At 37.3% G+C, this 72,089-nt stretch overlaps 5 protein-coding genes, 1 long non-coding RNA gene and 1 other non-coding gene across 7 annotated transcripts; 6 read left to right on the plus strand and 1 right to left on the minus strand.

Annotated features, from left to right (window-relative positions):
- The first annotated feature begins 4,425 nt into the window (after positions 1-4,425).
- Positions 4,426-5,992, plus strand: LOC110900020 (anthocyanidin 3-O-glucosyltransferase 2). The gene has a single exon (XM_022146921.2). It carries the CDS (start codon positions 4,426-4,428, stop codon positions 5,884-5,886), a length of 1,461 nt encoding a protein of 486 aa, XP_022002613.2. The 3' UTR covers positions 5,887-5,992.
- Positions 5,993-17,450: 11,458 nt separating this feature from the next.
- On the minus strand, positions 17,451-17,557 carry LOC118486118. Its single transcript, XR_004877974.1, has one exon. It is a non-coding gene; the product is annotated as a small nucleolar RNA R71 (small nucleolar RNA).
- An 11,233-nt stretch (positions 17,558-28,790) lies between these two features.
- Positions 28,791-30,424, plus strand: LOC110900019 (anthocyanidin 3-O-glucosyltransferase 2-like). The gene has a single exon (XM_022146920.2). The coding sequence runs from the start codon at positions 28,791-28,793 to the stop codon at positions 30,240-30,242; it is 1,452 nt and encodes a 483-aa protein (XP_022002612.1). The 3' UTR covers positions 30,243-30,424.
- Positions 30,425-33,223: 2,799 nt separating this feature from the next.
- On the plus strand, positions 33,224-34,791 carry LOC110900018 (anthocyanidin 3-O-glucosyltransferase 2-like). The gene has a single exon (XM_022146919.2). It carries the CDS (start codon positions 33,227-33,229, stop codon positions 34,691-34,693), a length of 1,467 nt encoding a protein of 488 aa, XP_022002611.1. The 5' UTR covers positions 33,224-33,226; the 3' UTR covers positions 34,694-34,791.
- A 4,020-nt stretch (positions 34,792-38,811) lies between these two features.
- On the plus strand, positions 38,812-40,185 carry LOC110903483 (anthocyanidin 3-O-glucosyltransferase 2-like). Its single transcript, XM_022149391.2, has one exon. The coding sequence runs from the start codon at positions 38,812-38,814 to the stop codon at positions 40,183-40,185; it is 1,374 nt and encodes a 457-aa protein (XP_022005083.1).
- A 6,247-nt stretch (positions 40,186-46,432) lies between these two features.
- LOC110900017 (anthocyanidin 3-O-glucosyltransferase 2-like) lies at positions 46,433-48,089 on the plus strand. Its single transcript, XM_022146918.2, has one exon. It carries the CDS (start codon positions 46,456-46,458, stop codon positions 47,935-47,937), a length of 1,482 nt encoding a protein of 493 aa, XP_022002610.1. The 5' UTR covers positions 46,433-46,455; the 3' UTR covers positions 47,938-48,089.
- A 17,748-nt stretch (positions 48,090-65,837) lies between these two features.
- On the plus strand, positions 65,838-67,803 carry LOC110903481. Its single transcript, XR_004876472.1, has 4 exons — positions 65,838-65,932; positions 65,993-66,036; positions 66,181-66,250; positions 67,724-67,803. It is a non-coding gene; the product is annotated as an uncharacterized LOC110903481 (long non-coding RNA).
- The last annotated feature ends 4,286 nt before the right edge of the window (positions 67,804-72,089 follow it).

A 72,089-nucleotide genomic window follows, 5' to 3' on the forward strand; every position in this document is an offset into this window, starting at 1 on the left:
ACTGAAGACCAGGTGGGAACCACTCATTGGCATATGGTCTTAGTACCGAAATTTCGTTTGAGAGATTGCCGAGGTTCTGAGATATTCGGTCTTTATGCTGCTTATCATCTGGGTATCATGGTTGTATCTTTTACCGAAAAATAACGGGACGCAAGTCTAGATCTTCCATGATACTATACATACGTGTACATATTCCATTCGACCTCAATAAGTGATAAACAATCACATGTCCAAACAAATAAGTGATAAAATATCACATTTATCCGGGAGTCAAGTTCGTCTCTCTGCTGTACGAAAGTACTGACCTGTTCACGGACTTGTTCCTGTGCCCTTCATGCATATGAAAATCAAGTTCCTCATCAATAAGTGATTCTATCACATAGGGCTTGTTTTCAAATCAAAATAAGTGAGAATCTCACATCATATACGGTCAAACAGATGATAATCGGTATACTCACCGGTAAGATGAACCCTCGTGCATACTTTGATACGGGAATGTGTCGTGATGTGGATGAACACCGGTCGGTAAGTATAAATCATACCTTAACGTATCCCCTCGCCATGATTACATCTGATAAGTTGAGCTTAAGTGGACAACAATACCGATAATTGTTATAGGATGCTTATCTTAATGTTAATTAATTGAACAACAAGAGCGTTTTGGCATGACCGTACACTGATATGATTCTCTTACCCTCGAATCTCACAAAAAGAATGTCTGTATATATTTATTTACTGCTTTCAGTCTTTACATTTCAAATATTCAAAAATACCAAAAAGATTTTAGGTGTGTTTTAATATAAACTTTATAAAAGCCAAAAGGATTTTATTTCTATTTTATTTTCGATCGTACGATGTTGGATCTCGAGTCTTCGTTACCTGAAACCTGAACGAAAACCGAATTGACTAAACCTTCATAAACGGTCGAAATTTGCAAGTTTTGAAAGTTAGAAACTAAAATTGACAAATTTGTTAAACTTTCAAACTGTCGGACGGTGTTAGATTGTGACATGGTCATTCGTGTGTCATTTGTTTATGTTAACTATATTCCAGGCAGTTGTTCTCATTATGTGTGTAGATTTCTTGCATGTGCAGATTCTAAAGGCAAGGAGAACATGGTCGATGACAAAGCTTCGGAATGAAGACACGACGTGAAGGCACTCAAAAGATGAAGATGATCGAGTTGCCGCTGACCATCATCAACACCACAAGGATCTCAAGCATTAATGATCAAGTCTTTCACGAGCATAACTCAAGGGGGAGCTTATGTTAAGGGGGAGTTTGTCAACACACTTCCTACATGATACGGGGAGTTTGTTGATACACTTTCTGCTTTCAAGACGTGAAGACTTTCAAGATCCTCCGACATAGAAGACATGAAAGGCGAATCTCACGAGTAGCGTCCAAGGGGGAGTTTGTTGATACATGATGTGGACGCGACTCGACTCGACGCCACTCGGCTAAAGACATGACATTCCTCTGTCATGTGTGTTAAACCTACAAACAAGACAAAGTCATAGAAGCATGAGAACATAATTACTTTGGGCTCAAACAAGGATTGAAGAAACAAGTCTGATGGGCTTACCTTGAAGTAAACAAGGAATGGGCTAAGGATGTTGGCGAAACACATCTGGGCCGAAGCCCAATATCGACGAAACAAATGGGATATTGACGAAACAGAATGTTTCGTCAAACATGTTTCCATTTCGTCAAATGCTTTCCAGTTTCGCCAAGCTTCATGATTCGTCAATTGAGATTCGCCAAGCAAGTTCAGTTTGGTTGTGCTGTGACTATAAATACACTGTCTGTGGATAAGAAAAGCAAGAGAACACATAGAGAGAACACAGAGAGTTTATTGTTGAGAGCACACACACACGAGTGTTTGAGAGGGTTTGCAAAACACATTTGTAAACATAGCTTTGTAACCGAACCTTTCATTCGTATCAATACAAGTGCTGTTAATCGGTGAATATTGTGTGTTGTGTTTGTGCGTGTTCTATCTCGGTTTGCCTTTCCGGTTGGATTCCGCACAACCGGGTTGGTTGGTATACAAGGATTAGGCGACTAGATCCTCCTAGCCGGACCTACAACAATAATAGTACACTACTTAATTATAACATAAAATGGGGAGAGAACTATATCAATAGCGGATAAAAAATTACTTTTTGAGTCCATTTGTTTTATTAAGTCCAAAATAAAAAATTTTAACGTCATGAGTCCCTAACCACTTATCTTATAACATTTTGAGTCCAATTTTTAACACTTCTACTTTTGATTTTAGACTCAAGTGGTTAAACCCACTAAAACATAGAGACTCAACGTTATAAAATCAATGGTTAGGGACTTAGGGCGTTAAACTTTTTGATATTGGACTTAAGTGGTTAAAACTACTATAACACAGGGACTCAAAACGTAATTTACTCAAGAGCAAATAAGCAAGAAACAGTAATACGAACCCCCCTGTCGGCTCCCCTAAAGTACCTACACCAAGACAGATCTAAGGCAAACAAAAGTGTAGGAAAAAGCTATGTCTATTATTTTAGGATTAGCTGATGATGGAAAGGGTATATAAAATTCTGTTTGTGTAATAGTTTTACATGTTTTGTTAATATAATTTGTTGTGAAAAAAAAGTTACTTAGATATCAGAAAAGTTCCAAGCTTAGATTCTGATGTAGACTAAAAAATGAGATACGAAATCGGACCTGTTGATTCACGCAGAATACCAGGAACAATTCTTCCAAAATTCGTTGATTCTCGTAGAATACCGAAAATTGGGGGTTTCACACTCAAAACACTCACAGTGAATTGGGAGAGAAAAATGACTTTTTATAAAACTCAAAAACTATCCCCCAATACAAATTACATGAGAATTTATATAGAGTTTTATGATCAACTCAATGGACATAAATTAAAACAAAACTTAATGAACACTAAATGTGGATTTGTTTCATTACATAATTGAGCCGACACTTGATATTCCCGCATCATTCTCCCCACCTTTGGAAAAACTCGACCTCGAGTTTTGTCCCAGGCTAAAGCCACCTGGATCGAAAGGAACATCAATTCGATTCTTTTCGATTATTATCAAGGCCCGCCCAAGTGGTTCTACTTCACGAGTTATCTCATTTGACTCTGAACCTGTACCACCTGGGTCGAACGGAGCATAGGACCATTTCTTGTTCACTATTGTCTTGACCCTCTCAATTAATATAGTTCCAACTAAATAACCATATAGTCGTAAACCATGGACCTCATTGTATTTTTTTACAAAATACCCATCAAGTTTAACAACTTTTTCTTCATTTTGATCAATATGAGGGGCATCTTTTGACGACATAGCTTCTCCAACCTCCACAATCTGGCCATCAACCAAATTTTCAAATAGAACCTCGTACCAGATTTTTACAGCATGAGAATTTTGTATACCATGGTTTTCATCATCCAAAATAATTTCCTCAAAACTATTTGTTGGAAAATTACCTTTTGAAATTGTAAAAAAGTAAATTTGAGAAGCACCAAAATCTATTATGTTTCTTAATGCCATCGACTTCATTGCTTTGCTCATGAAATTTCTTTGCAAGCCCCCCATGCTGCTAACAGGTTGAGTTCCAAATGTAGCCGTTGGACCACCCGTTACCATAGTAGGACCATCACCCTTAACGTTATGACTTTCGAAACTTGATTCGTCATCACCGGCTCCCATGATCGTCGACTCTTTTTTGTGGTCATGTCTAATGGTGAGCACACTACTGGTACCACCCGAATCATCGTCACATGCCCAAGAATACCATTGCTCATCCTCGTATTCATCAAAACATGGTAGAGTGTGGTACAAGCGATAATCCCTCTCACAAGCCATTTTGAGCCAGGAATTTAGCTCTGATACCAACTGATGTAGACTAAAAAATGAGATACGAAATCGGACCTGTTGATTCACGCAGAATACCAGGAACAATTCTTCCAAAATTCGTTGATTCTCGTAGAATACCGAAAATTGGGGGTTTCACACTCAAAACACTCACAGTGAATTGGGAGAGAAAAATGACTTTTTATAAAACTCAAAAACTATCCCCCAATACAAATTACATGAGAATTTATATAGAGTTTTATGATCAACTCAATGGACATAAATTAAAACAAAACTTAATGAACACTAAATGTGGATTTATTTCATTACATAATTGAGCCGACACTTGATATTCCCGCATCAGATTCATTCTGAACTAATTCTAATGATGTAAATATTCCAACAAATATACTTGATTTTGTTATTAAGAAAAGAGACAAAAATGTAGATATGTTGTATATAATATTTTCTTGTGACTTTCTCCATCAATGCAATGACATCAGCTAATTGGTAGTAGCATCTACAAGGAATGGTGGATAAATATAACCATAAGAAAACATTCATGAACCAAAAAAATATGGCTAATACACTTGCAGAGCTAATATTCATCCCTGCCCCTGGGGTCGGTCATCTCAAGTTAACCATGGAGATCGCAAAATTACTTGTGAATCGAGATCAACGTCTCTTCATAACCGTCCTTGTCATCAAGCCTCTTAGCGTGAGTTCTGGCACAGCCGTCACTGCCTACATAGAATCATTAGCTGAAAACAACATGAATCACATATCCTTCATTCTACTACCTCAAGATGAAACCCAACCGTTTCATGACCCAAAAGATCCGAGCAATTCCCCAATAGAGTTCATCAATAGTCACAGCAAATATGCTAGAAATGCGGTTACTGACTTGAAAAGTCAACCAGGTTCGCGTTGGATTGTTGGGTTTGTCGTTGACATGTTTTGCACCAGCATGATTGATGTGGCTAATGAGTTTGATGTTCCAACCTTCGTTTTCTTTACGTCTAATGCTGCTTTTCTTGGATTTACATTATATATTAAAACACTCTGTGATGATCTGAACAGAGATGTTGTTGACCTGAGCAACTCAGGAACCGAGATATTGGTTCCAAGCTTTGTCAATCCGGTGCCAACCAAAGTATTTTGGAGTGGCGTCAAGACTAGATCTGGACTGGATTTTGTTCAGTGGTTTGCCCGGAAACTTGGAGAGGCAAAAGGAATCATCGTTAATACATTCTTGGATCTAGAAACACACGCGATAGAGTCCTTGTCTGCTGACACTAGCATCCCGCCTTTGTATCCGGTGGGACCCATACTCAACTTAGAAGGCGGTTCTGGTGGTGGGAAACCTTTTGACGATGACGTCGTTAGGTGGTTGGATAGTCAACCATCTTCCTCGGTTGTGTTTTTGTGTTTTGGGACTAATGGAAGTTTTGATGAGGTCCAAGTGAAGGAGATAGCACGTGGACTAGAGCAGAGCGGATACCGTTTCGTGTGGTCCCTACGTCGACCTCCGTCAGATCAAACATCAAGGGACCCAAGCGATTATGAGGATCCGAGTGTGGTACTGCCAGAAGGGTTTTTGGAACGAACACGTGGAATAGGGAAGGTGATTGGGTGGTCCCCACAGGCGCCGGTGCTGGGTCATGAAGCAATTGGAGGGTTCGTGTCCCACTGTGGGTGGAACTCATTGTTGGAGAGCTTATGGTTCGGTGTACCAACAGCAACATGGCCGATGTACGCTGAGCAACATATGAACGCGTTTGAAATGGTGGTGGAGTTGGGTCTGGCGGTGGAGATAGAGTTGGATTATATGAAGGATTTGTATAATACCAAGGCTAATACAATCATTGTGACAGCTGAACAGATAGAAAGTGGGATAAGACGGTTGATGGAGGATAACGAGATTAGAAGAAAAGTGAAAGAGATGAGTGCGAAGAGTAGATCAGCTGTGGTGGAGGGCGGCTCATCATATGCATCTATTGGTTGTCTGATTCAAGATTTTGTAAGGGACAACTTTTGATCTGGACTTCTGATTGTTGTGTTTTCTTGTTAAAGTTGGAAGTGTTTTTTTCAAGTGTTGATGTAACCACAAAAATAGTGTTGATAACAATCCTACTTTATGGTTCGTGTTCAAAACCAGTTTCAGTTCCTAACCCCGGTTTTTGTGCACCTCTAACTCGATAAGGACTTGATCAAGGTAGGATAAGATCTAGGAGAGTGGGTAGCCTAGAAACACAAGTTTAAGAGCTTTGGAAACCCACATATGTCGTCCTAGTTGGTGGTTACAAACATTAAACAAATCAAACAAAATGGACCAAGAGTGAGACATTTGAAATTTAGGGTAAAGATCAAATAGGAAGTTAATTTTCTCTAGGAAGGATAGGAAGCCATAGGATTATGACATGTGGCAAATTTTAAAATAAAGAGAAAGGGTATTTTAGTCAATCCAACTCTTTCTTCTTCCTTTTTCAAAACCCAGTAAATTCAAAAACCCATCATTTTCAAAATCCACCATCTTCAACTATTTCTTCACTTTATATCTCAATAATCACTACATTATAGTGCGATTTTCATCACAAATCAATGATTCAGAACCCGATCAACGTGTTCTTCAGCTTTTTTTTTTTGAAGAAAACCCAGTTTAATTTCATAAAAAAATCTCGTTTTTCCGGTGATTTTGGAGATAATCACTCGATTCGTTCGATTCGAGCGTTGATAAGTGTTTCTATCATTCAAATTCCGTCAATTGATGAAGAAATCGGCTTCGATCCATGTAAGAAATTCTTTAATTTCATTTTCATGATCTGGGTTTTTTATTTAGTCATTGCGTTTTACGATCTTTGCGGGGGTCCGGGGGCGGCAGCCCCCGGTAGCGGGGTCCCAGGGGCGGCAGCCCCTGGCGGGGTCCAAGGGGCAGAGCCCCAGGTCAGCTCGGAAATTTTTTTTTTCTATTAAATTGCTGTACTAAAAACGCATCAGAAAAATTAAATTTCCATAAATTGGCTCATTTCGAAGACAGTAATTCGTAGACAATTCAGACAGTTCACAGTGACAGACAGTTTTATGTGTCCATTGCGTTTTAGAAATAAGACAGTTCACAGTGACAGACAGTTCACAGTGACAGACAGCTATTGCGTTTTAGAAAAAAACACATTTTTAAGTGTTTTTAGTCATTGTGTTTTAGGTAAAACACATTTTTTAGGTGTTTTCAGTCCATTGCGTTTTAGAATGAGTCATTTTTAAGTGTTTTCTGGCCATTGCGTTTTACATATAAGACATTTCTTTGTGTTTTTGGTGCATTGCGTTTTAGGTAAAACACTTTTTTATGTGTTTTCAGTCCATTGCGTTTTAGAAAACAGACATTTTAAGTGTATTCTGGCCATTGCGTTTTACAAATAAGTCATTTTTTTGTGTTTTTGGTGCATTGCGTTTTAGGTAAAACACATTTTTATGTGTTTTCTGGCCATTGCGTTTTACAAAAAAGTCATTTCTTTGTGTTTTTTGTGCATTGCGTTTTAGAAAAATGTCATTTTTTAGGGTTTTTTTTTCATTGCGTTTTACGATACTGGGGTTTTTTCTATTGCGTTTTACGCAACTGGGTTTTAAATTTTTTTTTTCAAAATATAGCAATAGTATACTCGTTTTAAAGATAAAAAAACACTCGTTTTTTTGGTGCAATTTTTATAAAAAAATAATGTCGTATGAAAGAGTTATTAACGTTTAAAAAATGGGGGGAATTGGAGGAGAGAGAAACTATTGGCTTGGATTGACTAGATTGCCCCTGAAAAAAGTCACGCGCCTCTTTTTTTACTTTCAATTTCCCTGATTTAATCTTAGCCCTTGATTAAGTAAATGGATGGTCAAGATCACTTCCTAGCCTTCCTAGCCAAATAAACTTCCTATTATATCTCCACCCTTGAAATTTAATATTACGAAATAGAAATCTTGGGTAAATTTATTATTTAAAATTCATAATTCTATATTAATGGGTGATAGTAGTGAACTTGAAGTTTTCCTCAATAATAATAATAATAATGTTCAATTGTGACTTTAATGTAGAAAACTTGAAATTTAACATTAATTCTGGTTTCTAAGTTAATTGCTTGGGGGCTACTTTTATACACATCATCTTTTTCATATAGTAATATCATCGTTGTATACGCGTTGGATTTCCATAACTAGAAATTAAGCTAAACATGAAAAGAAAGCTAGAACTAATGATGAGAAAACATGTGACAACTATAAAATAATAATAATTATACTATAGAAACAAAACATATGCTAATCCAACAGACAATTGGAAAGGTAAGGTTTTCGGAACCTTTTGAACTAGAAAAAACATAAGCGTGCAATAGTTGAAGAACGTACGACTGAACTGGCATGGAGAGCGGTTCCGAGTACAAATGAACAAAGTTCACAGCTGCAACATCTTTTAATCCTTAAGAACCAGGTTGGAGAATCGGCCAGATAAATGGTCGTGGGTTCCAGCCTCTGATGGGTCATTTTCGGTAACGTCAACCAGAGCAATTCTAAACAGGTTCGCGGTTCCTTATTATCCTTATGATTGGATTAAGTTAGTTCAAAAAAAGATCAATATATTTGGGTGGCGAGGAATCCAAGACCGACTATCAACATTGACTGGGTTAAAGAAAAGGGGTATGCTTACCAATATGTAAACTATGCGGAGACTGAGAAGAAGATGCAGATCACCTATTTACGGGGTGTTTTGTAGCAGCGGTCTTGTGGAATAAAATGAGTTTGTGGTGTAGAATCCAACCGATTTTTGCTTTTTCTATGAAAGATTTGTTGGAATTTTATAAAACACAGTCTATCGAAGAACCAAAAAGAAAATACGTTCAAACCATAATATTGCCGACTTGTTGGAGCATATATAGAAAGAAAAAAAAATAAAGAAATTTTTAATGGGAAGCGAGCGAGTATAGATGGAATCTTAGGGGAAATGCAGACGAATACTTTCTGTAGGTACCCCCGGAGGTTGAGGTTAAACCTTATCCTTGTTATGTTTAACACACTAGCAAGTGCGGAATCCAAGCTAGAATGCAAACCGGTAGTTTATATGAGAACACAAGCTACAAAGAGAAAGGTAGACACACGAGATATCAAAGTTTTCTCTTGTATTTCAGTGGACACGGTTACAGCCCCTTGACCAAACTGAAAATACGCTCTCTACAAGACTTAGTTCACTCACACACTCTCTTGCTGAAGTGAACACATTACATGAGTATATATATACCCGTCACAGCTCGTCTGGTCGAAGGATCAGATAGACTACTGATCGAAAGATCGTCTATCGATCTGAAACCTATCGAAGGATCCACATATACCTCGAAGGATGATATCCTTCGAGGTCCATCAACATCCATCGAAGGCTTATCCTTCGAGCTCATCGAAGGATCTAAACAATCCTTCGATGACTCATCCTTCGACAACTCATCCTTCGACAACTCATCCTTCGACACAAACATATTACAATCAGGTTCTAACTGTTTGGCCAAGTCAAACCAGGAGGATGGTTGACTTGGTCAAACTTACAAGACTAACAAGAGACATCGTTTTATATCATGACAAAATACAGACAAAGTACAGACACAAGTGCACCAACAAACTCCCCCTTGGCTGTAGCTTTGTCTCGATCTTCGTGTCTTCAAGTCTCTGACGTCCTTTCAAGTCTTCAATGTCGGAGGATCTTCAAAGTCTTCACGTCTTGAAAGCAGAAAGTGTATCAACAAACTCTCCGTTTCATGTAGGAAGTGTGTTGACAAACTCCCCCTTAACATAAGCTCCCCCTTGAGTTATGCTCGTGAAAGACTTGATCCTTATAGCTTGAGATCCTTGTGGTGTTGATGATGGTCAGCGGCAACTCGATCATTTTCATCCTTTGAGGGCCTTCACGTCGTGTCTTCATTCCGAAGCTTGTCATCGACCATGTTCTCCTTGCCTTTAGACTCTGCACATGCAAGAAATCTAAACGCGTAATGAGAACAACTGCTTGGAATATAGTTTATATAAACAAATGACACACGAATGACCATGTCACAATCAAACACCGTCCGACAGTTTGAAAGTTTAGTAAATTTGTCAGTTTTAGTTTCTAACTTTCAAAACTTGCAAATTTCGACCGTTTATGAAGATTTAGTCAATTCGGTTTTCGTTCAGGTTTCAGGCAACGAAGACTCGAGTTCCAACATCGTACGATCGAAAATAAAATAGAAATAAAATCTTTTTGGCTTTTATAAGGTTTATATTAAAACACACCTAAAATCTTTTTGGTATTTTTGAATTTTTCAAATGTAAAGACTGAAAGCAGTAAATAAATATATACAGACATTCTTTTTGCGAGTTTCGAGGGTAAGAGAATCATATCAGTGTACGGTCATGCCAAAACGCTCTTGTTGTTCAATTAGTTAACATTAAGATAAGCATCCTATAACAATTATCGGTATTGTTGTCCACTTAAGCTCAACTTATCATAGGTAATCATGGCGAGGGGATACGTTAAGGTATGAGTTATACTTACCGACCGGTGTTCATCCACATCACGACACATTCCCGTATCAAGGTATGCACGAGGGTTCATCTTACCGGTGAGTATACCGATTATCATCTGTTTGACCATATATGATGTGAGATTCTCACTTATTTTGATTTGAAAACAAGCCCTATGTGATAGAATCACTTATTGATGAGGAACTTGATTTTCATATGCATGAAGGCATAGGAGCAAGTCCGTGAACAGGTCAGTACTTTCGTACAGCAGAGAGACGAACTTGACTCCCGGATAAATGTGATATTTTATCACTTATTTGTTTGGACATGTGATTGTTTATCACTTATTGAGGTCGAATGCAGCATGTACACGTATGTATAGTATCATGGAAGATCTAGACTTGCGTCCCCGTTATTTTTCGGTAAAAGAAACAACCATGATACCCAGATGATAAGCAGCATAAAGACCGAATATCTCAGAACCTCGGCAATCTATCAAACGAAATTTCGGTACTAAGACCATATGCCAATGAATGGTTCCCACCTGGTCTTCAGTCGATTAAGATTTATATCACCCTGCACACTTTAAAAATGATTGTGAGCCTACCGATACATCTTATATAGAGCTGCTTATCGTTTTTCATTTAAGATTTAAAGAGGTTTGGATAGACCACTGATGTACTATCATTTTCTCTTTTGCTCGCCAGGAAACTCATTTTTGATTTTCTATTGTTTTTGTGTTTTTGAAATTTTTCAATGTTTTTGGATTTTCAAATTTTTGGATTTACTCCCCCTAAAATCAATAAACTAAGATAAATTTAAAAAACACAAAGATATTTACAAAAATGATTTTCCGATGTTGGTTTACTCTTGCTTGACCTTAATGCCGTTTACCAATAATAAAAAGTCAAATCTTGATTTGTCAAATGCTTTGGTAAAAAGGTCGGCACGTTGGTCGTCGGTGTGGACCTTAACAACATCGATTAGCCTTTTCTTAAAGCAATCACGTATGAAGTGATATTTGATTTCGATGTGTTTGGTCTTTGAGTGCTGCACAGGATTTCTAGTGATCTGTAATGCAGCAGAATTATCAACGTAAATAGGAGTAGTTAGGAATTCAAAACCGTAGTCGCGTAATTGTTGTTGGATCCAAAGAACTTGGGAGCAACAACTTGAGGCAGCAATGTATTCAGCTTCGCATGTTGATGTAGCAACGCACGTCTGCTTCTTGCACTGCCATGTGACTAGGCGATTTCCTAAAAACTGACATCCAGCCGTTGTGGATTTGCCGTCGATTTTGCATCCGCCAAAATCAGAATCACTGAAAGCGACCAATTCAAAGTTATTATCCCTAGGGTACCATAGACCGGTGCCAGGGTAACCCTTCAAATAACGAAAAATCCTTTTGACAGCTGCAAGATGTGAGGCCTTCGGGTTAACTTGATATCTGGCAAGCAGGCACGTTGGGTACATTATGTCTGGCCTTGATGCTGTGAGGTACATAAGAGATCCGATCATTGCGCGGTAGTATGAGGGGCTAACAGCTTCACCCTTCAAGTCTGGAGTAATTCCGTGATTTTGTGGCAGTGGGGTACCGATGGGCGTTGCATCAGACATCTGGAACCGGCTCAAGATGTCACCAACATATTTAATCTGATGGATGAATATCCCAGACTCAGTTTGTTGCACTTGTAGGCCCAAGAAGAAGGTCATTTCCCCCATAGCACTCATCTCGAATTTATCCTGCATAATGCGCTCGAAATTCCTACACAAGACATCATTAGTAGAACCAAAAATAATATCATCAACGTATACCTGTACCAGAAGAAGATCTCCATCTTGTTCTTTGATGAAAAGAGTACAGTCAATAAGACCTCTTCGAAAACCGTTCTCCAGCAGATAGTTAGATAAGGTTGCATACCAAGCTCGCGGTGCTTGATGTAGACCATAGAGAGCTTTGTTGAGCAACCAAACCCGATCGGGATGGATAGGATCTTCAAAACCTGGAGGCTGTTCGACGTACACCTCTTCTTCAACCACACCATGTAAGAATGCACTTTTGACGTCCATCTGGTAAACCTTGAATCCTTTGAATGAGGCATAAGCCAGAAAGATCCGAATTGCTTCCAGACGTGCAACAGGTGCATAGACTTCGTTGTAGTCGATTCCTTCTATCTGACGAAAACCTTGAACGACTAAACGTGCTTTGTTCCGGATAACAACTCCGCGGTCATCCTTTTTGCATTTAAACACCCAACGGGTACCAATCTTCTTGTAGCCAGCAGGTTTCTCTACGAGTTTCCAGACACCAAGTTTCTGGAATTGTTGCAGTTCTTCCTGCATTGCTTCAACCCAAGAGTTATCTTTCATGGCTTCTTTCCAAGTTCTTGGCTCTTCCTGTGAAACATAACACGCGAAAGACCAATCGTTTTGTTGCCCGGATTCTCGAATAGCTGCATACAGGCCTGCATTGTTGTTGTTTCGCAACATGTTTCTTGTTTGAATGCCACTTTGCACATTTCCGATGATGTTTTGTTAAGGATGGGTATTATGAATCCTTGTTTCTGGATTATCTGGAACTGGAATATTTATACCCAGATTGTTGAAATTGAGATCAACAACTAAATCAATGCCCGGAATTGACGAAGAGGATGATGCAGTAGCTTCAGCTGTTCTATGGGCATCCACTGGAGGAGTACCCTCTGAAGTACCATGAACTGCTGTTGTTGGAGCTTCTTGATCTGCATCTAGAAATTCATCATCCTCTGAAGATTCGTTCAATTCGGTTGCATCATGAAAATCCTCATTGTCGAGAGTATTATTGTTCACCGAAGATGGTTCTTGATTGACAAGAATTGGACGCACCACCGGTGAAACTGTTGCATTGTCACTCTCGAAAAACATCCTTGCCGCAGCACTTTCTTCAACGGCTTCAACATTGATCGAATTGAAAAAGTCATCGTACTCAAACATCCAAGGGTGACCAGGACATTTGACTGGCAAAGTGTGCCTTTGTACTCTGACCTCAGACCATTCCTCGACCCTTTTAGTCTCTAGATTCCAGACTCGTAAGTTAGGGGTGGCATACCCAAGAAAGTATCCCTCAATTGCTTTTGCCCCAAACTTTCCATTAGGATCGATGATTGTACATGGAGCTCCAAACGGTTCAAGATAAGACAAATCTGGTTTCCGTTTGTGAAGAAGCTCAAAGCAGGTCTTGTTGTGCCTTTTTACTGTAAGGACTCGGTTCAATGTGTAACATGCAGAGGCCACAGCTTCAGTCCAGAATGGAATGGGCAACTGCGACTCTACCAACATTGTCCTAGCAGTCTCGATCAGTGTGCGGTTCTTACGTTCAGCGACGCCATTCTGTTGAGGAGTATAAGCTGCACTAAACTCATGAAGAATACCCTTTGAAGTGCAAAACTCCGCCATGGCATGATTTTTAAATTCAGTACCATTGTCGCTACGTATCCGCCTAACCTTCAACTTATACAAATTCTCAATCTGAATGATCAAGTTTTTGATAATACCAAAGGTTTCACTCTTGTGTGCCATGAATGCCACCCAAGAAAATCTTGAATAGTCATCAGTAATCACGAGACAGTATTGATCATTCCGAATACTCTTGTGCTTGACAGGACCGAACAAATCCATGTGCAAACGTTCAAGAGGAATTGCCACCGTGTTGATCTTCTTAGTAGGATGTCGTTTCTTCATTTGTTTTCCTTTCTGGCACGAAACACAGACGTCTTGAAGATGGAAGTTTTTAAGAGAAACACCATTCACCAATTCATTTGAAACCAAATGATTCATTTTGCGTAAGTGAATGTGACCCATTCGTCTGTGCCAAGAGATAGAGTCTTTTTCTGTGGCTTTGGAAACGAAACAAGTTGCTTGTGCAGACGTAGTAATAGCTTGGCTCATATCAAGGACGTACAAATCATTTATCCTTGGAGCTGACAAGAGAATCCATTCTTTTGGAATTTTGAAGCCGGGTTTCAGCACATAACATCCATTAGCATCAAAGTGTACTGAGAATTGCTTGTCACAAATTTGAGAAACACTAAGAAGATTGTGATCAAGTTGTTGCACAAAGTTGATCTTGTCAAAGCTGACAATCCCGTTGGATATCATTCCTTCACCCGTAATATAACCACCCTTATCTCCAGCAAATGCAACATAACCTCCTCTAATAGATTTGACGTCGTAGAGAAGCTTCATGTCGCCTGTCATGTGCCTGGATGCCCCACTATCAACAATCCAATGACTACTGATAGTTCCTCCTGGAACACCCTGCACATGAACTTAATTGATTAGTTGGAGATGGGGACCCAAGCCATTGTGGTCTTGGGTCTTCCATTTTCATCAATAACAATAACTTCTTGTCTTTGATGATTGGTAAATTGTGATGGTCCCCCTGATTCAGTAACCGTTTTTGGTTTCCAGGTCTGTTTTGTTTTACCGGTGTTGTTATTTAAAATGTTAATGATGTGTGTAAAATGCAACATATAAATCACATCAATTAAGGCATAAAACTAACCCTTTTTAAGTACTAATGTTGGAAAAAGAGTGTTTTTGTCTTCCTTTTGTATTTTCAGGATGAAATGAGCTCAAAATCACAAAAGAAGCAAAAAGACAACTAATTCTAGCACAAATACAAGAAAAGGAATAAAAGTAGACTGCCCGGACCCTCAACGGCACCTCCTAAGGCAAAGAAGAGAAAACAGAAGACTGAACACGCCCCGTGTCGAGCGAACACGGGGCCGTGCCCAGGAAGCAGCAGAAAAGACAAACCAGTAGAAGCTTCCATTGCCCACCACGGGGCCGTGTCCAGCGAGCACAGGGGCGTGGTGAAAGTACAGCAGGCGCATTAATTGTAATTGCGAATTACAATTAATGAAGAGAGAGAATGTCAGACGGGCACGGGGGCGTGTCCAGCGGACACGGGGCCGTGCCCAGCCTTCTGTTCAGCCTATAAATAGGGGAGCTTGGTTTCATTCCACTTCATCCCTTGGCACACCACCTCTCTCACACTTCATCCACCACCCACCACCACCATAACACCATCATCCACCACCATCATCCATTGTCCATCATAGAGTGTGTGAGTCGTCTCGTGATCCAAGATTGATCGTAAGAGTTCTTGACAATCAAGGCCATGTTTGCCTAAGTCTCTTACATCACTTGGTGAAGACAAGTGTTTAGTATAATACTTTTTATTTTTAATCTTTTGCACTTTTTATTTGGTTTTGTATTAATGACTTTAATAACTAGTTACTTATGTTGAAGGTGATCTTTCCTTATCGTTTGTCCGTGGTGTCTTGGCGTTATTTTACTGTCTATATAAAATAAAAGATTTTCACCATTCATATCTCCACGGTCTATATGGAGGTATGTTGGCTACCTGGTCGGGGGTTAAGGGAACGGTTTGGTAAGGGTCTTGCCCTTGTTCAGCGTTTAGAGGTCCTGCTTGGGACCTGGGTCAAATTTAGTAGGATCTCCTTCAATGCCCATAGGTATTGGATGGCGGGGATCCAAACTCTTTGACCCCCTCATAAGTTAACTACTATTAATACTATAACCCGGCTATTTAGGACTGTATCCCTGCTGACTCAGACTACTTAGCCGAGGGTAACGTCACCGCCGAAAGCGGGGCCTACCACAATTTGCATTAATAACTTAATTCATTATCTTTCAATAATCCGACCCTTTAGGATTGTATCCTTGCTGACTCAAACTACTGGGTTGAGGGTAACGTCGCCTTCAAAAGAGGGGCCTACTACAATAACTAAGATAATCTCTTAAACAAGTGCAAAAGTGCGAAAATAATCAAAGGTTATACTAATACACGTGTCGGATCCAAGTGATTCATCTTGTCTATCTGTTTTTATTTTATTTTATTTTTCAGCATTTAGTTAGTTTTTATTTTTCTTAGTTTAAAACATTTTTCTCACTTTTTGATTTGATTAGACGTTGAGGATAAACCGGTATTAAAAGCTCTTGTGTCCTTGGACGACCTCGGTATCTTACCAACACTATACTACGTCCACGATGGGTGCACTTGCCCATATGTGTGTTTAGTGTTAGTGAATATCGTGTTTTATAAATTTAAAACTTGGCTAAAAGTGTAAAAAGGGGCTTAAATATACATCAAAATTATAACACACTTCACGCACATCAAGTTTTTGGCGCCGCTGCCGGGGACACAAGGATTTTAAGAAAGTTAGGAATCAACGGCCTAATCATATTTTTATTTTTCTTTAATTTTTAGGATTTTTTTTTCTTAGATTTTCAGCTTCTGCAGAGCTCAACACGGGGCCGTGCCTGGTCGGACACGGGCCGTGTTCAGCATCGTCACTGGCAGTTTTTGTTTTCCAAGTTACAGAAGGCTGACCACGGGGCCGTGCCGGTGCAACACGGGGCCGTGTCCAACTTCTAGTAACTGGGATCTGGAAAACAATCACTGAAATTCCGACCACGGGCCGTGTTCGCTCAACACGGGGCCGTGGTGAACCTTCTGACCAACATTCTTTTTTGTTTTTATTGCAGGACTTGGAACCCGACGCCACCCTCACGTAGTGTATGAGCTCCAGTTCCAATAAAGACATAAAAGAACCACTAGAAGAACCCGAACGCTTTCTCAGAAAAAGGTTAAAAGCCAAAAACCAAGAGAAGGTTTCGGGTGATCCACCTCCAATGGTGGACCAACGTACCCTTATGGATTATCTACGACCCACCGTAGGTAATCTAGGCGCCGCTATCAATGCTCCGAATGTCGAAGCCAATAACTTCGAACTTCGGCCGCATTTGATACAAATGCTCCAAAACTCCGCAACCTTCCACGGGCTTGCGGACGAGGATCCCCATCTACATATAACTAATTTCTTGGAAATATGTGATACCTTTCGGATCAATGGAGCATCAAACGACGCCATCCGCCTCCGTATGTTTCCCTTCTCACTAAAAGACCGAGCGAAAGCTTGGCTCAACGCCCTCCCAGCTGGATCGGTAAACACCTGGGATGAACTAGCCCAAAAATTTCTATATAAGTATTTCCCTCCTGCTAAAACTGCTAAGTTAATGGCTGAAATTAATACATATTCACAAGAGGACGGGGAATCCTTATATGAAACTTGGGAAAGGTTCAAGGAGCTATTACGCAAGTGTCCCCATCACGGCCTCGCAATATGGCAACAAGTATCCACTTTCTATAATGGATTGTTGCCACACACTAGGCAGACACTTGATTCTAGCTCCGGGGGACTTTTAGGTAATCGACGCCCACACGAAATATATAATCAAATTGAGGAAATTGCTCAAACCAATTTTCAATGGCACACCCCCCGGGGAAATAAGTCTATCGCCCCGGGCGCCCATAAGGTCGATGAAAGCATTTCTTTACAAGCCCAAATCGAGGCCCTTTCTTCAAAAATAAAAAAATTGGAAATGACAAAAACAGTCTCGGTTATGGCTTGTGAAGGGTGTGGTGGGTCACATGAAAATTGGAGTTGCATGAAAGAAACAGACGATCAACAAGAAATGGTAAACTACATTGATAATAGACCTAGGCCGTCGGGTCCTCCAACGGGAACTTACAACCAAGGATGGCGAAACCACCCAAACCTTGGTTGGAGGGAACCCGGCAATAGTAGTAACCAACAAACCCAACGAACAAACTTTCAGCAACCAAGAAATGAGTCACAAAATTTCACTCAACAACAAGGTGGACGAGAAAGGCTCGAAGATACTATATCTCGCCTCGTCTCTGACACTGATAAGAAAAACTCGGAAAGATTTCTACAATTAGAATCTAATTTTAGAAATCAACAAGCTAGCATTCAAAACATAGAAAAACAATTAAATCAAATAGCTCAAAATTTTTCCGAGAGACCGCAAGGCGCATTACCTAGCAATACCGAAACAAACCCAAAGGCGCAAGTTCACCTCATCACACTACGAAACCGCACCGTAGGGCCTGCAGAAGTGCCACCGCCAACGGAAGAAACAGTACCGACACCTCTGCAGGAGAAGAACTCTCCTCCATCACCAGAGCCGACCAAGGCTCCTCGAGTTCCGTACCCCGGTAGGTTAATTCGTCAAAAGACAAATGAGCAATTCGCAAAGTTCGAAAGTCTGTTAAAACAATTGCACGTCAATATTCCTTTTATCGAAGTCCTAACCCAAATGCCCAAATACTCTAAATTCATGAGGGACTTCCTTACGCATAAGAGGAAAATTGAAAATTTGCAATTAGTTAATTTAGGCGAAGAATGCTCTGCCCTCGTGCTCAATAAACTTCCCCAAAAGAAAATCGATCCCGGGAGCTTCACGATTCCATGCTCAATAGGGGAATCGCCCGTTCGCAATGCCTTAGCCGACCTAGGGGCTAGCATTAACCTCATGCCCTCGTCAATGTTCAAAAGGCTCGGCTTGGGAACCACGAGCCCTACAAAAATGAGCATACAACTCGCTGATCGATCCGTCAAATTCCCACAAGGTGTCATTGAGAATGTCTTGGTAAAGGTAAGCAGATTCGTTTATCCAGCTGACTTTGTCATACTCGATATGGAGGAAGACACCGAGGTCCCCCTTATACTAGGGAGACCCTTCCTTGCCACAGCCCAAGCAGTGGTGGATATGAATGACGGAACACTCACCTTGAGGTATGGGGATGATGAAGTGAAATTCGGAGTTGGGAAGAGAATAGAAGATGACGACCCGGTCAATTACATGAAGGTTATTGATTCGAGCTTGGATGCTGCTCTCCGACGGTGTAACATGGGACGCCAAGCATCCCACTCAGAAAATATATAACCTCGAATCGGGTCTAGCCAAGGACCCTTATAAACGTGGCGCACCACGGAGGCATTCCGCGGAACTCATGGTGGTAATGGATGAAAAAGGGAACGAGAAAAATGGAACCATGCACGAAGAACAGAGCAACCCGACACAAATCTCCATCACAGAAGGCTCAACACGGGCCGTGCCCAACCAACACGGCCCCGTGCTGAGCCACCTGCAGGAAAACACCCAGTTCAGGTAACTGGACACGGGCCGTGTTCAGCGGACACGCCCCCGTGTCCAGGCTTCTGTTTCAAATCTCTAATTTTTGTTACTGGCACTTGACCACGGGGCGTGCCCGGTCACCACGGGGCCGTGTCCAGGATGCCAGTAACAAAAATCTTTGCTTTTTAAACCACTTTTACACATTCTAATCAACCAAAAACCTTATTTTTGGACACATTGAGGACAATGTGTAATTTAAGTGTGGGGGGGATGCTAAAACCTTGAATTTTGCAAATCCTAAATACAAGCCTTACACAAAACTCTATTGGAACCGCTAAACACCCCAAATTTTTTTTTCAAAAACTTTTTCATTTTTTTTTTATTTACTCGTCTTAGTTTAAGTTGGGAATAACAAGTTCTAAAAAGGTTATATTTTTATAAGTTTACAACCGATAGCGTCGTGATAACAAAGAACCAACATAAGAAAATTATGAAACGGCATAACAAGTCTAGTTAAAAATTCGATTATATATACTTGATCACATTAAAAACCCATTCCCAAAAAAGTGAGTTTTGAGCCTTTATTGAGCATAAAAATATACATATTTAGATTAAATGCTCATTTTTCGTTTCTTGTGTGAATAGCCGCTTGGTTCTTACAAATCTAGAACTTGCCACAACAATACATTCCCGGTCCTTACCAACTTAAACCCAAGTAAGTAAATGATGGAGGCATTAGGACTAACCATTTTTTCTTTCAAAACCATTATTTTTCATTTTTTTTTCACCTACCCAAAAATCCCCCTAGATAGCCCCTTTGAGCCTAAACCTTTTCATTTCATTACCCCAAAACCCTTTTCAACCACCAAAAAAAAAAAACTTTTTTTTATTTTTCACCCTTTATTTTAGTAACAAGCTCGGTTCTTCGTAAACTCGCCTTTTTATGTGATGAAAAAAAAAACAACAACAACAATGATGAAGTCAAAAACAAACAAAAGCTATATAAAAGCTTGTTTGGAGAAATACTTCAAAATAAAAAGTCGCTAAAGACAAGGTATTTTACGAAAACCGACGCTTTTTACGATTTTTCGCCCTTTTTACTAACCACTAACCCAACCACCCACCTTTAACCCAAGCCTAACCCTTCACCCAAAAGTCCTCTTGATATTTACAAAGGTAAAAAGTTAAAAAGGAGGAGGATTGATTGCTTGGCAAGCCTATGGAAGGCGTAAGTTCCATGCCGCTCTCGAGTGATTCACTAAAAATATACACCTTCGGCCGAGTGTTGAGTGATCCCCCGTGAGGTATGTGAACTTGTATATAAATGAAATTTTAATAAAGCATGCTATGCCCGAATAAGTAATTTATCTTATGAAACGTTCAAAATAAATCATAACGAATAAGATTGTAAATAAATAAAAATAAAACTTACAAAGACCTTGGATTCCCGGCACTCTAGGACAAGCTAAAAACTTTCTCTTCTACCTATTCCATTTGGGATGTGTAAGCCACATTTAAAGAGTTTTGCTTGAGGACAAGCAAAAGTTCAAGTGTGGGGGTATTTGATGTGTGTAAAATGCAACATATAAATCACATCAATTAAGGCATAAAACTAACCATTTTTAAGTACTAATGTAGGAAAAAGAGTGTTTTTGTCTTCCTTTTGTATTTTCAGGATGAAATGAGCTCAAAATCACAAAAGAAACAAAAAGACAACTAATTCTATCACAAATACAAGAAAAGGAATAAAAGTAGACTGCCCGGACCCTCAACGGCACCTCCTAAGGCAAAGAAGAGAAAACAGAAGACTGAACACGCCCCGTGTCGAGCGAACACGGGGCCGTGCCCAGGAAGCAGCAGAAAAGACAAACCAGTAGAAGCTTCCATTGCCCACCATGGGGCCGTGTCCAGCGAGCACGGGGGCGTGGTGAAAGTACAGCAGGCGCATTAATTGTAATTGCGAATTACAATTAATGAAGAGAGAGAATGTCAGACGGGCACGGGGGCGTGTCCAGCGGACACGGGGCCGTGCCCAGCCTTCTGTTCAGCCTATAAATAGGGGAGCTTGGTTTCATTCCACTTCATCCCTTGGCACACCACCTCTCTCACACTTCATCCACCACCCACCACCACCATAACACCATCATCCACCACCATCATCCATTGTCCATCATAGAGTGTGTGAGTCGTCTCGGGATCCAAGATTGATCGTAAGAGTTCTTGACAATCAAGGCCATGTTTGCCTAAGTCTCTTACATCACTTGGTGAAGACAAGTGTTTAGTATAATACTTTTTATTTTTAATCTTTTGCACTTTTTATTTGGTTTTGTATTAATGACTTTAATAACTAGTTACTTATGTTGAAGATGATCTTTCCTTATCGTTTGTCCGTGGTGTCTTGGCGTTATTTTACTGTCTATATAAAATAAAAGATTTTCACCATTCATATCTCCACGGTCTATATGGAGGTATGTTGGCTACCTGGTCGGGGGTTAAGGGAACGGTTTGGTAAGGGTCTTGCCCTTGTTCAGCGTTTAGAGGTTCTGCTTGGGACCTGGGTCAAATTTAGTAGGATCTCCTTCAATGCCCATAGGTATTGGATGGCGGGGATCCAAACTCTTTGACCCCCTCATAAGTTAACTACTATTAATACTATAACCCGGCTATTTAGGACTGTATCCCTACTGACTCAGACTACTTAGCCGAGGGTAACGTCACCGCCGAAAGCGGGGCCTACCACAATTTGCATTAATAACTTAATTCATTATCTTTCAATAATCCGACCCTTTAGGATTGTATCATTGCTGACTCAAACTACTGGGTTGAGGTAACGTCGCCTTCAAAAGAGGGGCCTACTACAATAACTAAGATAATCTCTTAAACAAGTGCAAAAGTGCGAAAATAATCAAAGGTTATACTAATACACGTGTCGGATCCAAGTGATTCATCTTGTCTATCTGTTTTTATTTTATTTTATTTTTCAGCATTTAGTTAGTTTTTATTTTTCTTAGTTTAAAACATTTTTCTCACCTTTTGATTTGATTAGACGTTGAGGATAAACCGGTATTAAAAGCTCTTGTGTCCTTGGACGACCTCGGTATCTTACCAACACTATACTACGTCCACGATGGGTGCACTTGCCCATATGTGTGTTTAGTGTTAGTGAATATCGTGTTTTATAAATTTAAAACTTGGCTAAAAGCGTAAAAAGGGGCTTAAATATACATCAAAATTATAACACACTTCACGCACATCAGTTAACTTCATGGTTGTCTGAAGTTTTTGAATTGCCTGGTTTGACAGAAACAGATGTTTTGTTAACCACAATCGGTTTTGATTGCCCTTTCGATTTTCTTGACTTGTTGGCGTCTCTGTTTCATTTCCCTTTCTTTTACAAGGCGGGGATCTTGTTTTACCGAAACAGTTTGCCTGCGGTCAGTTTGGTCACGGGGAACATCAACTTTTCCTTTTTGTTTATGAAGATATGGACAATTTCGAATTATATGTCCAATTGTTCCACACTCAAAACATGATCTTCGTTCAACAAACCCCGAAGTATCATGTGATCGTCTTGCCGATGATGATGAACTTTGTGATCCCGAGGTACTAGATTTTGAACTACTTGGTTCATTTCTTTTCTGTACAGTTGCTTTCTTAACAAAATCTAGGTTAGATTTGTTTTCAAACGTTTCGATTTTGTCCGTTCCCGTCGATTTCACAAAGTTTACATGTTTGTTCTTCTTTTGATTCGGCTTCTTTTGTGCTTGAGCCGGTGATTTTCCTTTTGGCTTGGTGTGATTTTGCTGTTTTTGCACTGTTGGTAATTTCTTATTGCCATATTGTTTTCGAATTTCGGGCTTTGGAATAGGAGGACACTGTGTAACTGTAACACGTGGTCCTGTCTTTCCTAAAAACTTACTTGTCGAATTTTCAAAGACTTTACTTATTAAAGATTGATTAACATTCTTAATAGGAAAATCTTTGTCAGAGTAGATTTTATCATCACCAACAAGAGTGTACAGCAAGTTCACACTCTCCGACTCTTTTGCAGACGAGGACTCGATTGCAACAGTCTTAGCGGGTTTTGCAGGAGGATCACATAGAATGTAATTCTCGAGAGGTATGTCCTCATCTTTGACTACCGCATCAGACTTTGCTGGGACAGCATCATCAGATTCATCGTCAGAAGAATCAGCATCCTCAGTAATGACTGGAGGATCCTGATTCAGTTCAGCAGAAGACACACATGTATCTGCTGATACATCTGAATCTGATGATACTTCTTTCTTGTATCCGAGCCCTGTAGCAAACTCCTTTACATCTAGAGGAACAGATGGTTCAAAGAACACTCTATCCTCCTCGTCAGGCATTGCATCATAATTGTGTCTCACTGGTGGTGGACATTTCTTGTAACCTATGCATGTGACATCCCGTTTCTCTTTCTGAACGTCAATGATGTGATCCAACACATAGCTAGAGCTCAAATAACTGTATAGCTTAAGTTGGATCGCCTCACTTTCGGTTTTCACACAAGCCATCTCTTTTTGCATAATCTCAAGACGAGATATATACAAACTAATATCAGTTTGTTTTCTGGAAACCATTTTAGTTAGCTCGGTTTTATCTTTCTTTAACTTTTCAATTACCGATTTAAACTCCTTTTCATGGTTTTCATAAAACATATTGGCTTCAGTGCATTTTGAAAGATCCACGGTCAACTTTTGATTGTGGATGAATGTCACATCATACTTCTCTTGCAAAGCCTCGTGTTTGCTTTGCAATTCACACCACTTGGCATTCAAAGAAACATGTTTGTCTTGCAAGTCAAACAAACTAGCTTGTAAAGCATCATGTTTGCCTTGCAACTCAGACATGTTTGCCTCTAAATCAGCACATTTAACATGCAAACTATCACAATTATCACAATTAATAGCAGTGGGTTCATCGACACATACCTGACTTGATGAACTGTCGACATTAGCCATAAAGGCTGAATGGAGAGAAGACGAAGAATAAGCAGCTTGATCCACCAAGATAGATCTTCTTTGAGTTCCTGCTGCAGCTTCCTCCAAAAGCTCATCAATATCTGCATCGACTGACGCATTTGATGTCTCACCCACATGATCATCGCCTGAACTTGAGGATTCTTCATCTGAACTCCTGCTATATCCCGAAGAGTCTTCATCCTCAGAAGATTCACCACCATTGGCGGAAGATTCTCCACCACTGGTGTGAACTAAATCCTTTACAACCTTAGCAAAACATGATGTTCCATCTGGAGCATCACCACTCAGTTGTATTGACCAATCACAACCTTCATCAACTTGAACCACAAGTGCCTGGTTGGCATTTGATGGTCCCGCTTGGCTCTGGTTGTTAATAGGTACCAATGTACGCTCGTTGTTCCTCACTTGGTTCTGATTTGCCCTGTTGCCTTGACCTCTGAAGGGATTCTGGTTCCCATGCTGTGCTGGCCTTGTGCATTCCCTTTTAAAGTGACCCCGTTCACCACAATTGAAACACTTTACTGCCTGTTTATCGAACCCATACTTGGTGTCTTTCTTACTCTCCAACCTGGTTCTGCCAGTTCTTTCCATGAAATCCTTTGCTCTTCTTACAGCACTAGCAAAGGCCCACTTGATGTCCATCAACTCCATCTCTTCCTTATCAATCTGCTGATAGTCTTCTTGTGTCAGATTAATGTTGCCAATCTGACCTTCCACTAACCCACAGTACGCGCTCACTAAAGTGTTAAGCAGCTCCATGTGTTCCCTTGCTACTTCTACACTGACCTTAGAGAAGCTTGAAGTGTCGAGCCGTACTGTATTTGGTTTTGATTGCTGACCAGCAGATGATGTCCCTCCATAACATGCTTGTTGTTGAGCAGGAGGAGGTGGTTGTAGTGGATTTCCATACATGTCTGTGGTGGGAGCCGGCTTAACAGGAACTTGTACTGGATTGCCATACATATCCGTGCTTGTGACAAACGTCGTTTGAAGTGGAGCATGTGGACCGGTTCTTGCAGACGAAGAACTGGAAGTTCCATAATACATCTCTGGGTTGCATGGCACAATGGATTTTGCAACAGAGGTACTAGGAGTTCCATAATACATTTCTGGATTTTGTGGCACTGGAACTCTTTTTGCCTTTAAGGTTTCCTCCTGATCCTTGTTTTCTAGAAGCTGCACGAAGTCGTTGATGTTTGTAGTACCCAAAACTCCATTATACTTCAAGATCTCCAAGAAACTATTCCATTGGGGAGGCAATGCATCAGCAAACTTCTTCACCACCTCTGCTGTAGTTGTCACTACTCCAAAATTGTTCAACTCTGTAAGTAAGTGATAAAACCGGCTTGTCATATCTCCCAAAGACTCCTTATCCATACACGTGAAACCATCAAATTCTTTCTTGAGAAGATCATGACGCAATTGACGTGTTGCTTCATTCCCTACCCCTCTGGTCTTCAACGCGTCCCACAGTTTCTTCGTTGTCTTGAAACTGACAAACTGGTGGTAAATATCATTGCTTAACGCCTGAGTGAGAATGGCGTATGCTTTCTTTTCCAAATCATACGTTTTCTTTTGATCTTCTGGAAGATCGGAAAACGTAGCAGTAGATGAAGCAGCAACCTCTATAGCTTGATCGAAATCTGTGGTGAAACGTATCCACAGTTCGGTGTTTTGACCAAGAACGTATGTACGGAATCTGTCAACCCAACCCGGATACTCGTTTAAGTGCATCAACTTTGGAGGTCGATTCAAACTTCCGGTTTCGCTTTCGCTTAAGAGAATACTTTGAATACTTGGAGTTTGATTCGATACGAATGCCCATTGACCGGTTGATATGGCATTAGTTTGTGAAGATGTCGACACCGGAGATTCGGCCCATGATGGAGATAAACTTGTATTTGTGTACTTTCCACTATCTGGAGCCGGAGTTCCCCACCAACTTGGGTTCATCTTTGATGTGATAAAATGAATTCTATGTTAATGTCTCGAATGATAACAACCAGTCGAAGGATCCCTGATCGAAAGACCTGAAAAACACAAACTTGTTAAACCTAAACAGACTAGGATCGAAGGATCAATACTTGTTCGAAGGATCAACAGTGTTCGAAAGATCACTGTTGAATTTCGAACAATGATTTCGAAAGATTCTCCAATCGAAAGATCCTTATCTTTCGAATAAGAACTGTAGATCGAAAGATATATCCTTCGAAAAGATTCCTTGGATCGAAGGATAAGTCACAGACTTCGAAGGATGTTCGAAGGATGATTATCTATCGAACTTCCTTTGATCGAAAGATGATCTTTCGACTTCGAAGGATATCCTTCGATCTGTACTGACACAGTTGACAAAGAGTGACAGGTTGGTGAAAAGGTGATGGGTTGGTAGAAAGCTTTCGGCAGAAAGGTATGTTCAGACCATACCTTTTTACCAAACCAGATTTTACCAATAAAATATACTTAAAAAGAAGGTTCTTATCCAGAAAACCGGTCACCGGAGTAAGCCGGAATTTGGCCGGAAATGACCAAACTTCTTAAAAACAAGTTTTTAAGTTACCCAACCCGTCCTTTAACACACCCGGTTAGTTTAGAACACGTTTTTACGTCAAGAAATGCGAGAAAAACACTAAAAACGGGTGCTAAACCATGTGAGTTTTTGTTCAAACATTCCAAAGTCTTGTATAAACTCGGTTTTTTTTTTTTAACAAGGAAAAGAGCCACGGCTCTGATACCACTTGTAGGTCCCCCGGAGGTTGAGGTTAAATCTTATCCTTGTTATGTTTAACACACTAGCAAGTGCGGAATCCAAGCTAGAATGCAAACCGGTAGTTTATATGAGAACACAAGCTACAAAGAGAAAGGTAGACACACGAGATATCAAAGTTTTCTCTTGTATTTCAGTGGACACGGTTACAGCCCCTTGACCAAACTGAAAATACGCTCTCTACAAGACTTAGTTCACTCACACACTCTCTTGCTGAAGTGAACACATTACATGAGTATATATATACCCGTCACAGCTCGTCTGGTCGAAGGATCAGATAGACTACTGATCGAAAGATCGTCTATCGATCTGAAACCTATCAAAGGATCCACATATACCTCGAAGGATGATATCCTTCGAGGTCCATCAACATCCATCGAAGGCTTATCCTTCGAGCTCATCGAAGGATCTAAACAATCCTTCGATGACTCATCCTTCGATGACTCATCCTTCGACAACTCATCCCTCGACACAAACATATTACATACAATCAGGTTCTAACTGTTTGGCCAAGTCAAACCAGGAGGATGGTTGACTTGGTCAAACTTACAAGACTAACAAGAGACATCGTTTTATATCATGACAAAATACAGACAAAGTACAGACACAAGTGCACCAACACTTTCTTGTGGCTTAAACACAGAGCAAAGCAAACAAATTTGGCTCGGAGGAAATGGGTGAATTTTGAGTTTTTAAGTTGAATTTGTTACTTTGTTATATTTTTATGGTGTTAAAATCCTAAATTTTTTATTTCATAGGGGATATTGTAATAGGTGGTTGGCTTAGTAGCTTACTAACCAGTTTTGTAATTGCGAATTTTGGGTGATGAATAAAGTTGTTGTTTGCCGGTAAAAAAATCCAACAGACAATTGTTTTATTTTTGTACATAGATCTAGTGGAGTTATCTATTATTCCTATTATATGTGTAATAAATACATATAAAAGTTATAAAAGGACAAATTAATGTTACTAATAGCAAATTATTTCGTAAAGTTGACAACATAGTGTATTACGTACTTATATGTGTTTTTAGAATCAGTTGATTATGGAAGAGGGGTATATACAAATTTACATGTTTTGTTAATATATTTCATTATGAAAAAAATATGCCATACCAATTACCATGATAAAGAAATGTTTAGTTTATTTTGTATTTCTTTTTCCGGAAAAAAAACAAACAAACATAGGAAATAGGCTTGGTAACGTGTATAGAACTGAAATTAATGAACTTTTACATCATAAATTAAAAGTTCAGTCAACTTTTACACCCAGCTGGTTTTAATAATTGTTGATCATGTCATGGTTATTTTGTTATAATATAAGAAGAGATATAGCACTTATTATATAAAATATAAATAAAGTATAGGGGTATCAATCCAACCTTAATGAAACCAAACATGACCTGCAGATTGGAGACTTAATTTAATTTGACACCTATTTTGAATAATATTCCTTCTTTTTTTTTTTTAATTTCTTTACTGCAGATTGAAGATGCTCCAAGCGTCCACCTACCCTTGGACTCTATTATAATGTAAAATTTTATTTTATTACTAATAAAAAAGGATTAAACTAATTGGTATCATCTACAAGTAATGGTAGATAAGACTCTAAAGGAACCATTCATGAACCAAAACAAATATGGCGAATGCAGTTGCAGAGCTAATATTCATCCCTACCCCTGGGCTTGGTCATATCATGTCAACCATAGAGCTCGCAAAGTTACTTGTGAATCGTGATCAACGTCTCGCGATAACCGTCCTTGTCATCAAGCCTCCTGGCATGACTTCTGGCTCGGCTATCACCACCTACATAGAATCATTAACTGAAACCACCATGGATCGCATATCCTTCATTCAACTCCCTCAAGTTGAATCTTCACCAACTCATGGCGGCCCAACGGAGTTCATCAGAAGTCACTCCAAATATGTTAGAAATGCAGTAGTTGATTTGAGAAGTCAATCGGGTTCATGTCAGGTTGTTGGGTTTGTCGTCGACATGTTTTGCACCAGCATGATTGATGTGGCTAATGAGTTTAATGTTCCAACCTTCGTTTTCTTCACTTCTAGTGCTGCCTTTCTTGGATTTACATTATTTATAAAACTACTCTGTGATGATCTGAATAGAGACGTTGTTGAGCTGAGCAACTCAGACACCGAGATATCGGTTCCAAGTTTTGTCAAACCGGTGCCAACTAAAGTGTTTTGGAGTCTTGTCAAGACTAGAGAAGGACTGGACTCTGTTCAGCGGCTTGCAAAGAAACTTGGAGAGGCCAAAGGAATCATTGTAAATACATTCTTGGATCTGGAAACACACGCAATAGAGTCGTTGTCTGCTGACATTAGTATCCCACCGGTGTATCCGGTGGGACCCATACTCAACTTAGAAGGCGGTTCTGGTGGTGGGAAACCTTTTGACGATGACGTCATTAGGTGGTTGGATAGTCAACCACCTTCCTCGGTTGTGTTTTTGTGTTTTGGGAGTATGGGAAGTTTTGATGAGGCCCAAGTGAAGGAGATAGCACGTGGTTTAGAGCAGAGTGGTCACCGTTTCTTGTGGTCCCTACGTCGACCTCCGTCAGAACAAACGACTACGAGGATCCCAAGCGACTATGAGGATCCGAGTGTGGTACTGCCAGAAGGGTTTTTGGATCGGACACGTGGAATAGGGAAAGTAATCGGGTGGGCCCCACAGGTGGCGGTGTTGGCTCATGATGCAGTTGGAGGGTTTGTGTCCCACTGCGGGTGGAATTCATTGTTGGAGAGTTTATGGTTTGGTGTACCATCGGCAACATGGCCGATGTACGCTGAGCAACAGATGAATGCGTTTGAAATGGTGGTGGACCTGGGATTGGCAGTGGAGATAAAGTTGGATTATGAGAAGGATGTGTTTAATCCGTTTAATCCCAAGGCTAATAAGATCATTAATGTGACAGCTGGGGAGATAGAAAGTGGGATGAGACGAGTAATGGAGGATAACGAAGTTAGAGTAAGAGTGAAAGAGATGAGTGCCAAGAGTAGAGCGGCGGTGGTGGAGGGCGGTTCATCATATGCATTTGTCGGTCGTCTTATTCAAGATTTTATAAGAGACTAACTCTTGACCCGGACTTCTGTTTGTTTGTTTTTTTTTTTTTTTTTTTTTTTTTTTTTTTTTGTATGTTACTAAAGTTGGAAGTATGGTTTTCATGTATTGGTGTAGGAAGGTGAACCACAAAAGTTGTCCATGTATCAGGTTACTATGGTATAATTATGGTTGCCTTTTACCCTTTTTTACAATCTTGCCTGCAACATGGTTTTACTAGGATCTTCTGTTAGCAAATAAAAAGGTTGCCAGTATCTAAGTTCAAAGCCAATGGGATTTAATGGGGAATTGTGGTTGGTGGTAGGAAAGGTTGGATGATGGCTACGCCGGTACGTTTTGTATGGCAGACTTGGCAGTAGATGTATTTCCAGTTGGTACCTAGGAGAAGTAGAGGTGCGCAAATCAGGTTTGTGGCTCAAACTGGTTCGGTTGAAACCTGGTCGGGTTGGCCCAAAGAAAGTCAAACCTGGTTTTTGGTGAAATAGATTCGGGTTCTGACCTGGTTTTTTAGGGGAAAGGCTTGGGTTTGACCGGGTACTGGTTCAGTACGGGTTTGACCAGCTTGAAATTGGGTACTGGCTTGGTTCAGGTTTAAGTAGGTTCGAACTGATTTTTAAGCATAGGGTTACAAACCGATTTCAACTCTACAGTTCGGTTAGGGTTCAACCTAATTGGTTTCAAAATGGGGTTCGATTTGGGTTTAAAACCAGGATGGTTCACTTAGGAAGGACTTGATTAAGGTAGGATAAGATCTAGCTAGGAGAGTGGAAACCCACATATATCATTAAAACCAAAATGGACCAAGAGTGTGACACTTTGAAATTTAATATTACATTTAATATCAAAGAGAGAAATCTTGGATAACTTTAATAGTTAAAATTCATCATTTAATATATATATCATTAAAACCAAAATGAACCAAGAGTGTGAAACTTTAAAATTTAATATTACATTTAATATCAAAGAGAGAAATCTTGGATAACTAAGAAGATATAAACTAATAAAAGATGGATGACAAAGGATAAACAATTAGCTTAAAAGTAAAAGAAGTAAAAGAGATGAGTGAGAAGAGTAGATCGGCATCCATATGTTTTTGTTGTTGGTTTTCTTATTAGGGTGAACGGGGCGTGAGGGGTGAAGGGCGGTGAACTTCACCGCGCGGGGAACACCGCCATGGTCCCCTATCACTACGCGACAGGCTTCAAAATCGGGGACTCTTCACCGCTTCACAATATAGCCGTTAGGCATGGAAAAGGACCATTGGACATGATGTTAACGGCTATAGTGCAGTTTAAATTAAAAAAAATAATTAAATACATTATAAATATTACCATTTTACATTCCATTTTTCACCCAATTCACATACTCTCAAAGCATACTATGGACCGACAAAACAAGGGCGATGACAAGAAAAAAGTTACGAGTTCCGGTTCCAAGGCGAGGGGGACGGCTCGCAAAGTAGACGAGGTGGATCGAGTGGTTCAAGTGTGCCATTTCAATCACAACACGGTTACTCCCCACCCTTTCAACCTCCATATTTTTACGCCCAAACAATCCGGTTTTTACAACACCCAACCCCAATCCAACTATCCACCACAATTTTTTTTCATTATCACAAGGTCCCACGATGGTTGCACCGGGCGTGTACGAGTATCCTACGGAAGCCCAAAACGATTTGGACCCGTTTGCTTATCGGAGTCCACCGACTCAATCTCCAAGAGATAATGTTAAACACATGCTTCCAATATACGATGATGACGAAGATGAAGAATTTGTAGCCGAGACTCAAGAGTTAAATGAAGACGAAAATAAAGAAGCCGAAAATGAACGGAAAGGAAAGAGGGGTAAGGCGGATCCGCAAAGATGGACGAAGAAACAAGAAGAGGCGTTAGCGATGACGTATGAGCATTGTAGTGTTAACCAGAAAAAAGGCAATCAACAAAAATTGGAAGGTTTTTGGAAAAAGTTCTCGCACACTACAATGCAATCGTTGGAGGAAATTCACGTTCATCAAGTCCATCTGAAATGGAAAGCTATGCAAGGGAAGTTCGGGGCAAAAAAGAAAGTTATCAGATTCGGGTAACATCCAAGCGGGTACACCGAATACTGAATTCACTAGTGATATACCCGACACAAACGTAGACCCCTCTCCAAGAAGGTAAAAAAAGAAAGAGAAAAAAGATAAAAGACCCGCAACGTTGACCGAAAGGTCAATTGGTATGTCCGGCAAGCTCCAAGAATACAAATTTATGAAACAAGAGTTGGTGGATATTAAAAAGAAATGAGAGGAAAAATTTATGGAGTTGGCGGATGAACATCGAGAGAGGTTAAAATCGAGTAGGTTTGATAAGGATATGGATACGTTATGAATGAAACCTTAATTAGTCAAAACAAAATGGAATAACCAAATAAAATGCTTTGAATGATAATCAAAGTATTAAAGTGGTTAAATACAATTTATATAGACAACCAGAATCATATTTTATGTAATGATAATCAAAGTATTAGAGTGGTTAAATACAATTTATATAGACAACTAGAATCATATTTTATGTGACTCATATTTTATGTAATGATAATCAAAGTATTAAAGTGGTTAAATACAATTTATATAGACAACTAGAATCATATTTTATGTGGCATGTGATATAACTTATTTTTAGTGTTTTAAAAATTAAAATCACTCTCAATTTATTTTGAGTAATTTAAAGTATTGGTCAGTTCAACCTAGGATATGTGTGCCCCATGGGATGAAAGAAATTTAAGTACTTAGTTTTCATGGACCCTTGTTTGAGCCACCTGATTTGAAAACTGCTCATTTCGAGGATATTTGCTTATATAATTCAGTGAAACACTATAATAAAATGGGCCATGTGGGCCTAACTTTCCACCTGATTTTCGCCAGCAATGCAATACCATCAACAGGTAATGGTATATAACCTGAATATATGTATGTATAAGACTCCAAACAAACCATTCATGAACCCAAAACAAATATGGCTAGTAAAGTTTTAGAGCTAATATTCATCCCTTCCCCAGGGGTTGGTCACATTATGTCAACCGTTGAGATCGCAAAATTACTTGTGAATCGCGATCAACGTCTCGCAATAACCGTACTTGTCATCAAGCCTCGTAGCCTGGATTCTGGCCTGGCTATCACCTCCTACATAGAATCATTAGCTAAAAGCAATATGGATCGCATATCCTTCATTCAACTCCCTCAAGATGAAACCTTACTAACTCATGACCCCAAAGACCACATGTCTACATTCAGTGAATTCATCCCTAGTCACTGCAAATATGTTAGAAATGTTGTGGCTGACATGATAAGTCAAGCGGGTTCGGGTCAGATCGTTGGGTTTGTCGTTGACATGTTTTGCACATGTATGGTAGATGTGGCTAATGAGTTCAATGTTCCAACCTACTTGTTCTTCACTTCTAGTGCCGCTTTTCTTGGATTTGAATTTTATATCCAGAAACTCTGTGATGATCTCAATGAAGATGTTATTGAGTTGAGCAACTCAGATGCCAAGATATCGATTCCAAGTTTTGTTAAACCGGTTCCAACCAAAGTCTTTTGGAGTCGTGTCAAGACTAGAGAGGGGCTAGATTTTGTCTTGGGGGCTGTCCGGAAATTTAGAGAGGTCAAAGCAATCATAGTTAATACATTCTTGGAATTGGAAACACACGCAATAAAGTCGTTGTCTGCTGACGTCAGCATCCCACCAGTGTATCCAGTGGGACCTATACTCAACCTAGAAGGCAGTTTTGGTTCTAGTGTTGGTAAACCGTTTGACAACAACGTCATTAGGTGGTTGGATAGTCAACCACCTTCCTCGGTTGTGTTTTTGTGTTTTGGGAGTATGGGAAGTTTCAGTGAGGTCCAAGTGAAGGAGATAGCATGTGCTTTAGAGCAGAGTGGCCATCGTTTCGTATGGTCCCTACGTCGACCTCCGTCAGATCAAACATCAAGGATCTCAAGTGATTATGAGGATCCGAGTTTGGTACTGCCAGAAGGGTTTTTGGAGCGAACATGTGGAATAGGGAAGGTGATTGGGTGGGCCCCACAGGCGGCGGTGTTGGGTCATGATGCAGTTGGAGGGTTTGTGTCCCACTGTGGGTGGAACTCATTGTTGGAGAGTTTATGGTTCGGTGTACCATTGGCAACATGGCCGATGTACGCCGAGCAACATATGAATGCGTTTGAAATGGTGGTGGAGTTGGGATTGGCGGTGGAGATAAAATTGGATTATAGGAAGAATGTGTCTAATCCTAGGGCTGACACAATTATTGTGACAGCTGAGGAGATAGAACGTGGGATAAGGCGAGTTATGGAGGACAATGAGGTTAAAACAAAAGTAAAAGCAATGAGTCTGAAGAGTAGATCCGTAGTGGCGGAGGGTGGTTCGTCATATGCATCAGTTGGTAGTCTGATTCAAGATTTTATAAGAGACAAATCTTAATCTGGTTTTGACTTTTGTGTGTTGTAATTTTTTGCTGTTAAAGTAGGAATGTAAAATAACCTATTTTGGTGTTTTATAATGACTAACAGATTAAATGAGTTTGAATTCGGTAATTTACAAAAGTTGAGTTGAAAACCAACTGACTGTATGTAGGGGTGTCGTTTTCACCGACCCGGTTAACAATCATAACCAAACCCGACATGCCCAATTCAGTTCGTTAATCGATTCTATTAACTATGATTCGAGTCAACTTGAATACCCCGATCGCACATTTAAACAAACCATTTGATATGGGTGTTCGCTTAAACCGACGACAAGCTTTTGATCCTTCTATTCTCGCGACATTTGACAAAACGATACCCCAACCACGAAGTTTCATCTCCAAGTTTTTGTCACACTCGATCATTCGACCTACACCTAGTCCATCATTCTCCACCTAATTTTAGCAGCCCAAAATCATATTGATGGTAAATGAAGAACCCCATTTATTAGCCCAATTAGAAACCTGATTACCAATTACCCCGGCCCAAACTTACCTGACCAAACCTACTTAGGGTTGGTAGTTGGTTAGGACATCAAAATAAGACAATCCGAGGAACCCGATACCTGATTACAAAACCCGAACGACACCCCTAATTGTATGTCATTAGGAATATGTAGGTAGGGAGGCCACAAATAATTGTATGTCATTAGGAATATGTAGGGAGACCACAAATAATTGTATGTCATTAGGAATATGTAGGTAGGGAGGCCACAAATAATTGTATGTCATTAGGAATATGTAGGGAGGCCACAAATAATTTGAGTAAATTGATTATTGGTCATTTGAACCAATGATGTGTGTCTACCTAAGGCATGAGAGGAATTTAAGTACTTAGTTAAAGGCCTAACTCATGTCTAAATACTTTGTAATTAGTTGCATAAAATACTTGAACGATAATGTTGATATGCTGAATTTAAGAAACTTAAGCAAATATGGTTTTTTTTTTCTATCAAGATGTTTCATATTACCGAGAATAGTGGCGGATCTGTATTTGGTGTAGGGGCGCCCCCTCCCCTTAAAAAAAGTTAAGTGTAATTTTTAGGCGAAAACACTTATCGCCCCCTTAAAAGTTTGGTTACTTTCTCAGATTGCCCTCTAGAAAATAAATCCTAGGTCTGGCCGAGAACCAAACCAATAATACTTAATATGCCTGGTTCGGATTGGGTATCCGGGTTTTACTTGGTCCAACCAAGATCCTCTTTAGCGCTATTGAATACATGAAATTAAAGTGGTAAATAGGGACCACGTCGGCCACTGTTTCGATCCACCACTTTGCTAAAATCAACAAAGATATGATTAATTCCATTACATTAAGCTCACTTATTAAAGTTGAGTAATTTTATAGGAATAAAAAAAACTTTGAGCAACTTTAATAAAATAATGATAACTTTGTTAAAGCTTATATATTTCAAATTTCAATAAAACAATGATAACTTTGTTAAAGCTTATTTATGTCAAATTTATGTTTTGAAAGAATACTTATTTATAAAAATTAATAAACGAGAGATCAATCAAGAACTAAATTTCTAGGGGTGATAAAAATTCCATTATTTTTAAACGTGTGGGTCTCCATGCTACCCATGACCTTAATGGTATGGTGGCTAGTATGGTATCTGCCCCGCAAAAATGGTGTGGGTTCAAATCTTTGAAAAAGCAAGGTCATATGATATTCATATGTAAAAAATGTTGTTAAGAAAAGTAATCACGTCGCATATAAGAGGATTGTAGGTTCTTGATTATTTGAGTAGATATAGATCTAGATCTACTTAATACTTTCTATATGTCGAAAGTAGGGGTGCAAACGAGCCGAGCCGAGCCGAGCCCGAGCTTAACCAGGCTCGAGCTCGATTAACTTATGAGAGCTCGGGCTCGAGCTCGACTCGATTCGAGCTTTGTTTTCAAGGCTCGAGCTCGCCTCGTTCATATTTTCTCAAGCTCGAGCTCGGCTCGGGCTCGGCTCGTTTATTATGTATTAATTAATATATTAAATAAAAAATAATATAAATAATAGACTTTTTAGGCTCGTGAGCTCGACAAGTGAAGCTCGGGCTCGGGCTCGGGCTCGTTTACTATATAAGCTTATTTTTAGGTTCGAGGCCGGCTTGTAAACAAGCTTGAATAAGCTCGGCTCATTTACACTAAGGCTCGATAAGGCTCGACGAGCCTAACGAGCATCAAATGCGAGGCTCGAGCTCGGGCTCGATAAACAAACGAGCTTTATATTAGGCTCAAGCTCGGCTCGGGCTCGATAAGGCTCGGCTCGCTTTGAGCTTTTTCTCGAGCCGATCTCGAGTAGCTCGCGAGCCGCTCGGCTCGTTTGCACCCCTAGTCGAAAGTATGAATATCTGAGCATAGGTGAAGCTTTTAAGAGGCCCGGGGGTGCTCGCCCCCCCCCCCCTTTGCAAAGCAGTGTAAATTTACGCGTATTTCGTCAGAAATTGTATATACGTATTGAGTCCGGCCCCAAATTGATTTTGCCTAAAATTCCTGGCCCCTTGATTTTCTTGAGTTTGGCCCCCTATATATTTGTTCAAGCCCCGCCACTGTATCTGAGAACATTTTCTTTTATTATGAATTTGAAATTTGTTTATATAGACGTATTAAAGTTACGAGATAGCTAAATAAACAATGTAAGGGGGGTGGTGGTGGTCATCACCCATCACTCACTCATCACTCACAACACCCCCCAATCAAGTTCCGCCATGTCATCAACAATTTTTCCATCACTCACAACATTTTTAGTGGCAATGGTCATCATTCACAACACCCAATAATAAACCCTCACACCCCCTCACATCCATTTATCACTCAGCTTCCATCACCCGTTGAATTTATCACGGAACCTTAGGTGTTGTTTGTTTTTTCAGAGGTAAAATGTCTGCAGTCTGCGGACCACGTCTGCAGACATCTGTAGTTGAAGAGGTGGACCAAACTTCTGCAGTCTGCAAGAAGAAGACTGTTTGTTTTTTAACTTCCGCAAAACCCTGGAAATCAAAACCTCTATCCAAAAATCATCCAATCAAACCCTTACTCAAATCCATCATATTCAGCTTACCCTAATTTCAATCTTTTAACCTAATTATTCAAGAAACATTCAGCTTACACTAGTTTCAATCGTTGAAATTTAGATCCTATGAATCAAATCAAACGATGGGTATTAATAAAGTTCCTATCTTTTAACCTAATGATTCAAGAAACATGTTATAAGATTGAAATTTCAAACAGTATATATGAAAATTGAAAATCAAGAATTCAAGATTCTTTGAACGGAATCAAAGATGGGAATTATATAAAGCTTCAAACTTTTAAACTATTAATTCAAGAACATGTTAAAAAGATTGAAACCTCAAACAGTATATAAAATTCAAGGAATAAAGATGAAGAAAACAAACCTCAAAATTCGATTCTTTTTGCAGAAGAAAACAAAGGTGGAGGGGGCGGCGGAGGTGGAGGGGCAGCGGAGGTGGAGATGGAGGTGGAGGTGGAGGTGGAGGGGTGGCGAAGGTGGAGGTGGAGGGGCGGAGGAGGTGGGTGTCGCTGGAGGATTGCAATGGGTGCTAAGGTTTTGAGGTTTGAAAGGGAGAAGAGTTTTGAAGAGCCTGGTCCAGGTCTGCACGAGGAAGACATCAAGAAGAGGTTTTTTAGTGAAATGTCTTCCAAAAAACAAACACGCTGCAGACCCAAAGGTCTTTGCGTGGTCTGCGCGGCGCAGACATAAGAGGTCAGGAAGTACTTCTTGCAAAAAACAAACACCCCCTTAATCATCACTCGTGGAATTAGTTGGTGGCGGTGGTAAGTTCCATGCTTCCACGCGTGATGATTGCCCCATCACGCACCACGACCAATGGCCTAAGTGAAGTTAATAGACTTTTATAGATTTATATCGTCAGTTGAAAATGTGATGTGAAATGAAGAATGTCCCTAGATAATGATTGTGTCAAGCATGCTGATAATCTCGGTCTCTATTGTGAGGTACAAAAACAAAATGGTCCATGTGATCACAAATTTCTTAGTGATCTATATAAGAAATGGTACTTAAGACTCCAAACAAACCATTCATGAACAAAAATCAAATATGGCGAATACAGTTGCAATTTCAGAGCTAATATTCATCCCTGTTCCTGGGATGGGTCATATCATGTCAACTGTCGAAACCGCAAAATTACTTGTCAGCCGAGATCAACGTCTAGCCATAACTGTCCTAGTCATGAAACCTCATGCCACGAATTCTGGCTCGGCTATCACCGAGTACATAGAATCATTAGCTAAAAACACCATGGATCACGTATCCTTCATTCAACTCCCTCGATATGTAGCCCCATCATTTCCTGACCCCAAAGTGTCTTTCTTCGATGAATTCGGAAAATGTCACTGTAGATATGTTAGAAATGTTGTTGCTAACTTAACAAGTCAACAGGGTTCGCATCGGATCATGGGATTTGTCATTGACATGTTTTGCACCGGCATGATAGATGTGGCTAATGAGTTTAACGTTCCAACCTACCTGTTCTTCACTTCTACTGCGGCTTTTCTTGGATTTAAATTTTATATTCAGACACTTTGTGATGATCTCAACGAAGACGTTGTTGAGCTCAGCAACTCGGATACCGAGGTAGCGGTTCCAAGTTTTGTGAAACCGCTGCCAACCAAATTCTTTTGGAATTTTGTCCAGACTAGAGAAAGACTGGATTTTGTTCTCCGGTCTGTCCGGAAACTTAGAGGGGTCAAAGCGATCATGGTTAATACGTTTTTGGAATTGGAAACACACGCGATGGAGTCATTGTCTTCTGACATCAACATCCCGCCAGTGTATCCGGTGGGACCTATACTCAACCTAGAAGGTGGTCCCACTATGGGGAAACAGTTATACCATGACGTTATTATGTGGTTGGATAGTCAACCGTGTTCCTCGGTTGTGTTTCTGTGTTTTGGGAGTATGGGAAGTTTGGATGAAGCCCAAGTGAAGGAGATAGCGCGTGGACTGGAGAAGAGTGGTTATCGTTTTGTGTGGTCCCTGCGTAGACCTCCATCAGATCAAAAATCAGGAGTGATGACCGATTATGAGGATCCGAGTGAGGTACTGCCAGAAGGGTTTATGGAGCGAACACGTGGGATAGGGAGGGTGATTGGGTGGGCCCCAGAAGTGACGTTGTTGAGTCATGTTGCAGTTGGAGGGTTTGTGTCCCACTGCGGATGGAACTCATTGTTGGAGAGTTTGTGGTTCGGTGTACCAACGGCAGCATGGCCGATGTACACCGAGCAACCAATGAATGCGCTTGAAATGGTGGTTGAGTTGGGATTGGCGGTGGAGATAAAATTGGACTATAAGAATGTGTCTAATCCTAAGGCTAATATAGTCATTGTGACAGCAAAGGAGATAGAAAGTGGGATAAGACGGGTGATGGAAGATAACGAGATTAGAACAAAAGTGAAAGAGATGAGTGGATAGAGTAGATTGGCTATCGCAGAGAGTGGTTCGTCATATGCATCTGTTGGTCGTCTTATTCAAGAATTTCTAAGAAGTAACTCTTGATTTGGACTTGTGTTTTATTGTAACAAAGGTAACAATCGAGTTTACTAGTAACAAAGGTACCCAAACCGCTACAATCCTATGATACAAATATGATATTTAATTAATTAAATTAAAATATAATAAAGTCATGGAAGCCCTTAGTTTTTGTTTCCCCTCGGTACCCAACGAAAGCAACGCAACCCAGGACAAGATTTCGATACTCGTATGGTTTTACCTTACCACACCAAGCACCCTTATCATGTTTTATATGTGGGAAAATGTGATTTGAAGGGGTATTGTCCCAAAAAGCCGCGCAGACCAATCAGGTTGCGCGCGAGACCATACTCCTATTATGCTTATCTGGCATCTTTCCCAGCCCTGCGCCGACTAGTCAAGTGAAACCCAGGTTGCGCGCGAGGTCTAAGCAAAGACAAGGACAGATTTCACACTTAGCTTCCTAGTTAAAGGCCGTCATTTCTTGGACCTTGCGCCGGCTGCCTCCCCCATGGGCCGCGCGGAGGACAGAAGCGCAGGTCGTCATAGGACAAATACTAAAGGTACGAGTGGCAGTGAAGTGGACCAATGAGCGTCCAACAGGCTGTATTCGATCGTGCTCCACGATTAACAATCATACAGGAGACAGGAGAGTACACAAGGACGCATACGTGGCACCAATCAGCATGCGTCGACACCTGCTCCACGATCTCCACTCAGCCGCTGATGACAAAGAGACAACAAGGACAACGGTCAGGACACGTGGATCCATTCAACGTGCGCCAACTCCGTCCTCACCTAGAAGCACTAACGGTTACTGCAGAGGGGACAAGAAGGATATTCCTTGTTGTCGACTCCAGGCCCATCAGCACATCTCCTCCTTCACTACTTCGGCTATAAATAGGTGTCTTCACCTACAGGTTTATTCATTTTGTTTCTTGCTCTCTCATTATTAATCACACACTTATTTCCTCAAAACGCATACTTATTCTCACGTCGAATAGTGGTTAAGAGGAGAACCCCCTATTCCCCTCCTCAAAACGCATACTGAAGAGGTATGGTCCCAAGTCCATGCACACATGGCAGGAACCACACCACTTTTATCTAACATGACGCCTACATCAGCAAAGCATATCCAGAAACTTCTAGAAGCTTCTGTAAAAATCGCAGGTGACACCAAAGATGCTCCTCCAGACAAAAAGGACAACACGTGTCACCAATGATAGGACGCCACCCGGACCTGCAACATGATCCTAGGACAGGCCGACAGCTGCTGATACAATTCTCCTATCAGGACAAATAACAGCGCGCCACGTCATCCACTACTCCGAGTACAACAGGGGAGACCAAGAGGATATTCCTTTTGGTCGGACAACTGGCACCTGGTAGCAGCTGGCAAGGCCTTTCCTTCCTCCTTCGGCTATAAATAGGACAATCCTCCTTCATGTTTAACATTCTGCTCCCTCTCTATTTCACCTATAACACACAATATTCTCCTTAAAACAGTACTTATTCTCACACCAGAGGGTGGTCACAAGGAGAACCCCCTATTCTCCTCCTTGTGGCGAGTCACCGGTGTTCTGTTTTGCAGGAACCCAGCAATCAGCGAGTGAAGAAAGAGATTGAACCCCTAAACATGAGACGACCCAGCTGATTAGCCTAAGTGTTAACTAGTGTTTCATAACATACTTATTGTCATCCCTATAATGATAATTAAAAAGACGCTAATGTGCCAAAGTAAGGGTGGGTAGGGCATAGTCGATAACCCCGGTCCGGGTACACTGACCTAAATTTACCCGTATTCTTTTATCCATAAGACCTAAATTACACGTATTCTTCTAATATTATCTAGAGTAATTACAAAAATCGTCCTTTATGTATGCTACTTATTGCAAACTGTGTACGTTGTCTTTAACAATTACAGAAAACGTACTCGATGTTTGCAAACCCTTGCAAGTTATGTCCTTTAGTCATAACAAAGTTAGTTTTCATGGTTAAATTTGACTAAGTCAACCCCACATAGGGGTATTTTAGTCATTTTATCCTAAATATCAAAATAAATAATCGTAAAAACAATAAATAAAACAATTTTAGAATTATATATGTAAATATACTTACAGTATAACATTATTACCCCTTCTTCTCTATCTCTAACTATCCTACCACCACCACCTACCCCCACCACCACCACCACCACCACCACCACCACAACTCACATGCGACCACCATCACAACTACCACCACCACTTTCACTCTCTCACTCTACCAGCTCTCTCTCAATCTCTCTCTACAATCTCATCTCTCTCTCTCTCTAAACTTCCATACCAGATTGATCCATTTAGCGGAAATACAACAACAACAACAACAACCATACCCAGTAAATCCCACAAATAGCAATACAACAACAACAACCATACCAGATTGATCCATTTTAGCGGAAATAAAACAACAAAAATTAGGGCACAGATCGGGTGCCTTAATTACACAAACAACTAATTAACCCTAACGAATAACGGAAATAAAACAACAAAAATTAGAAAACAAACCTAGATGGATCCATTTTAGCAGTTAGGGATTTGAGTGAAAAAGGGAGACCGAACACGAGTTTATGATCCTGATTCGAATTGAGTGTACGGAGAGGTCGATTCCACTCACGGTAAAGCAAGCAAACGCCGTTTATGTTGAAGATGTACATCGTATGGGCATTGTTGCCGGATGCCGTCGGTACCGGCGGTGATGGACTGATCTCGGAGCCTCTGAAAAACTGCATTGCTGAATTGTAAGTGGTTGATTGGCTACACAATTAATTCAAAGCAAGACTGCTTTGATTCTCCAAAATCCTTGCGACGGTATGGAAGTTTAGAGAGAGAGAGAGAGAGAGAAGATTGTAGAGAGAGCTGTAGAGTGAGAGTGAGAGAGTGAAAGTGAAAGTGGTGGTGGCAGATCGGTGGTGGTGGCAGGTGAGTTGTGGTGGTGGTAGGGGTAGGTGGTGGTGGTAGGATAGTTAGAGAGATAGAAGTAGAAGGGGTTAATAATATGTGTATGTATTGTACTGTAAAATTCTAAAATTGTTTTATTTATTGTTTTTATGATTATTTATTTTAATATTTAGGATAAAATGACTAAAATACTCTTATGTGGGGTTGACTTAGTCAAATTTAACCATGAAAACTAACTGTGTTATGACTAAAGGACATCAAATACGTTTTCTGTAATTATTAAAGACAAAGGACACAGTTTGCAATAAGTAGCATATATAAAGGACGATTTTTTGTAATTTACTCCATTATCTATTATCTGTTAGGTATTTAGGCCATGGGGTATCGGGCTTGGGTTGGGGTGTGGGTTGGCTGAAAACGCCCAAGCCACCATCCAGGGGGCTTGGGTTGGGGCGTGGCCCCATTGGGTGGGTTTGAAGCCGGGCGTGGGGCGGGCTAGTAAGTGACATGGCAGGCTCTCAATGGCCAAACCAAACTCATGCCCCCAACTCAAGCCCCACCATACCCCATGGGCATGGGTTTGAGTGGTGGGGGTGCTCCCATTCCACGTGTCAACAAATGCCCCAACTCAAACCCAACTCAAGCCCCACCATACCCCATGTTCTTATATTGGTTTTTGAATCTATTAGAAATTGCATATGGTGTGTTCTTATTTAAAGAACATATGTTGTGTTCTTATTTAAGCGCATATGCTGTGTTTTTATTTGTACTTATTTTATTTACATTGGTTTTTAAATCTATCAAAAATTGTATATGGTGTGTTCTTATTTAAGATCATATATTGTGTTCTTATTTAAGCTCATATGTTGTGTTTTTATTTTTATTTATTTTATTTACATTGGTTTTTAAATCTATTAAAAATTGTATATGATATGTTGTGTTCTTATTTAAGCTGTGTTTTTATTTTCATTTTTTTTTCTTACTTAAGCTCATATGCATTGTTTTTACTTTTGCATTTTTTTCTTATTTAAGATCATATATCTTTCGTTTACAGTTACAACCCGATTTGTAGGTTGGTTTGACTTTAAAAAGTCAATGTAAGTTTCTGAAAATCTTGTTGTAGTTGACTAAAAAAGTCAAAATTGATTTTGGTAGAAAGTGGTATACATGTGCAATACAAACTGAAAGAGTATTATGGTATTTTCACATGGTTATGAAAGAGTATTTTGGTATTTTCAAAAAAAAAAAACTTAACACTAGACTAATAGAATTGAAACCATGGGGTGACTAATTGCAGGGAAATACAAGTCTGGTGATGTAGTACAAAAAGTCTTTGAAATAAGGAGGTAAAATGAAAAGTGACCCCGACACAGGGAGGCAAATTGTAGTTTACTCTTTATTTTTATTATGTTATAATTATATTTTTATAACTAGAAGAAATTAATAATTATAGGTTTATAAAAGAACCCAAAGTAATATGATCATCAAAACAAGTTGTATAAAATCAAAAGACTTATATGAAACTTGAATATAATGAGGTTTTTTTGACTAATTTGTTGAAGTTTCATTTGAGTATATATCACACAAGTTTCTGTTCAAAGTATTATGTAAATATTTTATAAAGAAGTGGCCAACTTTGGTGTTTTATGCAGGTACGCCAATTATCACTCAAATGTCACCGTCTTCCACACTTAACTATAAACTTCTAAGTTATTTATAAGTGATATCTAACTCGTTTGCCCCGCTATAGCCGGCATCACTCTCTCTCTCTCTCTTCCATCGGCGTCACTAGCTGTCATCAGTGGCAGATCTAGGATTCGCGCCAAGAGGTAACGTTTTATAAATAAGCGGTAACGAAATAGAAAAAACGTAAAATTTTTCCAAAATTTACACTAATTTTACATTACCGCCAGAGCACCAAGGGGTAGCGGGCGTTACCCCCTGTTATACACTAGATCCGCCCCTGGCTGTCATAAAAAAATGGAGCTAGTGAACACATTCTGGTACACTTTTCCTCTAAGATGATTGATTTCAACCAAGCTGAGATGACTTTGACCGAACCAAATTTATACATGTAAAAAAAATCCGCCGTTTTGACGCAAACTAGATTAGCTCAAAACTGTGTTTTGATTAAAATGACTCATTTGAACCAAGCCCATTTTGTTTAAACCCGTTTTAACTTGAAGTAAACTCATTTATCTTTAAAAATACCATTTGGACCCAACCCAACATGCTTGACTCTCGTTAAACCCGAACTCGGTTTAACACGAAATCGTTTTGACCCGTTAACGAACCAGGCTCACCATTTTACCTTTACTTTATTTATATGATGGAAAAATATGATGCGAAATGAAGATGGGGTCCACGAATGAAGAATAACCAGGTTAAAATCTTTTTGATTGGAGATAATAATTTCACAACATGATTAAACTTGGTTTCTTTCTTTCTTTCTTTTTTTCTTCTTTTTTTTCTTTTTTTTTTATGGTGGGATTTCAGTGCCGAAAATTTTAATATGGAGCTCCTATTGGGCCGGGTTAGAAAATGAACCCATTAATATGTAGCTCCTACCGTTCAAAAAAACAAATTAATATGTAGCTCCTATTATTTGAACTTTGGACTCTAAAATTGTTTTGCCAACTAGTTTAACAGAATGTTGGGTAAAAACTCAATATTTTTTTATTGTGGATGAGCTTTTTTTAAATTTTTACCTTTTTTAATGTAATCAAAATAAGAATATAAATGTATCCTATATTTATATGATTTTTATTTGAATAATAAAGTATTCAAGCTTTATATATTTTTATTTTTTTCTAAAATATTATAACATGATTCGGTATGCTCCATCCGGCTACTATTGGACTCTATAGTTTTTGTCCATTACTGCACTTTTTTTTAAAGGTGTGAATTATTAGCGAATGTTGGGAGGTCTAGCATACGTTACGTTGTCTTAACCAAGTTTGCGCTAGAGAGCCCACTCGCACTATAGATCACCAATTTAAACCCCTCAACGAGAAACCCCTATCACCCGGACTCGAACTTGAGACCTGGAGGGGAAAACTCATCCAGGCGCACCATAGGTGGAACTTAAATACCCGGCTACCACTAGAGCACTAGTGATGGTTAGACAAAATGGACCTTGTGGGCATAACTTTCCTTGTGACTTTGGCCGGCAAATAAATGACATTAGGTAATTGGTAGTTTGGTGCTGTCTACAAGTAATGGTAGATAAGCATATAATAGACTCCAAAAAGACCATTCATAAACCAAAACAAATATGGCTAATACACTTGCAGAGCTAATATTCATCCCTGCTCCAGGTGTTGGTCATATCATGTCAACCGTCGAGATCGCCAAAGTACTTGTGAATCGCGATCAACGTCTCTCGATAACCGTCCTTGTCATCAAACCTCCTAGTGTAGATTCTGGCTCGGTGATCGCCGCCTACATAGAATCATTAGCTAAAGACAACATGGATAATCACATATCCTTCATTCAACTCCCACAAGATGAAACCTTACTAACTCATGACCCAAATGATCCCATGTTTTTCTTCAACGTATTCATCCCTAGTCACTGCAAATATGTTAGAAATGTTGTGGCTGACATGTCAAGTCAACCGGGTTCGGGTCGGATCGCAGGGTTTGTCATTGACATGTTTTGCACATGCATGATAGATGTGGCTAATGAGTTCAATGTTCCAACCTATGTTTTCTTCACTTCTAATGCTGCTTTTCTTGGATTCAAGTTTTATATCCAAACACTCACTGATGATATGAATAAAGACCTTATCGAGATTCAAAACTCGGATACCGAGATTTCGGTTCCAAGTTTTGTTAAACCGCTACCGACCAAATTCTTTTGGGATCTTGTCCAGACTAGACAAGGGTTGGATTGTGTTCTAAGTTCCGTACGGAAACTTAGAAAGGTCAAAGCAATCATGGTTAATACATTCTTGGAATTGGAAACACACGCGATAGAGTCATTGGCTGCTGACATCAGCATCCCACCGGTGTATCCGGTGGGACCCATACTCAGCCTAGAAGGTGGTTCTGGTGCCGGGAAACGGTTTGATGATGACATTTTTAGGTGGTTGGATAGTCAACCGCCTTCTTCGGTTGTGTTTTTGTGTTTTGGGAGTTTGGGAAGTTTTGATGAGGTTCAAGTGAAGGAGATAGCGCGTGGATTAGAGCAGAGTGGCCACCGTTTCGTGTGGTCCCTACGTCGACCTCCATCAGGTGATCAAACATCAATATTCCCGAGTGATTACGAGGATCCGGGAGTCGTACTTCCCGAAGGGTTTTTAGATCGAACTAGTGGAATAGGGAAAGTGATCGGGTGGGCCCCACAGACAGCAGTGCTATCTCATAATGCAGTTGGAGGGTTCGTGTCTCATTGTGGATGGAACTCATTGTTAGAGAGTTTGTGGTTTGGTGTACCATCGGCAACATGGCCTATGTACGCCGAGCAGCAAATGAATGCATTTGAAATGGTGGTGGATCTGGGATTAGCGGTGGAGATAAAGTTGGATTATAGGAAGGATGTGTTTAATCCTGAAGCTCATAACACGGTGGGTGTTGTGACAGCAGGGGAGATAGAAAGTGGGATAAGACGAGTGATGGAGGATAACGATGTTAGAACGAAAGTGAAAGAAATGCGTGTGAAGAGTAGATCGACAATGATGGATGGTGGTTCGTCATATGCATCGGTTGGTCTTCTTATTCAGGATTTTATAACAAACGTCACTTGCTCAAGTTGAAGTCTCCTTTTTTCTTTGGGATAATGTCAAATAATTGATAACATAATATTTTACGTAATGTATTTAGATAGTATAGTGCTAGTAATCATACTAGCTTATCTGCATGTGACAAGCTAAAAAGAACTTAAAACTTAATGATTAAAGATTTAAAGGTACATTAAACAATTGTTCAGTAATAAGAGGTATAAACTAAGGTCATGTGTAGTTATAAACCCTTTTGGGGGTGTTATATGATAAGTGCCAAAATGCGTAAAAGAGAGGCTTTATGGGGTTTTATATCACAAGAGAGTGCAGTGGTAAGGGGGTTATATAACCCATCAATTATACATACATATGTATGTATATATATGTGTGTGAGTGGGGGGAAGATGATGCAAATGTTCACGCCGCTATGTCTATCGCGGCTCCAAGATTTTCCATCCCCATAGCACCCCCTGTAATGGTGTTCAGAGACGTCATAGGGCTTTATATTGAGAAATGCCGCTATCTAACACTCCACTGTAGATAGACTAATTCACAAAAAATACACATAAGAAATTTTGAAGTAATTAATTGCCTTGTGAAATGATAAAAGAGGTTTATTAGGAAATCATTAAATAAATACTACGAACACGGGAACCAATCTCCACCCTTCATTTAAGGCTAGAGGGTATCGTGATGGTCCTCTAAGGGAGAATGATCCGCCACGTAGGCGCCACGTCATAGTCATCTCAAGGATGCTTCATCCCCCAAAACTAGAGGGTATGGGAGGATGATCCTAGTCATAGTCCTCCCCACCATTTTTATGTTTTTTTTATTTTTTTTAATCTTCTACTTTTTTTTTAACATTTAACAAATAAACTAACAAAATATTTCATTAATATTAAAAAACATCTTGTTTATCGGTAGAAAATAAAATAAGAAGTAAGAATTTAAGGCTTAGAATTAATTGAAGCCCATTAAAGAAGAACCAAAAGAAAGCCCAGATCCATGTAAAAAACAGGCTTGTACCAAAACACCTCAAATCCATACTATAAGAAAAACCATCATCCTCAACCCACATTTGATTCTAGGGTTTTCAAGCAGCAGTCATCATACTCAAGCGGTCGAATGCACAGCAGTCATCATCACTCAACCCTCATTTTCATTAATTTTTTTTTATTAACTGCTACTTTTGACTTGGGCCCCACAATTTGGTCCGTCGCAAACGGCGAGAAACGGACGAAGACGACGGGACGGCAGGGGGGCGGCGTGGTAAGCCGGCCGTCGCCGGGTGAGGACGGACGCTGCGACGGTTCCATACCGTCCAGCCTAAGTAAATCAACATTAAAAAAATAATACAAACGGATGAAATTAAATCTACTTTTTATTTCCATTTCACGACAAATTGCTTTTATTTGTGAAGTTAACATATGGAAACTAGAATGAAAGTATGAAACCATATATATTTTATTAAGACCATCACTAGTGCAAATAGGCAAATGCATTTATAAATATTTCTAGTCAGTAGCGACATCATATTTTTGCAAATGCATCAAAATACCAATTTTTTCTTCAACCCTATAAACATTTTTACTATACTTACATTTCTACGTCACCACCACTTTTTACATATATTTAAGACAAAATTGCAGAAAACAACTTTTATGTTTGCCTCAAACCGCACTTTATACCTTTCACTATGAAATCGACAAAAACCAACCTTTATGTTCATGTTTTGCTACAGATTCAACCTTTACCACTAACACCGTTAGATTTCTTAGTTAAGTTACCTCACATGCTTTGCATGTGAGGGTATTAATGTCTTTTCACCCGTCTTTTTAATTAAAACCAGATTTATTTTTAAATTAATAACCCACTTCCGCCGGAGAGGTACAGGCCCAGCCCTGATCTTCAACCACTTCCGCCGTTGAACAAACCCAAGCCGCCGCCGACCATCACTTCTACACCGGCAATGTCGTCGTCTTCGGATGATGAAGGTAATGATTATTATACCCCTCATGGATCAAATGCTAGCACTGAGGATGCCAATTCGAATTCCAATAAATCGAAACGAGTTAATTCCGGTAATGGGAATGGGAATGGTTATGGTAATAGTTGTGGATCGGTGATCCACCACATGCAAAGCATGTGATCCACCAATTCGAATAAATCGAAATGGGTTAATTCCCGACTTTTGGTTTCTTCTTCACCGGAGATGAAATGGAATGCTCAGCTGCAGCTGCCACCATGGCAGCCACCGCCCCCACCACCACCGCAGTTGCCAGCACAACAGAAGACGGGATATCTTCACTCAATGAATCTGCAGATAGATATACACAATTGTTTGATTTTAATGTCGGTAAAGAGGCCACTCTGCGTTCTTCAAGAAGCTTGAAGTTAACAGACGGAAGTGAGAGCATTTTAAGCTCTCAAAAACCGAGTTCTTTAAGAAGGAATAATCCAATTCAAGAATCTCATGACGCATATTACTATAGAAGCTATAGTCAAAATGAAAGAAATCCAGTTTCTTTACCTGTAAATAATGATGAATATGCTGAGCTTTTAGAAGTTGTGTGCAGGTGTAAAACAGGGTAAAAGGTTAATATGGGTTTTGTGGTGGGTTACTGTAGATGAAGATGGAGACTCGTGGTGGGTTTTGTGGGTTTTTTAAACATATATTAAAAAGGGATTTAAAAGGACTAAAATACCCTCACATGCAATGCATATGAAGGGTGTTAACCAAAAAAACAAACGGTGTTTGTGTTAAAGGTTGAACTTGTAACAAAACATGAACATAAAGGTTGGTTTTTGCGGATTTCATATTGAAAGGTACGAAGTGCAGTCTGGGTATAACATAAAGGTTGATTTTTTCAATTTAGTCTATATTTCATACTCAAATCTATCTATACTTTCTATAAAAGGAGAAATCTCAATGACATAAGAAAAGCTGATGTGTCAGCAGGAGAGCATGTCCAACAAGGCTTTTCTTATCTCATTATTACATCATAAAGCCTAATATTAAAAGAGTTTAAAATTCAAACTTGGCCCACATCCACCTTTTCAAAGGTCTGCCTTATACTCAAAGGTCTGCCCTGATCGTTTATATTAAAGTACTGATGTTAATTGAAAATTCAAAAAACCTCTTCTCACGTTCAAAATTCAAAATTCAAAATTCAAACCATATATATTCTAATTATAATCCTATAAATAAGGTATAATTATCTGGCTCCACATTCAAATCTCTCTCGCTCATATCTACATATGAATTTGGCTCCACATTTAAATTTCAATTTATCTCTCTACTTTATATTTGCGATCATATCTCTCTTACTCAAATGCATAGCTCTCATGATTGAGCTGGTTAATCTTCAGATACAGTTCTTTGTTCCAGTGTCATTGTTCCAGTATCATTGTTCCAACATCGTTGTTTCATGGTAGCTCTGTTTCACACACTCGCCTTTGACCTTGGCTTTGCGGGTTATTTTAGGTTTGTGGATTCTTTTAAACTGTTGATTATGTTGATAATATTTATTTTAAGGTGTTGATATATTTCATCTTTTTTTTCAAGCGAGCAGTGGGAAGTTCTTCTGCACTGTTTTTGAAGTCTGAAGTGCAGAAAGTGGTGTACTTCTTTATGATAAATGAAGAACTTAATGGTAATATGAGAATCTGTTTTTTTCTAATTTTATTTTTGTTCTTTCGGTTTATTGATATTTAACATTTTACTACGATTATGATATCCTTCTTTTACATGAGGATATGGCTACTGTTCAAGAACTGAAGAGCTGAAGAGGTGTTTTGGTGATGTCTTTCTGCACTTCGGAATTCAAAAACAGTGCAGAAGCTTTTCATCACGTTTTACTACCATTATATCCTTCTTTAACATCGGAGTTGAAGAAATATACAAGTTAAAAATGTCATCATATCCTTCTGTAGGTTCTTATGATTTAAAGTATTGCTTTTTCAAGGAAGTTGAGGATCAAGTATATGAGGATAGGACTACTGTTCAAGAGCTGAAGATTATTAAATTTTGTTTTTCAATTCTTAATGTAATTGTTGATCTTTGTAGAGCATTTTATTTTTACTGATTTGAGCATCAACAGTTGTTAGTGTTGATATCTGCTATTGTAAATGTTGAGTTGTTATTGTTGCCAGCATCTGTTTAGCAAAAGATTTATCCATTGTTTAAAGGTATTGTATGTTCTCATAATTCCTGTTTTTTGTAACGACTCTTGAGTTGCTACTGTTGACGACATCTGTTATTCTCATTAGCGGTTTCTAAAGGATTGTTAACCATCAATCCAATAGAAGTTCTGAACATTCTTAAAAAATAGGTATTTTGAAAAAAATTGACAAAAAATCTTTAAAAGTCTGTTGAAAACAACTGTTTGACAAAAGATTCATCCACTGTTTAAAGGTATTGTCTCATCTCATAAAACGTTGTTTTTTGTAACGATTGTTAAGTTGCTACTGGTGCGAACATCTGTTATTCACAACAGCAGTTTCCAAAGAATTTTCAATGATTAACTTTATATAAGTCCTGAACATCTGTATTGCTCAACGTCTTTAAATGAAGACGTTTTTACCGTTGTTGATTTACCACTGCTCAACAGTGCTGAACAGCTGTTATTGGTCAACTGTTATTGCTCAAATTGCTACTGGTGCGAACATCTGTTATTCCCAACAGTAGTTTCTAAAGAATTGTCAATGATTAACACAATAGAATTCTGAACATCTGTTATTGCTCAACGTCTTTAAATGACGAGGTTTTTTACTGCTGTTGATTTACCACTGCTCAACAGTTCTGAACATCTGTTATTGCTCAACTGTTGATTTACCATTGTTTGCCATGTAGATTATTGTTGGTCTTTAAATGAAGATACTTTTTTTATATTTCTTTATGACAGAGGTTTAAAATTTGTCCTTTCAGTTTCTTGATATTTAATTTTATAGTTTTCACATGAAAATTTATTTTTTAAATGTTTTGCATTAAATGGCTGTGATATTTAATATCAATTTATTCGTTTATATTAAAAGTTTGTTGAAAGGACTGCTAAGTTACTATTGTTGTATAAGATCTGTTGTTGCCCAACAGTGGTTTCCAAATATTGCTGAAGGGTATTGCCTGTTCTCTTAACATCTGTTGTTGGCCAACAGTGGTTTTCGCAACAACTGTCAACCATTATCAGAGCAGAGGTTGTGACGTGGACAGATGTTAGCCATCAGATCTTTCTAACTTCTGACACGTCAGCATTCACCTTTTCACTTTATAAACCGTTGTTTCATCCCCAAACAGAGGTTTTACTTTCGTCTGGAGTTTAAAATTCAGCAGTAAGGTTTCCACCTTCTTCTTCAACACTTCTTCGTCAACCTCTCGCAACTTTCAATTCCGATCATGACTTTGGTGATGAAAAAATCGCATAACTACGTTGCTATTTTTGAGAAAACCGAGAACAATACTCTATATCATTCGATGATTGATATTCTTACATCATCAAAATATAAGGTCATTCTTACCGCCGACGCACCCATTTTCCAAGAGACGCTTCGCGATTTTTGGGCTAATGCGAATATTGAAGAACAAAACAATGTGGCTGTAAGTATAGCTTCAAAAGTCGGAGGTGAATCGGTTGCTATTACCCCCAGTACCATATCAACAACATTTGAGGTATACGACTTGGCAGGTAAGACCTCTTTGCCGAAAAATGAGATTTAAACATACTTGAAGGGGAAGGGATATGATGGAGAGTTGAATAAGGCAACTATGTTAAAAGGTAATTTTCCACCGCCGATAAAATTCCTGTTCCATACTCTATTAATCTGTCTCTCAAATAAAACTACTTCTTTTAACGAAATACCTTTGAAAATTCAGTCATTGGGGTATACAATTTTGACAAATACTGATTTTAACTACTCCCAAGCACTGTTTGCTGATTTGGTTGCAAATTTAAATAACATTAAAAAGGGCAAAATTGCTGCTATTAAAAAAGGGAAAGCTGCTGCTATTGAAAAGGCGAAAACTGCTGGTTTTCTTATGTTTCCTAGACTATTAAGCTACTACATGCAAAAACATGTTTCTCAAAAAGCTTTTGAAAAAGGTGAAGCTATTAAAATGAATAGTCTAACTTTTACTCGCCTTATGGCTAAAGAGTCGGATGTTTTCAAAACTGAAGTAAAGGGGAATGAGGAAATTTTAGATGAGTCTACAACTGCTTCTCAAACGTCTGTTGTTGAGCCCACTGCTCTTGGTGATCACAGCAGTACAACCTCTGTTGTGAAACCCCCACCAACAAAACTCAAAAAGACCAAAACAAAATCCAAAAAGCCCACCGAAACCAGCAAAACGGGTCTTCTGGAAGATGAGATCCCAGAGGTTAACCCCGTGACAACATAGATGTCACTACAAACCACTGTTGCTACTTCCTCACAACATGTGGAAAGATATCAACCAATAAACCAAACTCCTCATGATTCCTCACAAAAGGAACATGTTGTATTCACAGGGACACCACAATATGATGTCATACCCTCATATGAGAGTATACTTAAAAGCCCTTCTCCCGCGGCAATATCTCTTTCGACAGCAATCCCTTCATCTTCCATTCCACCAAAGTTTGTAACACTGATTCAATCTATTGACATTCAGAGTGATAGCAATCCCTCTCACGAACACTTTACTGAGAGTTTAACTTCAACAATAGCTATGTCTGAACCTTTTCAATTACCTAACCCAAAAATAGTTGAGGAGGCTACACCTCTTGAATTTCAGCAAATTCTTGATGGTATTTCAAGTGGAGCAGCTACTACAAATGTCAAATCCACTGATTTACATTTGGACAGTAGTTTCATCAGTCAGACTCCCTTGAAGGCAACCACTGCTGTGTCTATCAAGGTATCCACTGGTGAGTTCAAGTTAACCACGGGTGAGATCACTAAGGTAACTACTGATGCAGAGGGAAGTCCCCAGAACCAAGAACAAGGGGCATCTGCTAATGAAAATTTAGAGATACCTCCTCTTTCAAAAGCAGATACAACCACCTCTGGTGGGAATTCAGATGATCCTATTAAGTTAGGTGATGGATTAAAATACAGGATTTGACGGACATGATATCTAACTTGGAAACAACTGTTGCTGATATGAAAGATCAATTGAAACAGTTGGTGGATGCTTTCAAAAGTCGACCTTCTCATCAGCAATTATGCCAAGAGCTTTGGAATTCGGTACAACCCATTCTTGCAGCTCAAAGGGAACTGGCTGAGATTCAACTTAATTCCCACATGAAGCTAATTAGAGTTATGGTTGAAGCAAGATAATAAAGACACACAGGCTGACATCAAGGGCATAAAAGAATGTATTGTAAAGTTAACTGGTACTACCCCTACACCTGTGTTTGAAAAATGAGATGAAGATGATGCTGATAAGAGGGAAAACGATCCCATGAAAAACTTTGCCAAACCAACACCAAGGAATCAGCCCAAGCAAAATCCAAAGGCTGCCAAGCAAACTTCTGCAAAATCTCCTGGAAAATCTGATACTGGTAAGAAAAAGAGAATTGATGATTCCGTTAACAAACAGACAGATAAGGAGATTGAACGAAAACAGAAGAGGAAGCATACAAAAGAGGAAGATGAAGTGCTCAACATTGGAACTTCAAATAGTAGAAAATCACAGAAAGATAATGAATCACCACCAGAAAAAACAACCACTGCTGCGAAACTCAAAACCACTGCTGAACTTAAGAAGTCAGATTCTGATACACCTAAAACAAAACTCTCACCATAAAAACCAACTGTCAAAAAGCATAATACAAAATCCTCATCACCACTGCCAACCTCGACTGAAACAATTGCTGATGCAACAAATGTTTCATCAAATGTGTAAGACAACAGTGGTTGAGACAACAGTTGTTTCAACAGTTGTTAGTCAATCCACTAATTCTACCCAATTTCAATTTCCATCACAATCAACCCTTACAGTCATGGCACCTTTTTCTTCCCTAACTCCTCCTTCTCCAAAATCTGTTTACACAAGAAAGAGAAAATTCATGGTGTATGAAGAAAAGAAGGAAGATATACCCGCATCAATTCCGTTATCAGCTACTCCGTTCATTCAAAGTTCACCTAAACCATTCGTCCCACCTTCATCAACAAAGATCAACCCATTGGCAGTAACTTTCCCTCTGGAACTGCTTGCAGTTCAAGATGAAATGACTCAATTTTACACAGAGGATAATCAATCAAAAAGAACCTTCCCATCTCTTCAGGGATTTGAAACTCCAAAGAATATTTATGAATATCTGAAGCTAAAGGGCAAGCAAGCAGAAGATAAGGCAAATGCAGAGTGTAAAGGGCTAGGAGACATTAATTTATCAGCTCGCATGCAACATTGGCTTGGTGAAGTCAGGAAGTTGGAAGATTTTGCTAGAGACCTGAGTAAGAATATGTCAAATCTGTCACCAAATGCTGAGCTAGAAAAGACATTAAGAAATGATTTCTTGAACACTATCATGGAAACCAAGCCCTATGAAGCCTACATATCTGATTTCAAAGACTGGCCCCTTGAGGCTCTTAATGAGGAAGTTAATAGAATTGAAAAGATGAATAAAGATCCTCAAATGCCAAAATCTGCTCCCAACTGGAAACAATACAAAAAGGTTGAAGTGGATGAAGTGTTGAAGTATAAGAGAACGAAGGCAGAACTTGTAGCAGCTAAGGTTGGGACTGCTAGAAAAATTGGAAAATGGACTAAGCAGTCTATTGATCTAGCTTACAGTAGGTTAGAAGAGAGAAGAAAGACAGATCCATCCCTTCCTAAAAAGCCAGTATACAAAGATGAAACGACTGTTATAAGTCGGCAGACCGTTACATCTAAAAAGCTGTTCTCATCAGCAGGTGTATCCATTGCTGCCTTGAACCAAAGAAAAGGACAACAACTGATGGATAAGGAAGATGAAAATAGGTATGCTGAGCACAGAAAAGAGTCTATCAGAAATCAGTTACAATATGGATTGGATGATGCTTCGTTGCAATTACAAGCTCAAGTTGCTCAAACACTTCAGAAGTTGGCAAGCAGGCCTCAATCGCCAAACTCCTCTCAAATAAAACTTCTCCCAAGAAACCCATTAGATCCAAAAAAACTAAACTGGAAGTCTGACAAACAGACCCATGAATTGACTTTGATCAAGTCTGATGGTAGTGGTGAAAAGATATCAAGGGATAATGCACTTGGTCTGAATCCAGTTGACCTCCAAGATCTTTTTAACCTTCAACTTGATAGGGATGAAGATGATACTGATTCCTTGGATTTTGAGCTCCAATTCAAAGGGCAAATCCGGGAAATGTTGATGAGAGAATAAAGATTTGTTGATTTCTAAAATCTGCTGATTCCTTGATTTAGTTTTGCTAAAAGTTGTTGAGGCAGGTGATTGTGTTTTTGTAGTTAACGTTTGTTGAACTTTAAGTTGTATTCAAATTCTATGAAGTATGTATGTCTATAAACAGTTTATATTGTCTTTTAGGGTAAACAGTTAAATTGTATGTAATTGATGTATTAACCGATATTCTATGTTTATTTTTGTCTTTTAGCTATAATAGATAAAACGTTTTGGTACAATATCTATCCACGTATCTATATGTTCTATTAATATGTGTTATGCATGTTTGTCTAAGAAACGACTCGCGTTTGCAGCTCTCATTTTTAATGAGAGTATTAAATTCTTTGTTAATAACATTATTCTCTTAACATCTGTTTACTAACCTTTATAATTTCTGTTGACTGACCTTTTTAACATAGGTTGACTAACATGCACATCTGTTTACTATCTATCCATCTGGCAAGCTCTGTTGGAAATAATGGATAACATTTTTTAGGAAAGTCTGTTAGAAAGCAACAGAAGTTTTTAACAGTTAATAGACAACAGTAATTTGCTATCAACATAATGGAATTGCTGTTGTATAAAGCTATTGACCATTAGTGTATATCAATTTTATAAGTCTACGCTAATTATTTTTTTACTCTCTGTCAATATTGGCTATGCATGGTTTTCTAAGAAACGACCCGTGTTTGCACACGTGTCTTACCGCTAGTACTATATAATAAAAGAAACCACTTTTGGGACACTTGTCATCATATTAGGCACCTCTCCTTATAAATAATTATTATTTTAGTTTAATCTCTTATAGATAATTATTATTATCTTAGTTTAATATTATTTAGTTTAATATCTTATATTCTAGATAACTTTTCTACTAAATATTATTAGTTTAATATCTTATGGATTTTCTGGTATACCAAAAACTATCTTTAAATGATATTCGTTTATTTCATTGGACCCGCATAAATCTCCACTATTATTCACTTTGCCGCGAAAGTTAAAAAAAATCAATATTTTATGAACGAAGAGGCTAACCAAACGCTTTGGATTTTCAACATTCAATAATTTTTATTATTTGTACTCTTTTATTTTACAACAAGCCACACACCTATAGCCGGCTATGGTGTACGGGGAGAACTTTCACATAAGGCCCGTAATTTCAAGGGATACGATATTTTTTTAAAAAATTCGATATATATATGTTATTTAAATAAAATTGTAAACACATACCAATTTCAATAAAAACCAAACTTTGTATTAATATATTAAATATTTTTATTTTCACTATACAAAATTACATTTACTCGACCCATGTACTACATGAGGTTTTTTAAGATATAACTTTTTATTATTTGATATATAAAATTAGATTTATTGAATTCGTACAATACACGGGTTTTTTTAAGGATATATATTTTTTTATTATTTAGTATAGAAAATTACACTTATTCAAACCGTGTAATGCGCATATTTATAAAGATGTATTTTTTTTTATTATTTGGTAAACAATATTACATTTATTCAACCCGTGTAATACACGTGGTTTTAAAGATATAACTTTTTTTACTTGGTATATAAAACTACATTTATTCAACCCGTACAATATGGTTCTTATAAATACAGCTTTTTATTATTTAATATATAAAATTATATTTATTCAACCCGTGCAATAAATGAGGTTTTTAAAGAACATTATTTTATTATTTAGTACATAAAATTTATTTATTCAACCCGTGTAATACACGGGGTTATAACCTAGTTATTTTTATAATGAATACATTTCTTTTATTTTCACATTATCAAAAACCTATTTAAAATATTAGCTATTATTGTAAGATATTTCTTTTATTTTCACACTAGTTTATAGACCCATGTATTACATGGGTTTGACGATAGAAAATAAAAGTCTTTAAGATAATCACAGAGTTGATCGAGTTCTTTGAGGAAATAAATGTGTTTCCTATTTATATAAACTTAAATAAGTTTTTTAATAAATATATTATTGTTGAGGTTGGTTGCGTTTGAAGAACATAACGATTATAAGTTTTAAATTATTTTTTATATTTCATATTATTTCTTGCATCACACCTAATAAAATATAAATTTTGATATGAATACATCTAACCCTAATATGTACATACAAAATTAAAAGAAAAATACAACACTACTCATTTTAAATGATGCACTTAAGACTTTTGTTTTTGAATACAAAATAATTAGTATATTTTATTTCAAATTAATATTTTCTTATTTTAAAAAGTGTTATCAAAGTAGAAGATAGAATGGAATTAGTTCATGATCTAAGAGTGTGTGTGTGTGTATATATATATATTGTTTATACATATATTTAACATTTATGAAAACGATAATAACAAATTATAAACATAATAAGTTTTAAATTTTTGGTTTCGTCAAATAGTGATGGGTATATAAATTTTTGGTTATCCCATCTTTTTTTGATAAGTACTAGGGGGAACACCCGTGCGATGCACGACATGCATAATAGTTATTGTTTTTTCCTGGAACGACGACTGATATAGATAGTGCGTGACACGGTACGAAAGTGCGAATATAGTATAGATTTTTAAAACAAAAACCGGTTATTTTTAAAGTTAGCCGTTTGACCATGGTTATTTTGACCAAAGTCCACTCCTCGTTCGGCGCTTTGTGGTAGCACTACCAGTCAAAAAAAGGCCCAAAACGCCCGAGGGTACAGTGTTCCCCTGCGTTTTTAAGACGCTTTGAGAGAGGTTTGCGCCCCACCACATGTGGTCTCACAAAACTTCAATTCTATGGACGTGTGGTTTCTCAACCCTCTTCAAAAGACGTCACAGTTTTCAAATTTTTTTATTTTTATTTTTTCTTTTTCATTGTTTTAGATGGTGTAAAATAGATGTTAAATATATATATTATACTACATACACATATACATATAAATTCAGTTTTGACATCTAAAAGTCAAATTGCAGGTTTTGTTCCCTTTTATAGATAAGAAAGCAGTTTATTATTTATTACTAAAATGTTGTATTAACTTTATTCTACAACATATTCTTTATAAACTATGCTTACCTTGACATAACCTAATAGCTATATTTCCTTATTAGAAGTCTCTTATAATTGAAAATTAGTACATATTATTACCTTACTGGTGAACACATTTACTCTATGTTTAGGGAACAATTTGATTAGGTTGCTGATATTGAATTGAATATCACACCAAATTACAATAGCAGTTTATATTGCTACTATTCACCCAAATCAAGCACCTTAAATAAGTCAGTGTTTCTCTATATTCAAAAAACGAACTATAACTGACGATTATTAAATTGCAACAGTCAATTCAATCCAAATACTGCAATAGAAACATAAAATCTACCACAATTCGTTGGTTAATCACGTATAGATCTTAATCTATTAGAATCAGAAAAAAGGAAATTGACTCACCGTAACTTAAAATCAGGAAGAAGGCGAACAAAGGGGCGGAGTTTTTCGAAATCAATGACCCCTGTCTTTCATTGTTATTCCTTGAATGAGGTAAGCAAGACCCCATACTACACACTACATACACATACATAAAAATTGGGTTCTATATTATTTGTATAAACACCGATTGGAAACCCTCACATTGCATTTGATGCAACCCTAATCAATATAAACACACACACTAACACTCACGAATCGAATCGAATTTATAAAAGGAAAAATTCGGGCTGTTTTTACCTCTTGCTGCTCCAAATCTTCATTACCATACATTATCTTCATCTTAGAGATATAGATATTGCACTTAAAGGTCTCAACCATCAAAATACGAACCAAGGGCTAAAAAGTGGTTCCTAATTATGCAATGGTTATCATTTGAACCTTATTCCATGAGACTTGAGGTAAGATGCAAAGAGCATTCTTTTGAGTTTTAAACCATTGTAATTAAGTTCATTATTTAATCATTATTGTTGCAATTATTAGGTATTATAGATAATAATACCCCATGAAATTACCTTTTAGTAATTTTCGTTTCTAATTGGTTAGCATCTTTTAAGTTTTAAAACCATTTATAGTTATAATTAAATTCATAATAACGTTGATTAAGTTTTTTTATATTTAATTATTATTATTATTATTATTATTTATTTTTATTTTTATTTCATATGATGTTCATCAACTATCTGATAAAATTGCAAAAAAGGTTGTAACCTTATTTGTATGATGTTTAGCAATTACTAAACCAAATAATAATGACTTAATTATAAAATTCAATCAAGTAATCGGTTACGGAGAACTTGAAATGGAAAAGCAATGTAAATATGAGGAAGGTGATGATGTTCAACTAAGTCAAATGATTTAATTCTTTATCAAGTATTTAACAATACTTAATTTATAAAGTTATCAATTTAATTGTATTTATCAATTTATACTCATGTATAAAGACTAATTCCCTTTACTAACTTCATTGAGTTGTTGTACTATAAGCATAATATGTTGCAATTATTTAAATTTGGTTGGAACCCTTGTGAAATGCTTTATACGATAGTATAGATAAACGCAATCAATTTAAATCTTTTGCGCGGGTTGAAAACATCCGAGCCCTTAAAGTTTGCTGCACAATCCTGTCAAACAATACCTCCTCAAATATTTCCTCTGCATCTATATTGCCTATATATAGTATCAATTAAATCACACAAAAGCATCATATGTTTAAAAAAAATAGTAAAGTAGAAATTAAAAAAGGAAATACCAATAGGCCAAATAAATGTCTATCTCCAAATGAATAACTTTTCTCATACCCACCCTTTTACATCTCCATATACATGAAGCTGCAAAAAGGAAAAAGACTATAAATTTATGAACAATTAAACAATACATTGGTAAATGGTTCCAGATACTATAGTCATGCAAGGGTACCTTGATGAAGTATGAAGTGTCTGTCTTTTTGTATCCAATAACCTGTGTGTATACTTTATATGTAATATAAAATCATAATTTGAAAAAAAAAACCATTAAATCACCAAAAACATAATAAAACATCAATATAAACTCATAGATTATATAAAAGAAAACTGTTATCCCATTTGAATATTTTAAGAAACAAACCAAAGTTTTTTCGAATAAATGTTGAAATGGGTATAAAAGAACACACCTTTCCACCAAGATAAATAAATTTCATATCAACTTATCTCTTTCTTATCTCTTTCTTTTCGACTCTAACTCGCACAATAGTAGACAAAGGAGTTGATGTTGAGTGAAATGGTGAATTTATAGCAATGATAGGAGATTCCTTAATCGGTAAAATTTATTACATATTGATTGAAATTGGACCTTTGGAGTGCTTTTGCGGTTTATCCCAATAGGTTTCGTTTATTAATTGCATTTAAGAACCGAACTTATTATTGTATTATTATAATTAATTGTGATTATATTCTCATTTAATTATTTTTTTATTTTTTAATATTAATGTAGAAAGACCATTTCACCCCTTACTAACATCATTAAGTTGTTGTACCATAAGTATAAAAGATTGTAATTACTTAAATTTGGTTGGTATCCTTATGAAATGCTTTATAATATAGTATAGATAGATAGATATAGATATAGATAATTATTTTTTTATTTTTTAATATTAATGTAGAAAGACCATTTCACCCCTTACTAACATCATTAAGTTGTTGTACCATAAGTATAAAAGATTGTAATTACTTAAATTTGGTTGGTATCCTTATGAAATGCTTTATAATATAGTATAGATTAGGTTCTAGCATTAATGTACTGTACTATATCTTAATATGGTGTTTCATGCATTGCTTTGTTGCAAATTGTGTTGTTTTATTTGTAAATTATTATTATTATTTATAATAATCTAATTAATTTAGCCAAAATCTTGTTAATAATATATTAGAATATATATATATATATATATAGTTATTTTAATACTTTTATTATTTTAATATTATAATAATAATTCTTTTTTTTTACTGTTTAACTTTAATTTAATGATTTTTTAGTATCACGGGGTGGGATAAGCTTGGTGTCAACCGGTACTGGTATCGAAAATACCGGTACGGTCTTGTTTGGTATCGGTACAAATAGTAATTTTAATATTTTAATAATATATATAGTTTTTTATATATTTTTATTATTTTAATATTATAATAATAATTCTTTTCTTTACTTTTTAACTTTAATTTAATGATATTTTTATGATACTTATGATCTTTCGGTTTAAATTTTATCTTAATCTATTAAATTCTGATACTAATATCATGGATAAGTTCTTAATATTTGATATCATTTGGATCCCTTTACCTATTTTTTTTATTGTATGTTTTCTTTGAAAATATATTGTTGTGTTTTTATTACGAATTATATTTGAGCTACTTTTAATATATTAGTTACTTCGAAATTTAAATTTATGGTTACCTTGTCAAAGATCATTTTATAGAATAATCATAAGTTTGGAATAATTATCTTTAAACCAATTATTAAAACAAATTAAGATCAAAGTTAACTTTAAACTAATCTACCTTTATCTATAATATATTATTTAGTATAATGTGTTATTGATGATATTAATTTTAATGATTATTGATATATAATTATTTTATTTTATTTTTTATCTTATCTCTTATTTATTTAATATAAATTAAATGCAATTAATAGAATTTTTATAGGATGATGCATTTAAAACAACCATAAATTTTGGTTTTAAAATAGAACATATAACTAAACTTTAGAATATATATAGATGTTTTTATTTACTAAAATAGAGATATTATACTAAAGTATAAGTAATTAGATAACTAATATTAGTTATTAAGAATTAAGAATATTGAAGAGATATAATCATGAATATAACATTATTTATGATATATATTAAATTGAATCATTTAATAATCTTTATATTAATTTACTTATTATTTATTATATGATTAAGGTAGCATGATAAATTGCCAGCGGTTATCATAAAACTGTGTTAAATAGTAGCAATACTATACCATTGTCAGCGATCACCAACACCGGAAAAGCTCGTAAAAACAAAATAAATAAAAACGGGAAAAAAAATAACGCCGAGCCAAAAGCAGACGTAAAATCTTTGAATCACGCCACGCTCGTTGTTGAGAAACTAAACCCAAACGTAAAACACAGAATAAAATAACTAAGTCCATCTAGGACCCGCGTGTTGGACGAACTTCTCAAACGCAGAAAAATAGATGTGACGCGACGGGCCAGTCAAACGGAAAAAAAATATACGAAAAAATGTTGAACCCCACACGCACGTTGCGGTGCGTTAATTCACAAAATTTAGAACGAATCGAAAGACTTGGAAAGATGAAAAGTATGGTGGACCAAAATTGAAAATAAAAAAAAGTTGGGATTAAAATGCAAAAGATGAAAAATTTTGAGTTAAAAGTAAAAAAACAAAGGGTCTAAATTGCAAAATTGAAGTTATTTATTAATTTTAGACAAAGATATGGATAAAAATAAATGATATCTATATATTGGTTATTAATTAATATTAATATGAAAAGAAATTTATTAAACAAATATAAATAAAATTTATAAGGTTGAAGGAGAGAATGTCATGTGGCATTATTTGGAGTCTTTTATTATAAGTTAGATTATCAAAAACCTACTTAAAATATTAGCTATTATTGTAAGATATAAATACAATTATCAAAGTACTTAAATGAACCGTTGGTATTTTCATTATTACTAGAGCTCATTTTAGGTGGGGATTTTAAGATATGAAAGAAATTAAATTGTAGGTGCGGTAAAATGTTTGTATAGCTATGTTTATAATTGTTTTAAAAATATTATTATTATTATTATTATTATTATTATTATTATTATTATTATTATTTTACCGTTTGAAAATTTTATTATCTTTAAATATTTTACGGTTTTAAAAGTAGCTTAGAAGTTGAATTTATCTTTTGGTTGAACGTTCCTACTAGTAGCGTTTAGAAGAAAATACAAGCTTTTAGAGGAAAAATGATTATTTTAACATCTAAAGATAATAAACTTTTTAATGTATAAATTTTTTTAATTTTTAGTTATGTCCATTTTGATCATTTTATATATTTTATTAAAAGCTCCATTTACTAACACAATCTATACTTATATATAAAAGAAACCAAATAGAGTACACGTGGCGTTAGCTGAGGCCCTCCTGGAGATTTTTTGGCGCCTAAACCAAATCCCCCTGTTTCCTTTTCTCGCGGTTCTAATTAATCCTGGATCCGGCCCATTTTTCTGTTTTTGTATAACATTATTGATCCGTTAAGTCTTATGTTTCCCTTTTCAATTTCAAACCCTAAATCTTCATCATCGATCCATAAATGCGGCCACCACATACTTGCTTCACTTGATTTTGTTCTAGGTAAGTTAAGTGTTTCCTCACATTTTTTGATATTTGATTGTGTAAGATTTCGATTTACCATTCCTTTGCTCATCGATTAAGGGCTCTAGTGGCGGTTCTTTGTGAGTTTGTTGATTTTGTTGCCTGTTCTTAACTATCAAAACATTAACGACGGTTCTTCACTTTCAGCTTGACGGTTCTTTGTGGGTTTTGACTTTGTTGGTTTCTTGATGCTTACAGTTACACTACTTTGATCGTTTCAAGTGGTTTCAGAAGATGAGTATCACAAGATATAAAGAAAAGACCCCAAGTCTTTTTTTACAGAAGTTGTTAAGGGTTTTATTAACTGTGTGAAATTTGTTTTTTTAAGGTCCTAAGATTGAGAAGAAGAGTGGCGATGGTGGTGGGATGAGGGTAAATTTCAATGGATCTCAATATGAGATGTTTTCAGACGCAGTTACCGAACTCAAACAGTGGATCTGCAAACAAAAAATCATGATAGAGATTTTGTTTTTTTTATATATAAAATTTTGATTTTGCATTTTTTTTTCACTACAGATTCGTCTCTCTCTTTTCACTACAGAGAAAACCTAGAAACTGGGTCTCCTTTCGTAGGAGAAGCAACAAGGTGAGTTTTTTTTAATCTCTGATCTCATAAATGTAAGTTTTTTTCATAAGTCGTGCTGGAGTCCGTTCTTATAATGCCCTTCATATGACCAGTTTATAGATCTGCTTATAGAAAAATAGGTAAAATATGTGCAGTGCTCATTCAACTTTAGTGGTGTTTCTTTTCCACTTGCACACTTAACATAAAGTTATGAATTGCATGACTTCAAAGCCTTAAAAAGCAGAGTTTGTAAAAATTATGTGAATTATGCGCTCTGCTTATGTGATTACAATAGATGATAATTGTGTTTAGTTTTCCCTAAGTTCTGTTGCATGTGATCTTTAAGAGAAGTGTAAAAAATATATAAAGATAAATTGCGCTTTGCATACCAAAAGAAGTTCGTTTTTGCACCTAGTGTCTCGAGTTGGGACCCTATCACCTTGGTGCGTCTCGCGTATTATAAAACCAATTCGATATTAAGAGCACTTTGTAAACTGTGTGATGTAATTTGTTATTGTCACAGGAACAACAGCCGTGTCATTAACTGGTTAAGCATGTTGACCTATTTAGACACATTTTAATCATGACATTAGCGAATCTATTTATAACCCGAACTCATTTACCAAACAATAACCAGTTCAAGATCATATAGCGATATTGGGCCGAATCTTAAACAATAACCATCTCTATGGCAATCCTGTAATTTGTAGATGACTGAAGTGTACATTATGCAAAACTGCTTTACGAAAATTACTTTCTTTTTTTTTTTAAATTAATTTTCATTTTTTATTGTAAAGATCATTTTTTATTGTAAAGTATATTTGGGTTCACAAATACAATCCCATGGGCTGCTAAATGTACCACTACATACACATCATGGTTTCGTATTTTAATAGGTTCTTTCTGTGTAAACTAATTTAGCCGAGGTATAGGTTTCTTAGCTGCCTTCAATAAAATTTTCAAAAGACTTGAGTTTGGCGTTTAATTGTGCTTTGAGTATAGCTATACCGAGTACCACAATTTATCGAACTGATGCGTAACTGGTCAGTTAGACACGTTGGATAATAGGGTCAAAATGAGTAATTTTGGTGATGGTCGGTTGACCTTGAAAAAGTTTATTTATTTATTTTTTTTTATCAATTCTATCTATTTTTTAAAGGCCAAAGGGCTTGGATATGCCATGAGTATTGCTGAGGAGCTGAAATTTGTCAAGGATATTGCTGAAACCACGGGTGTGATCTCGGACCTCTACAAGTTTCGTCTTTTTTATATATGTTTGTTACATTTTACATTTTTTTTTTTGAGATTGGGATATTTTATGTAGAGGAATGGTTATGTAGAAATATAACTTCATTATATATGTTTGTTACATTTTACTTTTTTTTTTTTTTGAGATCGGGGTATGTTATGTAGAGGAATGGTTATGTAGAGATATAACTTCATTGCGCACAGGAGGTCTTAGTCGAAATATAACTTTTTTTTCTTTCATTGTAGACTTTATTGGTTATGTAGAGGAATAGTTTCAACGGGAGGATACAACAACACGACATGGAAAACTATCCTATAAGATGAACTTAATATCGAGATATTTGGAGTTTGTTTTCCTTTAGATATCGTTTTTCTAATAATTTTTATCATACTTTATTGTTTATTATTCGCTAAATTAATAACAATTTCCAGGTTATTTCTTTAACGATGACATCGTGGGAGGAATACTGTGATCAGATGCGATAGTACATCTCAAAAAATAAGGAAGAAGCATATCTTGTACTTATCATTCAGTTTGGTAGCTTCCATGGCTACAAAGGTTTGTAATTTTTTTTCTATATATAGCTTTTTATATTTAGTTATGATGCTAACTTACTATATACTTTATCTTAGGCAACACCAACGTCTCAAACGCGTACTATATCACTAAGTTGTTAATCAATGATCGCAATGAAGAGATTGTTAATTGTAGAAGGTAAAATCTATATGCTTTCTGATAATAGATAGATTTCCATAATCTGAGTATTGTTAATTACACATTTTTACATCATTATTGTAAGTGCTCATTCATACCTAACTTTTCACAGTTCTGTTGGAAAAAATCATATTGAAACATCGACTCATCATTCAATTGGCCAGTCTAGGGTCGCATCTAACGAAGATGAGTTCTTGAATAAAACTTTTTTCAGCATCACTGGTCAGATTAGGGAAATTACTAAGCAATGTGATGTACAAGGAAATTTTAAGTGAACTTTGAATTATTTTATGATTTTTTAACTATCCTACGTATTTTTAAGTTTATTTTATTAATATTGAATAATATTCATTCTATTTTTATTAAATTAGAACAAATTAAAACTATTTTATTTGCTTAAACCGTGTGTACACACGGGCTCTAACCTAGTATATATCTAAAAAACTACAACTACTAGCTTCCAGCTACTTTTTCCAAACATGCCTAATAGGGCTGTAAACGAACCGAACGAACACGAACAAGGCCTTGTTCGTGTTCGATCGTTAAGGAAATAAATGTGTTCATGAACGGTTCATGAACACTTACCGAACGAGATTTTATGTTCGTGTTCGTTCATTAAGGAAATGAGCGTGTTCGCGAACGGTTCACGAACACAAACGGACACAAACAAACACAAATAAATTTGGCGAACGCGATGAAGGATAAAGATAGATGGCCCAGAGAGTAGCACTCGAACTTGAATCTCTTATTGTGGAACGGAGGTCGATCGTATTCGCCGATGTAAATAATGAGAAATGAAAGAGAAATAATGCATAAACAAGGTGAAAGTGGGTTTCCTAGTTTCATTGTTAGGTAATAAAATAAAGAGTTAAATGCCATTTTAGTCCCTGTGGTTTGGGCCATTTTGCCAGTTTAGTCCAAAGGTTTCATTTTTAACCTGTGGGTCCAAAAAGGTTTCACAGTTGCCATTTTAGTCCACTGGGTTAACTTCATCCATTTTTTCTGTTAGAAGGCCAATTCGGTCATTTTATATGGATGAATTGTCCTTTTAGTTAACAGAATTACATACAAAATGACCAAATTGGCCTTCTCGTTAATAGAAAAAATGGATGAAGTTAACCCAGTGGACTAAAATGGCAACTGTGAAACCTTTTTGGACCCAGAGGTTAAAAACGAAACCTTTGGACTAAACTGGCAAAATGGCCCAAACCACAGGGACTAAAATGACATTTAACTCTAAAATAAATAAAAGTTTAATAATATAAAAAGTACAAATAAAATATAAAAAAGTACAAAGATCTTCAATTAAAACACAAACATACGAATATAAACAAATGCAAATCAACGAATGTTCATGAACATATTCACGAACACGTTCACGAACACCTTACCGAACGTTCACGAACACAATCGAACGAACGAGACCTCTGTTCATGTTCGTTCATTTAACTAATAGAACGAAATTTCTTGTTCATGTTCGTTTGTTTATTAAACAAACGAACATAAACGAACTTCCCGCCGAACGGTTCACGAACTGTTCGTTGAACGTTCAGTTCGTTTACAGCCCTAATATCTAAAATATTTAAAGATAATAAAATTTTTAAACGGTTACATACCGATCGACACTTGAAAGTGGTTTGAAATATATTTCTTTTTTTAATTGTGATGTTGCCTATCAAATGCTCGTCCGTAGTCACGTGCGTTTCTCGGATATTTGTTTCATTGTTTGCCACTATACTAATGCAGCATTTGTTTTTTCCATTGCCAAGTCACTAAATGCAAGAGCCAAATGCATGCCATTGAGTTTGGTCTAAGTAATCTTTCATAATTTTTTTTTCTGACACGTGGCACGTAGAGCCAAACCCATTGAAGATGCCATCGTTATCTGTATCCTCTACTGTACATGTGCGAAATGAACGAGCCAAATGGGTTGAGTTACGGACACTGGTGGAGGTTCTTGGTGGCATGGAGGTGTTTGTACCTCAATTGATTTTTTGTTTGTAGTTTGAATTTTATCGAAGGGATAAAAAACATAAAATGATTAAAGAAAAAGAATTATTAATGTTCTGGTTTGTATATGATAACTCTATTAAAGTTCAGGGATAGAAATGAAAATTTATTAAAGAAAAAAGTTTGATTAAAGTATAGAGGTTGCAAGTGTAAACGATCAAATATATAGTCTCCTAAAACGAAGAGGTCGTAGGAAGAACAACAAACAAACTATAATTGAACTCATTCTAGCTGCGTTGGAACTGTCTCATCAAACCCTACAAATCTTAGATTTTAGATTTTCACTTTTGGATTTTTATCTTATAGATTTTAGAATTTTTGTTTAGATCATTATGTCTTTTTATTTGAAATTTGTGTGTGTGTGTTTTTTGTCATTATGTCTTTTTGCAATTCTTTATGTCTTTTTTCTCGACAGTATGTTATATTTCTCAGAATTGCGTTATCTTTGGCGATCTATTGTGTTATATTTTACCATGCATTGTGTCTTTGTACTCCTATATTTAGAAGACTTTGTAGAAATATTTTACCATTCTTAAACCACCCTTATAATATAATTATCATATATAATAATATTGTAATCGCATTTTATAGACCAATTCGATCAGATTCCAAAAGGTTTACTATTTTTAAAATTCTTTTCATGTGAATACGGAAGTGGGCTCTTTGTCCTAGTCCTTTTTGTTTTATCAACACCAGGGTTACATTTTTAAGTTGGCAAATATTAACAAGTGGGCTCCGACATTTCTTTTTAATATTTTTTGTCATTGTATCTTTCTTTGCAATTCTTTGTGTCTTTTTTTCTCGGCATTATGTTATCTTTCTCAGCATTGGGTTATCTTTTACGATCTATTTGTTATATTTTACGATTTATTGTGTCTTTATACTCTTATATTTAGAAGACTTTGTAGGATAATTTTACCATTCTTAAACACCCTTGTATTATAATTATCATATATAATAATATTTTAATCGCATTTTATAGACCAATTCGACCAGATTCCAAAAGGTTTACTTGTAAGATTAAATATATTATGTTTAATATTTAATCTATAGCCATCTTAATCATTTACATTATAGAGATCAAAATATATTAGAACCTATTATTAATTAGTTGGTAATTGTTGATGGACCATATTACCCTTAGTAACTAATTAGGTTTCCTCCTGGGTGCTTATATAAGGAGAATAAGGTGGAGGTTTAAGGGTTACTCAGTTTCACAATTCACACCCCATTAGATCATAACATCATTAGTTTCGGCCTCCTCTCCAAAGCCGATATCCCTTTTCGGTTTCTTAGCACCATCATCAGTCAGCACCCTAAGGAGGAACCGAATCAAGATGACAGGCATGTCGAACTCTCTCACAGGATTCTCCTCTGCACTATCTGCGGTGACAGGTATGGTTTATTTGTTTTCCTTCATGCACAAACAGAACTGAACCAACATGTGGTATCAGAGCATATGTTGATTAGTCAGTTCTGTTTTCGTATCCATAATTCTGGGATTGAAACTTGGAAAACGGAATTTTTTGAAACCGTATGAACTTGACAGCCGGATTCGAGTCATAAGAATCGACTCGAAATCATGATTTTCGATGAAAGGATTAATTTATTTGTTCACCGAATTAACTGGATTATAATTTTAGCCGAAATCTGTTTAGTAAAATTATTAAAATTCAGGTTTCGGGTTCCAGAATTTTATTTTTTTATGATTAGGGTTCATCATGTTTATGTGAAAATTCGAATATTCTGTTATGTTTTGGAATATGATTTGGATTATTAAGTGTTTTTCCTGATTTTGATCTAATTTTGTCCTCTAAATTTTTTAGAAAACTGTTAAAAGATAAAGAGATTGAAATTTTCGAAATCTGTTAACAAAATTAGATCAGC

This window comes from Helianthus annuus, chromosome 13 (genome assembly GCF_002127325.2).
Source record: "Helianthus annuus cultivar XRQ/B chromosome 13, HanXRQr2.0-SUNRISE, whole genome shotgun sequence".
In the NCBI taxonomy this organism is placed as follows: domain Eukaryota; kingdom Viridiplantae; phylum Streptophyta; class Magnoliopsida; order Asterales; family Asteraceae; genus Helianthus; species Helianthus annuus.

Bases quoted from the DNA above. Each gene is read 5' to 3' on its own strand.
- LOC110900019 (XM_022146920.2), top strand. From the start codon at position 28,791: ATGGCGAATGCAGTTGCAGAGCTAATATTCATCCCTACCCCTGGGCTT.
- LOC110900018 (XM_022146919.2), top strand. From the start codon at position 33,227: ATGGCTAGTAAAGTTTTAGAGCTAATATTCATCCCTTCCCCAGGGGTT.
- LOC110903483 (XM_022149391.2), top strand. From the start codon at position 38,812: ATGGCGAATACAGTTGCAATTTCAGAGCTAATATTCATCCCTGTTCCT.
- LOC110900020 (XM_022146921.2), top strand. From the start codon at position 4,426: ATGGCTAATACACTTGCAGAGCTAATATTCATCCCTGCCCCTGGGGTC.
- LOC110900017 (XM_022146918.2), top strand. From the start codon at position 46,456: ATGGCTAATACACTTGCAGAGCTAATATTCATCCCTGCTCCAGGTGTT.